The sequence below is a fragment of the Lycium ferocissimum genome, chromosome 5 (assembly GCF_029784015.1).
Source record: "Lycium ferocissimum isolate CSIRO_LF1 chromosome 5, AGI_CSIRO_Lferr_CH_V1, whole genome shotgun sequence".
Lineage (NCBI taxonomy): Eukaryota > Viridiplantae > Streptophyta > Magnoliopsida > Solanales > Solanaceae > Lycium > Lycium ferocissimum.
Window position 1 is genome coordinate 48,269,289 of NC_081346.1, and position 72,089 is coordinate 48,341,377.

Consider the following 72,089-nt stretch of genomic DNA (forward strand, 5'->3'; position numbering starts at 1 on the left):
CAAACAAGAGATGTGAGGACTCCGGGCCGTGTACCAGCTTTACCCCATGAAAGATGTAAAGGATACAGGATGTTTCCGTGAAAAACTCCTTGTAAGGGATTAAAAATCACGACCTAACCCAGTAGAATTTCAACTCCACTACACGAGAAACTTTAGGTTACAACTCTATCATAAGCTAGGAATTAACTCCCAAAATCCCTCACCCTTACAATAACACTTTTGCAACCTAGGAACTAACCCCGTAGTCCCTCCATACTTGCAATGCTCCGATTGCAAGCAACTCCACTTGACTAACTCTAGCTAAAGACCACTAATACACCCAAACCCACTCTAGCCTAGTGTACTACTCAAAGGAACCCTTTGAGATTTTACCGTGACTAACTTTAGCCACACACTAATACAACTAAGCTAACTCTAGCCTAGTGTACCACTTAAGAGCTTGTGAAAGCAACCTTGAGAATTTAGAGCACCTATAAACAACTTCCTTTTTGGGAAGAGTAGGTTAACAGTTTAAGCACAAGTAAACAAAGACTCACAACAACCTAAATAACATAGACAAAATCTTGTGTCGATCGTGTTCTTTCTTCTGTAGATGACTTTGTTCTTAAGAGCACTTCGAGAAACTTGTATCGCATTCTCGCACAACGTGGATTAGGTTTTTCAAGTCCGCTCAATATGTTGCCATCATGTTGTATATATAGGGGAGCATGTGGGATGGATAGAGACTACTCATTCGGGGCTGACCAAGCACGAGCCAACTCACAACCGTACTTGTGTGCAGAAGGTTGCCTTAACCTTTATAGTTGTTCTCATCGACGGCAAGGTGTGCACAGAGTGTGTTACATACCAAGTCTCTATCTGGTTTTGAAATAGTTTGGCAATCATCAAAACACAAATGCACTTGGACTTATCAGTTTTCCCCTTTTTGATGATGACAAACTCATAGACTATGTTCCCTCTGAAAATCAGCTTCCCACTTCTTCCCCCTGTGATGCAGACCATCATTTTCAATGCACCTGCAACATGTTAGCAATAAAATATATTTCCTCTGTGAACCAGAAGACCAGGTCACCCACTAAAGGGTCTTTCAATTTTGGCATATATCAATCTTCTAGTTCTTCCCCCTTAGTCACAGCATGTCAGCCAGTACATCCACTGCGTTCTTTCTCACAACATAGTGATCCCATCCCATCGCCACATTTTCACTATATCACTACATATGCACAATATTTATCATCTTCCCCCTTTTGGCATCATCAGAAAAGCAGCCACAGTGTAGCCAAAAGAAGAGGTACAAGCAAGGAATATTACACGCATGATCAATACGAGCAAGCAAGTAATAGTGCATAAAAACAATGTAAAATCCCAAGAATATGAAGTAATTCAAACAGTACAAACATATATCAAAGTAAACCACTAATGTGCACCAAATAAGAAGGGTAGAGAACAAGGGGGTTAAGACATCAACTAAAGAAAGGCAAGAGAAGGGAACTGCGACTGGAGGAAAATGCTAGAAACCACCATCGGGAGTGATCCAAGGCTCAAGAAGATTGTCAATTTTCTCGATATATGCCCGATCTTCGAGCATTTGGTTCCCCGAAATCTTCTACTTTGATCTCGCAAATCGATCCCTCGAAGAGCATTCTCACCTTTCACCGCTAATTTCGTACGTGCTGCCTTCAGGGCTTTGGTGAGAACATTGATGGTGGAGCCTGATTTTTTAGGTGCACACTCACAATCTTCCAGAGTGGCCATGGAGATCATATTATCTTCTGTTCCCAAGGTGGCTTTATCAGCTGTCACATTAAAATGCCCATGGACCTTTGTCAGGAGAAAGCCATAAGGAAGACCAGGATCATTTTCACAAGTGCTCACTGCATTGATCATGTGATTAATCATGATTGCTGGTAGATTGATCGATTCAAGAGTTGACAAAGCTTCCATCAGTACCATATGTTCTAAAGTGACACTGCCATCCCGTCCACTTCTTGGTATGAGCACCTTGTTCACAAACTCAAAAACCAGTTGACAAGTGGGCTCGAGATCTTTTTTGAGGAGCTTTCCTAAACGAACTGACCTGCCTTTCTTAACAATCAAATTTTTGAAGGAGATGGAAGCCCTTACAGTCACATCCATCAGCCCTTTGGTTGATACTCCCAAAATTTCAGCTAGTACAGCTTCAGCCAACATAAAGTTTGTCACATTCACTGTTAGGGCCAGAGCCCTATCATCAAGATGAAGTAGATTTGTATATAGTTCCATCACTTCAGCTTCATACACACAAGGAGCCGGTGGAGTAAGAAGATGAGTCCACTTTTGAAATTCCACCATCTCCTATAGTTCTTTCATCCCAGTCTCCTCTTCCAGATTTACATCAATCATCACCCTAAAGAGAATTTTCTGTTTTTGGAGATGTTCCTTTCTCAGTTCAATTTCATGTCTCTCAATGGCAGTTGTCCTCCGTTTCTTTTATGAAGCAAATTAAGTATCACTTTCTTCTCCCCCTATCCCTTTTGATTTCCTTTTCTTGTTTTCCTTCATACCCCCAAAGATCTGACTGCGCACTGAACAAAGTATAATATCACCATCAAAGTCAACATTTTTTGCTGAGTTTTCTTTTGAGGCACCATGTGCTTTAGCACAGATGGGACACCAAGTTTTCTTCTCAGGGTGAGAGACGGGTATGACATCTATAGCCTTTTCTTTCCTGCTAAGATTTTTGACTTGTTGTCCTTCAAAATTGTCGATATTATCTCTTCCCATTTCAACCTCTCCCTTTGTTTCGTTCGATTCCTTTGAAGAGGAGTCTGACGATATCAGGTGTATATCTGCACCAGTTTTCTCAAGATTCAAGGGTATACTTTGGTTAGAGGAGATTGAGTGCTCCGAGGATGAAGGTTGGAAGTTCATTTTGATTTGTCTTGAAGGAGGGTTTTAAGATATTTGTACTTGGTAAGAGTGATGAGATAGGAGTTGGATCAGATGACCTTGTATAGGACAGAAAAGAGAATGAAAAGTTCGACGGTCTGACGATTTTGGTAAGTGAAGAGAGAAAGAAATGAGAGATGCATTTAAGGTGTCCAAGATGATATTTTAGGACAGGTGTGAGAGACAAGACAGATTGGGTCAGAAGTGAAACATCGATTGGAAGACTTAAGGTTTGAAATATGAATTAGAAGACGCTTGACCGACTTGGCACTTAAATAGTTCAGAACATATGAAGGTGCTTAAAGAACTACTAACCTGAGTCACAAAGAGACTGGGTCTCTGGATAGTTTTGACAGTGCTAAGCAGCAGTTCTGTACTTTGTTCATATGTTGTCATGCACATCCCATGAGCACACCCTTTTTTCTGTCACATCCACTTTCATTTTATCTCTCCTCAACCTGCAGATGATGTCATTTTTTGGATTTGGGAACCCAAACCAGCTTGGGCCCTTTATAGTTATAGAAGGGATGGATCAAGTTCCTTTTCGCCCAAATAGGAAGCACATTCCCTTTGTTCTTCTGAGGTCCTTTCTTTTGAGAACCAATTCCTTTCGTGCCCAAACTTACTTTCCTTTTGATGAAGCCTGTGTTCCTCTGAAAAGAATCAATTCTTGCTTTGCAATACTCCTTCTAGTGACCTGCTTGCCCGCAATGAGTGCACAACTAATTTTCAGTGGTGGAGACATACTTGCTATGAGGATTGTAGGGTGTCTTCTTATAACCAATCCCTTCCCTACCGCTTCCTTTACTATTGTACATGGAGGTAATTACGTCAGAGGACCAGGTCCAATTGAGAGTTTTATTAATATCAAACTTAATTCTGTTCAAGTCTTCCTTCAATTGCTTGCTCTTCTCGACTTTAGTAGTAAGACTTAGTTTTTCCTTTTTGATCTCATCTTCAAGTTCCAAGTAAATTTTACTGGCTTCACCCTTCCCATTAAGAGACGCTCATGTATCCCCTTTTATTTGACTTTCCAAGAAAATATTTAGTTGATTGGTCTAATCAACCTGCTCTCTCATCTCTCCAATCGACACCAACAGATTATCTCTTTCAAGTTTGGAATTACTGATTTTAAGAGTTAGTGTATCCTTTTCAGCAATCAGGGCATGGTAGGCATCAATTAACACACCTGACAGTGACATAAGTTTATTTAGAGAGTAGGTTTTCAGGTTTTTCTTTACCTCCAAGAAATTTACCTCTTCCACTTCATCACTCTCGTCACTATCGTCTGAATCTGACTTTGACATGAGTGCAAAGATAGACTCATACTTGGAGGCTTCATCTTCAATGACCACCATGGATGTATGCCCTCTAGCGTCATCATCTTCAGACTCACAGGATGAGTCCCTTGATGCGGCAAGAGCCTGCTTTACTATTTCATCAGCAACTGCCTTTCTTCTGAACCTTTTGTCAGGAAGCTGGTTTCTCCTTGCAGTTCTGTCATAACTATCCTGTTTACTCAGAGAACAGTCTTTGGCGAAGTGACTAGGTCTACCACACCTATGGCAGAGATAGTCATTTCTGCTGGAGCTTCCTGCCTTCGAAATTCCACCACTTTTTCGAATCAGTTTAATAAATCTTCGTGTGAGATATGCCAGCTCAGATTCATCATCACTTGAGTCTTCTCTGGCAGCTTTGATATTAAGACTCTTTTCTCTTTTTACTTCATGCTTCTCATCCTTCTTCAAGGTCATATTCATATCATAGGTTTTAAGGTTTCCAATGAGTTCATCGACGGTAAGCTTGGTGAGGTCTTGGGCTTCAGAAATAGCATTTACCTTGCTGTCCCAAGAATCCGACAAACACCATGCAGCGTTCTTACGTGTTTAGTAGTTGTGATTTCCTCTCCTAGTATCACACCCCACCCTTGGTAGGGCGTGATTGGCACACGGCACCTTACGGAAACCGAGCGAACCAACTTATAACTTACATCCTTCGTGTCTCAAATGGAAACAATAGGATCGAGAGGCTAAATGCGAACATAATATCATGCATACGTATATGTACATTGGACCCATGATGCCAACATTACTATCGTCACACTATGACTAAGCTGTACACAGGAACTGTCTGCAAAGCCTCTATGAACATGACTGAAGTATACAAGTTGGGACAGGGCCCCCGACATACCCTGAACAAAATCATACATACATATATATATATATATATATATATATATATATATATATATATATATATATATATATATATAAGCTCGGCGTTGCTCCGTGAAGAGATGGAGCTCACCAATCGAACCGGTACCGAAGGCAATTTTTACTATGGAAGATCCTTGTCTCGTTATCTACACTCGCGGGCATGAACGCAGCGTCCACAAGAAGGGACGCGCACGAACAATGTACTGAGTATGTAAGGCATGAATAGTAACATATTAAGAAATACCGAACATGGAAAATTGATATAATGAACGTATGGGGATAAAGTAATATAAACAAGATCAACTTGTGCCTTTGAATGCCCTTTTAAGGCAAATGTCATGCATGCTTAGCTTTTTAAGAATTTTTCCACACATATCCATACATATATAATATCTCATCTGATCGTTAAGGCGCGGTAATATATATAGATACATATATTTATATACATATAGCATCTTACATGGTGTTATCTTACCCGGCCATGTAGGCTCGGTATCATCTTACCCGGCCCTTTCGGGACTCGGTATTATCCCCAACTGATCAGTGGGATGCAATGCATACATACATACTGACATACATATACATAAAAATACATAAATAAAATCAACATCATCATTACCATTATCATCATCACTATATCCTTCCTTAGAAGATCAACTGTCTTAAGGTGAAGTCGACGATGTCATGGGAGTCTCGAGAATCATGAACTTAGATAGCATTAGAAATAGAATCGCCATCGCTATATCTCACCTAGAAAGAACAAGAATTATGAGGCGAGATCAATCACAAAGAATACTCTCAAGATCATGAATAAGCTCAATAATATCATAAGGATCATGAGATTCATAGGCTTCTAGCATTTGTGGAAGCAAGGATATTATGGATATGGCACAAAGGTTTATAACAAAAGAATCATGCCTTTAGAAAGAAAGGGTTTAGCCTTAACATACCTTCTTGGTCGCCTTAACTTTAACTACTCAGTGCTTGTCTTAGTCCTTCAAATAATCTTTCTAGAATCTGTCGAAATTTCGGCAGCATCTCCCCTGTTTATATGCCTAGCCCAAAATAGTAATTCAGCAACCAACAACAACAACATCAATACCAACACTAATCATAATATTCTCACACCAAAATACTCCATAAACATCCCATATGGGGTTTATCCCATATTTCTACCAACAAAACTATTATACGGCTATTTGACAGTTTTATCTCCGTAACTAAACCAAAATAAACATTAATAATAGGAGATTCATACCTTACTCCTGATAATACCGCCACATCTATTTATGAAAGTATTGACGGCCTAAGTCTTGCCTAAAGGGAACGACAAGCTTTAAATTAAGCATGCAAGATGACAAGTAAATAAATATCTCCGACGGACATTCAAAAAATAATATTTCCACTATAGTACGAGTTTATGTTATGTACAAGTTTAAAGAACGTGGAAAGCAAATACAAACAGTGATTCAATGAAGTCTTCGGGTTCCTTCCGAGTGTCGTCTTCGGGATGTATCTCCGGGTACTTGTATAAGCACTTAGTAAAAGTGTTAGTAAGAGAATAAATAACTATTGAATGAATTAAAGAAATAATGAATAAACTTAAAATAAAAAACCCGTCTTTTGTACATTGGAGGCCTTGGAAATTGACGGAAATTTCTTCATCGGCCATTTGGGTTTAAAAGATTAGCCCAAATGAGTTTAAATAAATGGTAAAAAGGGTAAAAGTGTCATTGGCCGCCAAAAGTATTTTGCGGGCACAAAACCAACATATATTTAGTAAAAGAAATGTAAAATCAATGCCGAATGCAACAGAACGTTGATGAATGTAGTACAAAACCAAAGCAAGATTAGCTAGCTAGATTACAACAACAAGAATAACTAAATAAAACAACGAACTCATGGAGAATATGCCTGGACAAGTGCAAAGACAACGCTAGAGATTCTCCGAAACAAGCTAAGGCAACTAAAAATTTTTAAAAGAAAATTATGAACATAGAAATGGTTTAATGTAACATCGCAAAGGTAGCGTAAGTAGGCAAAAACAAAAAGCCATGGTTATTAGAGAACAATCTCCGGCGAAACTCCGGCAAGGCAAAGAGGCGATAAACAATAGAGGGCAAAGGGAGACAAATATCTTCTCCGGCCAAAATCATAAACCAAAACAACCACAACAACAAGATATGAAAACAACCACAAAATAAACATCAATGGCCACGCAAAAAGAGACAAGCACAATGGGCATTTGAAACGAAAATAAGATAGGAATATTGAAGATGTGCCATGGTAGACGTCGGAAAACACCCATCCTACGGAAAGACAACAACTCCGTCCATATCTGAACTGAAAGAAAAAAAAAAAAAAAAAAAAAGCACACGCACACACACAAAAATCGTTAGAGGAGGAAGGGAGGTAGCAGCGACTGGTGGTGGTGTCGTTTGGTTGCTGGCTGTTCCGATTCACCGGAGCTAGAAGCTCCTCGCCGGAGCAATGGAGGGAGGAGAACGAAGGGGGAGAAGAAGCGTGACTGTTGTAGGGGTCGTGGTTGGCTGCTCCGGTTCATCGGAGCAGTGAAGAAAAAATGGGGGCTGTTTGGGGTGTCGTTTGGTTTGTGGTGTTGATGGAGAGAAGGAAAGATGAAGTGGTGGGGCAGCAAGGTAAGCGGAATGGAGTTCGTGGTGGTGTTGCGATGGTTCGTCGGAGCCCGGTGATCGGAGCTCCGGCAGTGACGAGGTGGCGGCGGCTGAAAAGGAGTTTTGAGAAGAAAATGATAGCTATGGCTTTTGTTTAGCATAAAAATCTGAAAATGCTTGTGTGTCTTGTGTGTGGAAGATTGTGTAAATAAAATTGAACCCCTCAACTTCTTTTATAAAACAAAATGATCCATCTTATGGTCCAAAGAATAATGGTCTTCCCCCTCTTGTCCCCTTTACCCCTTTTAACCCATGTGTAAAACATATATTAACCAGTAGATGAAGAACCCAATCCATCACTTCAAATGTCAACTTTTTAAAAGGTGACGAGACCTCGACTTGATCGAAAAAAAAATTCTCCGCGTTTAAAATTAACTGCTTCGATTTTCTCTACACTGACGGACTGTAAAATATAGTTAAATAATACATGTATAAATAATAATGTAAGTATAAAATATAAATATTAATGTATAAGGTATAAAAATGTACTGCTATAAAATTAAGAAACAATTATTAATTGCACAAAAAATGGTAGTATTCGGGTACATGTGCGAAAATAATGATTCTTGAAAAATGACAATAAATTGATAAAACTCCTAAAATGAGGACAATTATCAATAAATCATCAAAAATGTAAAAAATGTGTAAAAAGTGTACTTCGTGCTCTTTTAACGATCAAGGCTCCCCGAAATGTTAATTTTAAGCACGGCGAGCCAAAATTAGATGTCAACAATCCTTACTATCACGCAACACTGGAGACTGAAAAGTTATTGCATGCCAACTAGGAGAAACAAAATATTGATTGATTGCTTTTCTATAAAGGTTAGATTTCAAGTTATGGAAATATTATCATAAGATGATCAACCGAGAAGTGGCATTGAAGTAGGAAAACATAGTTGACGCACATAGAAGGAAAGAATGAATATCCAAGTCAAATAAGGTTTGGTTTTCAGGTACAATTAATGAAATCAAAACTTAGTTGGATTCAACATTCAAGGGCGGGAACTATCATATATACACAACACGAACAAGCTTTAGAGCTTAACCACAACAACAATTATTCCAATGAGAGGCTAGAGTGAGCGTAGTCATCACCTTAAGAGCCAACTTCATATCGACAAAGAACCGGAGCATGTCAAGATTCATCTTTAAGTTATTTAGTTGTAATAGTTAGGTTCTATTGTGATTCTATCTATTTACCTTTGCAAGTATTATGTACGGTGTTTCGTTGGTTATCGAGTTGTAAGGGATCTCTTGACTAGGTCGTCTTAGACATATATTGTATAAGTTGGTAGAGTCGGGACTGTTAAGGGATAGTTCCTTTAGGTGTTACAAAGAAGTTTGTAAACCTTTAAAGTGCTCGTGTTTAGTGAAGATTGAGAAAAGTCCTATAGTGGTTTTTGCCTCCCTCAAGCAGGGATTTTTCTACGTGAAAATACTTGTGTTGATTTATATTTCTGCTGCATGTTGCATAGTTGCTCTAAGAATATGATTCTTAGAGTGCATAGGAGTAGCCCGAACCTAACAAACATGTATTGCCCCATGAATTAGCAATAACATTTTTCTAAAACATTTGTAATTAAGGGTGTGTTTGGCATTCAATTTTCTCATGTTTGGTTGGTCAAATTTTTTTTATGAAAATAAGAAAAATGACTTTCCCAATGTGTTTAAAAAAAACAAAGTTTCATAAGTGGCATCCCACATTCATTGTCTCCCCCCTACTCTTAAACACATTTTACCTCCCATCCCACCCCCATAGCCCCTATTCCCACCTCCACACTCCTACTGCTACCTCCAACTCTCATAGAGTTTGTCAAGATTATGCGCAAATATTTTTGGGATAATAATTCTTGTTTACGTACAAACACATTAAAAATAAGTACTAAAATCACTTATTTTTCAAGAAAATATTTTTGCTGGAATATTTTCCTTAATGCCGAACACACCCTCATAGTCTAATTAGATAACAAGGAGGCAAGCTAGCCAGCATCATGATCGCAACCGCATTGGTCCCTGGCAGAATATCAGGAAAGAATCAACAAGATTGAACTTAGCCATTTGCAAGTTTGTAACTCTTTTTGCCTCGTCAAAAGGTAGGCATTCTCAATGTTCTTTTCCCTAAATTAATACTACAAATTAATAATAGTAATACTAACATTAAGAATTGTTAAATTAATTCTTTTCATTTCTCTCTCTCTGTATTTTTTTTCTTTTTCTTTTTCTTTTTCAGTGGCTCTTGGATTGCTTCATAGGTTAAGACTTGAGTTACTGCTCCACAAGTCATAGCTTAGCTGTTCAAAACGTACAAAGGGATCCATCTCAGCTGGAGAAATGTGATTAATTCCAGGAATTAAAGCTCTATCAGTACATTCTCTGTTCTATAGATTATACTGTGGATGTGTTTGGTACGAAGGAAAATGTTTTCTGCGGAAAATATTTTGCTAAAAAAAAGTGGGTTTTTTGGGGGTGGGTGGGGGGGGGGGGGGGGGAAGTAGGGGTGTGGAGGTGGTGGGAATGAAGGCTATGGGGGCAGGGATGGAATTTGCTTTCTCTACTTCCACTAAAGAAGTCATTTTTCTTATTTTAAGAAATTTGTTGTCTTAGAGAAAATATTTTTCAAATTTTTCACCAACCAAGTATAAAAAGTAAAAAACATTTTCCTCTAGAGCAAACACACCTATATATGCCCTGTTACGTACCATGTTTCTTTTAGAAGTGATTATTTTACTACTATAACTTAGTAGAACACTAAATTGTTGGCCCCTTGAATCTTCATGTTAATATAACTTTATTTTGGTTCAGAATCTATTAGAGAAGATTAATCATGATCACCATCGGATGTTCACATTAGCATGCAATTGGCAAACAGATCTGTCAGTAATTAAATGTAATTCTGAACAATGATCTACATCGTCATTACCAAGTACTAAATGTTTATATATATTCAACTCTGTATTATAATACTATGGCTTATGTTTTTTCTGTTAGTAGTTTAGTCAAAGGTTAGGCACTACACTTTTAGCTTGCATTGCAAGGACCAGCTGTTTTACTTAAGTTGCTTCACTTTTAAGTTTAAGTACAGATATGTATTAATAATTGGCATAATTTGTGGGATCCTTGAAATGCAGGAAAATCATTTGGATTGTTCAAAATTCAGTGAGTTTAACGTAAAACATTTTGGCCTTACTAACTGTCTTCGATTCAAACTTAAATATAATTTTGAAAACTTATGTTCATTGACTAAGTCTTAACTACTTATAGAGGTGGTAGTATATATACTACGTAATACTCTAGGTTCACTAATTTAAAATTCTAAATTCCTTCTGCAAATAACTTTAGTTATATATAAGCAGTGGGTGCTGAATGTAGAAGCTTTTATATAGGCAGCAGGTGTTGCACCATTTGCCTTTTAGTTATTCGAAGTATAGCTAGTATACACAGACTGTCTATTTAAATATAAAATTACATTGAATGAATGAGGGGTTTAATCTTATCGATCAATTAATTCGTCACAAACTAAATATGCAATTGCTTTAGATACTAATTATCATATATGGTGGCTACAAATAGAAAGTGGTTCCACCATATATGCATTAGTGAATTCCTTTTTCAAACTTCTTTAAGGGTATTTATTGCAATAGTAATTCGGTACACGAAATATTTCGCATTCATGCAGGGTTTGAGGAAGGGCCGGATGCAAGGGCGAATTTAGGTATACATTTTGGGGCACGTGAACCCATGGTCTTTCCGCAAATTAGATATTTTATGTACATATTTTCTAAAATTGATCTAATATGTGGGCCATATAGAGTGTGTTTTCGTGGGCTGCGTGCAGGTTTGGGATAGTTAGTATTACAGAGGCGACTCTGTCGAAATTCTCAGAAAAGTCTATAAGAGTTAGTTCCCTCATGTATACCCCTACATTCGAGGACGAATGTTCTTAATTAAGGGGGAGAGGAAAAAAGGCTTAGTGGTGCACTTGGTTAAAAGCTTACATATATTACCAGCGGAACAAGGATCAATTCTCACTTAATACATTTTTTTCTCCTTTTTAGTGCACCCATGTTCTAGACATTCTAGATTCGCCTCTGAACTGCAGTGAGGGTAATGTCGGCAACCCATAAGTCACTCGAAGATAATTTTAATTAAATACGTTTACTACAAGGGTTCCCTTCAATTGCATATTACTTCCTCCATTTAATTTATTTGTTTTATTTATTTTTTTAGCCTGTTTAAAAAAGAACGTTATTTTTCATATTTATTAGCTCTCTACACCCAACATCATCCATGACGTATTTAAGAGCGCAAGATACAAATGATATTTTAATACATTATACACATCTTTATTTTAAGACCACAATATTTAAAATATTTCTTATTTTCTTAAACTCTGTGCCGAATCAAACTAAGACAAACAAATTAAAATTGACCAAAGATATATATGCAATGTAATAACGTTATGTGCCCACTTAAATGCTCCAAAGGACGAGGAGTGCATGTTCACTGCCAAAAACAAGTACATAAATGAAGTTTAGATTACCAAAAGATCATCAGATGACTTGGTCAGAACATCATAAAAATTACTTGGAAAATCACATTGATCAGTTGAGAGTTGGGCATGTTACATACATGGTGCAAAGATGCTGCTGCAAACCAATTAGAGTTTCTTCACATGTGCCCAAAGAAAAAATCGTACATATCACATTCGTCAATTCCTTTCTTATTTGGGGGGACCTTACTTAACAACAAATATAACATAGTATCAATAATAGATAACTTACTGTTTGTCTTGTAATAAAATTGGTACTATAGCATCACTTTTTTTATGGGCAGCTGTTGCCTCTGCAACTCATCGGATGGCTTCTCAATGCAGTTTTAGTTAACATTTTAATATAGTGAAGTTCTATATATGTACTGACAGGATAAAAAATATTACTCATAGTGTCACTTAACTGATAATTACAAGAAACTTTATTTAATAGCATTGACTGGTAAAGTAAATTAAATGGTAAGTAAAATGTTAAGATAAATTTAATTACACTGATGATATAAAATGTTCATTATATTATCAGTGTATATAACTTAGATCCATTCTTAATATGAATGATTATCAGATTATTAACAATTAATTAACGAAGCACACTCCATGAAGTGATTCAAACTCTTTCCGACAAACTACTTTTGTCCTCTTTCTGGGCTAAAGTGATTTATTAAAAATGTATTTTCCTTAAAAGCATGACGAGATCTTGATAAAGTTATTAATTCAAAAGAAGAATAATTATAACGAGCAAATCACTGAGTTTTAGTCTCGACAAAACATAAATTGATGAAAATAAAAACTATACTATAAAACTAATTCGAATCTTGTTTGAGTTTTTGAAGGAATCTTTGAGTTAAAAAAATTATCATAGGCGTCGTCCAAAAGGTTTTAGTAATTAATTAATTATAATTACTTTTAGAAAATAAATGCCTCCTAATGCGCCTGTTGTCTCCCCTAACCCCACTACTAGCAATCATCAGGCAAGTATCCTTAACCTAGACAATTCTAACAAGTTTTAATTTACTGCTAACAAGAATATTAAGTGTTCTCTAATGGCTTCTTAATTATTATTCCTAACAGAGATAATGGTCGTGAAAAACACACCTGAATATTAAGTGTTCTCTAATGGCTTCTTAATTATTATTCCTAACAGAGATAATGGTCGTGAAAAACACACCTGAAGTATCACTTTTTTGCGAGTTTTCCATATGAACTATTCGGTGTTTGTGTTTTCTACCAAAACTATCACCAACTATTTATCAAATCGCACGTCGAAGTTGACTAGACCAAGTATTTGAATACAATCACCAAAACGAACGTGACAGATTCATTTGCCCAAAAAAATTCATCCACATGGCAGCTGACTTTAATATCGTAGTGTGTTTTGATAAATAGTTAGTGATAGTTCAGGTAGAAAATGCAAACACCTGATAGTTCATGTGAGAAACTAGCAAAAAATGTGATATTTCATGTGTGTTTTCAACCATTATCTCTGATTTATTGTTTTAATTTTTCAATTGATTCCTTTAATTATTCGCATGGAGTGTCATTTGGCACCACTTTTAAACAACAACAAAAAAAAGAGTTCACCACACACCATCAGATACTAGTCGAGGTGTGTTTTGATATATAAATAGTTGGCCATAGTTCACGTAGGAAACACAAACACTTAATAGTTCAGGTAAAAGACTCGCAAAAAATATGATATTTCAGGTATTTTTGACCATTATATCTTCCTAATACCATTTAGTCATGAATTTTATTTTGAATTTGATCAATTAAATTAATTTTGCACGATCCTCCTTTACATAGTGGGGGCCAACCAATCTGGCAATCTTCCAATGTCCATAAAGTATGATTAAGAAATTTATATTTGTTGATTCAATTAATTACTCGTAAAACCACATTACTTTACCCTTTTCTTTTTTTTTTTTGTGGGTACAATAACGTCGTCAGTGCTTGATAGAACATAAGTTAGGTGCTTTTGCTATTTCTGTAAAAGATATTTCTCATTTTAGTATTATTCTCCAGCTCTAGTCGTGTGTATCATACATCGGATAACATACTTTTTTCTGTAGTCAAAAGGAAATAAAGATCTCATAAAACTATTTTTATCTAATTATTTTATAAAAAGTATTTACTAGACCATACTGATATGAAAATTAATTAACCATATAATAGTGCTAAACTATTTCTAAAAATATGGTAGCAATGGTGTTAGTTTTTGAAATTCATTAAGCAATTATGGAATCAACCGTGATCATAGACAATCTAGCTATATATAGCTCCGAGAAAAGTACGTAGAAAACTAAGAACTAGAGTATATAAGAATGAAGGTTTTTTTTAATGAAAATATCTTAAAGTGATGAGCAGCTAGCAGTACCTATTTTCCATAGTCACTTAGAAGTGACAGAACTTAGTTATGGGTTATGAACTTAGTTATGGAACTGTATACGGTAAAAACCGGATATATGCATGATCGGTGACACTGTGGCCGAGGGTAAGACCAGATGAGCACAAGTATGACTCCTTTTCTTCGAACGGGGATTGCACCACGTGTGGCCGATCCGAGAAAGATAAGTAACCGCCTGTCAGTCCTCCGGACCAAACTTGGCGTTGCCGTTAGTCCAGTTTCTCCAAGTCAAGTTCTCATGGCCGTTAGTCCGGTTTTCTCCATGTTCGAATTGATCGTGGCTTGGTCCGATTAATCTGTTGCAGAACCGCCACGCGTCAAAACCGTTCTGCCATTTTGTACTGACAACCGTACGGGTGTCAGACCGTACAGTCCAACTTTATCCTTTTAGGGTTTCTTTATTCTAAAAAGGATTTGTGTTGTATTTAAGGCCCATGAGGCAAAACTATAAATAGTGGACATTTTCCTACTTTTAGGGGTTAGCTCTTTGAGATCTAGAACATTGTAATAGAAAATATTTATTGAAGCTCTCTCTCTCTCTCTCTCTTTTGGTCCGAATCAGTGGCATTTTGATCTTGCTTATTCATTCAACATTAGTTAATTTAATCATCAATATCTACATATTATTTCAAGGCATTACCACATATACTCATAGATACATATTATCGCATGCGAGTTCATACATATTCCACATCAACCCAAAATAGATTAAAGTTTGTCCACATATCCTATACCTCACCTATAAATTCAATTGATTACCTAAATTCGGGGTAAACAGTTTGGCGCCCACCGTGGGGCTAGGATAATAGTGGTTTTTTAATCTTAGCCTCTACCTCTTTTTACCCATTTGACCAAGGGATCGTCCACTAATTTCTACCAAAAAACGGACAAATAGCAAGCAGCGGACAGTCTGGTCATGTCAACAACAATGAGATTGTGGTCGAAAACGAGAACAGTGGGTTACGAGGCCTACCAGCAGATCCGGTCGACCCAAACTTTGTTGATTCGAGGGAAGGCCTCAACCGGCAGAACACTGTGAACCAGGAGAACGCCACCTTACCAGCCAATGATCCCTTGAATACTCACAACTCAATTACTTCATCTCGGGCTCAAGGCCGGAAAGTACCCGATGCGTCCGACGAGATTAACTTACATTTAATTTTGAAATGTTGCAGAAATGTTGATCGCTATAGCCGAGCGAGGGAATCGCAATAGCTCTACCGCACCAAAAATGATAAGTGGTCCGGAGAAGTCAAAAAGGGTCACCGAACCGAGGAGGGATGAAACACGAAGAGTCGAAAGAAATGGATCGGGAGCCGGTTCATCCACCAAAGTTCTGAAGATGCTCGAGACCTTGGCAAAGCGGGTAGATTCAACAGAGAAGAGGGTGGAAATGTATAACTCTCGGGTGGATCAAATTTCGGGGGCTTTGCCTATTCTAAAAGGGGCGGATTCGAAGAGATATTCAAAGGCCTTTTCCTCAAAGTGCGGCTCCTAAGTTGATCCTGAAGAGGTTTAAAATATCGGATATCCAAAAATATGACGGCACAACGGACCCACAGGAGCACGTGACTTCATACACCTGTGCCATAAAAGGCAATGACGTCGAAGAGGATGAAATTGAGTCCGTGTTGTTGAAAAGGTTTGGGAAAACTCTATCGAAGGGAGCATTGATCTGGTACGACCATCTGCCCGAGCATTCAATCACTTCTTTCGAGATGCTCGCGAATGCGTTCATAAAAGCCCATACTGGAGCTAAAAAGGTGCAGGCCCGGAAGGTAGATACTTTCCGTATAGCCCAAAGGGATGATGAGTTGTTACGTGAATTTGTCAATCAGTTCCAAAGGGAACAAATGGAGCTCCCTCCGGTTCCGGAGGAATGGGCTGCACAAGCTTTTACCAAACGGCTTAATCCTCGGAGCTCGACTGCCTCGTTCAAACTAAAAGAAAACTTGTTGGAATACGAGGTTGTGACCTGGGCAGATGTCCATAACAGATACGAATCAAAGATTCAGGTAGAGGATGACCAACTCGAACTTCCCCCGGGGCCCATAAATATGAGCAAAAGCTCTAAGAGATCGAGGAAAAATTACGAGTCGGAGTCAAGACCATCGAGGGAAAGGTATCGGCCATACTCTCATTCGGAAAAGCCAAGCTTCAGGTAGGAAAAATCAAGGATTGGTCCCAGTCACTTTTCGAGTAGGGGCGATAAACGGGCCGAACACCCGACAAACGATGTTGAGGCCTCTCATTTAGGAGTGTTGCCGAAATCTCGGCTAGCAACAAAGACTTACCAAGGATATCAGAGTACAACTTCAATGTCAACACTTTGGACCTCGTCTCAGCTATTGGCCATATCGCAGAAGCAAGATGGCCGAGACCACTAAGATCAAACCTGTTACATCCCGTATTTTGAACGACGGGACGATTCGGGTTAACTATGAAAAGTTAGGGTTAAGACCATTTCGGGATACGAAGTCGAGACGTGTGACCTTCGATTTTGTCGTGCGATCTAAGTGTGTATGACGTTATTGGTATGGAAACATTTAAGAAAGTTCGGGACCAAAGGTGGAATTTGTGGAAGTTGCCTATTATTGAAAAAAATTGAGGAAGTAAAAGAGGCCATGTGGCCGGCCACTCTTGGAGTGGGCCATGGCCACATGGTTGGCCATTAGTTGTAATAAAAAGATGACAAGGTCATCTTTTCCCTTCACTTCCATCCCTTAGAAAAATCAAGAACATTGGAGAGAAAGGAAACCACCCATTCGGCCAAAGGAGAGAAAATCAAGACCAAGATCAAGCCTTCCCAAAATTATTTCTCCTAAGCAAATCTACTAATTTGAGGGTGCTTAGTAACGTGGAGGTGTTGTTTCAAGCGTTGGATTGTTCGTTTTCATCCTTGGCCAACTTTGGACAAGTTGAGGATTTGTGAAGAAAGGTAAATTCTAATCTTGTTTTATGAGTTATGGAAGGTTTATGTGTGTTGTTGTATGTTGTTATGGATGAAATTCATGGAAACTTGGTGATTGAAGTTGAGGCCGTGTACATGTGTGTTGGCCGTGTATGTGTGTGCTATGTTATAAGTGATGAACTAAGTTTATGTAGTGTGTTTGGTTATTGTGGTGTGTTGAAATGAGTAAAAATCATGAAGTGTGTAGGTTTGTGTGTTGGCCGAATAAGGCCCTTCATGTGTGCCAAGAAATGAATCAATTTTCTTAGAGTTTTGGTTGTTGTTGTTATGTGGATTCTATGTTGGAAATAAAAGTTTAATGATTCGAATTGGTGATGTAAGTGTTGTGGGCTGTTTTGGAAGGTTTTGTGTATTTAATGTAATTTTTATGTTTATGGAAATGATATGGTTAGAGTGTGGATTGTTAGAGCAAATCATGATTTGAAGTCAAGGAATGTGTTATGGATGAGTTCTTGGATTAAGGGACAATTTCGGGTGACTTGGAGTGTTTGTTGGGTTGTTGGAAATATTGTATGAATTATTTAAAGAGTTCTTGACTGTTGTTTGAATGGTTTTGGATTGATAATTGAATGTGCGTTAGTTTGATTACATGTTGGTTTGTAAGTATGTAGTTGTAGTAAGCATAATTGGAATATTGCCGAATGTGTGGAGGAGGATTTTTAATGTTCGAATGCGTTTCGAATTAATTGTGGATATTGTTGGAATGATTGTTGGTTTGTTGTGTTGTTGAATTTGGCGAGGTTGAATTCTCGGGGTTGGTCCATTTATAAAGGAAGTCTTTGTGCCCAATTTTCCGTAGGATTATGTGCTAGTTGGAAATAAGCTTTTAAGTGCTTATGGTTGACGTTGGTATTTATTGATGTTATGTAGATCTTGGAGAGTTCGAGATATAAGTTTGATTTGGATTACCGTTGTGTGCAAGCGAGGTATGTAAAGCCTAACCCTTCTTTCTTTTGGCATGTCTTAGTTCAACATAGGCTATGATACTAGCCTCGAGGAAATTCCATTCTCATAATCCGAGCATGTCTATGATTCGCGTTTGTCTTTTGGTACTCGTATGTTGATGTGAGAAAATATTGGCTTTTGATGTTGTTGGAAAAATCGATTTTAAAGTTGCATAAAAACTTAGTTTTCAAAAGAGTTTTATTCTTAAACGATGTTGAAACTACGAACGCTCATAACTTTCGGCTAAGGGCTCGGATTGCCTCGATATCGTCGTGAGAGGTTGTATGACGTGTGATGAGTATGTTTTCCATAGGCGGGCCCGGCTCGGGTTGACGCTCGTCCGTGGGTCCCGCGACCTTCTTCTGCACTTTTCGATGACGTTTGAGAGAGTTTGGTATGACGAGTTTCCCGATCCCCAAGTATGGTTATTTTACTTACTTTTTGAACCTATGATAATGATTTTATGCATATGGTTACTCACGACCTACTGCTCGTGCGGTTGTTGGTATATCGTTCGCCGGTTCCGGGCCGGTTTCTTGTCGTGCGCACTATGATATATTACGGAGTTATCTTGTGCTACGGTTCCCGAGACCTCGCCATAGGGCCGGGTTCCGTTTATGGAGTTATCTTTGTGATATGGCTTATGATGTGTTGTGGTGATGTGTTGCGTTCGGGGTTGTACGGAGATTTGAAACCTTCGGTGTTATCTTGTGTTATGGCGCCATCGACAGTGCGGCGACCATATTTTACGTGCCTTTTGCATGTTTTCTATTTTGAAAATAAACATTTGGCATTTGGAAATGTACTTACTTTCGGTACTTCGGTTTCGAGTGTGATTCGGTTATTTCTTGTATTTCTGCTTTACATACTCGGTACATATTTCGTGCGACCCCCTTTCTTCGGGGGGCGCGTTTCATGCCGCGGTACGAACGACCGGTTGACGGTCCGCCGATTTAGGAGATCCGTTTCTGCCGTGTTGGAGTGCTCCTTTCATCCGGAGCCTATATCTTGGTATATACTCGTTCGTTGCATATATGTGTGTGTGTTCGGGGGTACGGCGGGGCCCCGTCCCGTCATATGATTCTCGTTGGTTTGCTAGAGGCACCGTAGATGTATATGTGGGTTGTGTGCCTACCGTACAGGTGTGTTTGTATATTATATGTTTTGGGCCAGTGAGCCATCGGATAGCCTTATCGGCTTTCGATATATATATATATATATGGGTTTGAGTTTGAGATGTGTTTGAAGTAGCGTTTAATATTTGTATCGGCATTAGCCAGCTGTGTGTGATTCGGGTTCGGTGTGCGGGTTTGAGTGCCCAACTCGGGCACTAGTCACGGCCTACGGGGTTGGGTCGTGACAAAACCCGGGTCAACGGGACCCGAGCGTGATGTGTGAATATCATGGAACCCATAGGCACGGGCGAGGACTGCCGCCAACTAAGAGAGGAGGTGGCTCTGATTCCTGAAGAATGGCCACCTTCGAGAACTCCTGAGTGAACGAGCTAAAAGCCACTACAAGGAAAGGGAATCTCACAAACGGGCCGAACCGGTGAAACCTCAGCATATAATCAATATGATAATCGGAGGCACAGACGCTCCTCGAGGACCGGTGATGAAATGAACAAAGGTTTCCATTGTGCGTGAGAAGCGCAGCCGGGATTACGTACCCGAGGGTTCCATCTCTTTCAGCAATGAGGATGCAGAAGGCATCATTCAACCGCACAATGATGCATTGGTAATTTCTATTCTTATTTTTAAATCACAAGTTAAACGTATTTTGATTGACCCAGGTAGCTCGGCCAACATCATCCGGTGGAGAGTGGTTGAACAGCTAAGGCTACTCGATCAGATTGTACCGGTTGCCCGAGTACTCAGTGGGTTCAATATGGCAAGTGAAACCACGAAGGGGGAGATTTCTTTGCCGGTCAACATTGACGGCACCATTCAGCAGACGGTGTTCTATGTCACCAAAGGGAATATGAAGTATAATGCTTTGCTTGGAAGACCATGGATTCATAGCATGAGGGCGGTGCCATCTACACTACATCACCGAAATTCCCGACCCGGAGGGATAAAACCATCCGAGGTGAACGACCCCGGCTAGGAGATGTTCGCGGTCGAGGAAACGCCACTCTTTCCCAAAAAATCGAATCTGAAGGATGATGAATCAGTCGGAGGCAAGGACTCTCAATAGAAATTAAAGGGTACGGGTTCGACAGCGGAGCAGAAGGGGTCGGACCCGAGGAATGAAGAGGATGATTTCGGCATACCCAGATCGTTCGTCTTACCGGATGACTCGGATGCAACCAAACCTACCGTAGAGTAGCTGGAGCAAGTCATCTTGTTCTTATATCTACCGAATAAAAAGGTATACCTAGGCACGGGGTTAACCTCGGAGCTCAGGAACAAGTTAATTAAATTTCTTCAAACTAATGCCGATTGTTTCGCATGGTCCCATATAGATATGACAGGTGTGCCACCAGAAGTGACAACTCACAAACTCAGCCTTGACGGGAGATTTCCCCCAGTGAAGCAGAAAAGAAGGCCCATAGCAGAGCCGAAACATGCCTTCGTAAAAGATGAGGTAACGAAGCTTTTCAAAATAGGCTCTATCCGGGAAGTAAAATACCCGGATTGACTAGCTAACGTAGTGATGGTGCCGAAGAAAGGTAATAAATTTAGAATGTGCATTGATAATAAGGATTTAAACAAAGCATGCTCTAAGGATTCATTTCTGATGCCTCACATCGATAGAATGATCGATGCGACGGCCGGGCATGAGATGTTAAGTTTTCTCGATGCTTACTCCTGGTATAACCAAATCCGGATGCACCCAGAGGATCAAGAGAAAACATCCTTTATTACCCGGTATGGGACTTCTTTATTAATGTCATGCCCTACGGGTTAAAAAATGCCGGTGCAACTTACCAACGCCTAGTTAATGGGATGTTCGAAGAACAGATAGGGAAAATAATGGAAGTTTATATTGATGAAATGGTAGTCAAGTCCCTGGAAACAGATGACCATTTAAAACATTAGTAGAAAACCTTTGACGTACTTCGTAAATACAACATGAAGCTTAACCCGAAGAAATGTGCCTTCGGTGTCCGATCTGGCAAGTTCTTGGGTTTCATGGTATCCAACCGAGGGATTGAATCAACCCGGACAAGATCAAAGCCATCGAGGATATTGAGGTGGTGAATAACGTCAAAGGAGTGCAGAGGCTCACCGGAAGGATAGCAGCGGCAGTCGTTTCATTTCGTGGTCTTCGGATAAAAGTCACCATTTCTTCTCCTTATTAAGGAAGAAGAATGACTTCGTTTGGACACCGGAATGCCAAAGGGCCTTACAGGAATTAAAAAGATATTTGTCCAGCCCGCCTCTGCTGCACACACCGAAGGCAGATGAGCAGTTGTTTCTCTACCTTGTCGTATCCGAGGTAGGGTGTAAGTGGTGTTTTGGTCCGAGAAGAATCAGGTACGCAATTTCCTATATATTATGTGAGTAGGACTTTAGAGGATGCGGAGACCCGTTATCCCCACCTTGAAAAGTTGGCTTTGGCATTGGTAAGTGCTTCAAGGAAGCTCAAACCTTACTTTCAATGCCATCCGATATGCGTAGTGACTACTTATCCTCTAAAGAATATCATGCATAAACCGGAATTGTCGGTAGACTGACCAAATGGGCCGTAGAGATTAGCAGATATGATATCGAATAAACCCCGGACGACCATTAAGTCTCAAATCTTGGCCGATTTTATGATTTTACCCCCGCTATGATCCCCGAGGTTGAGAAAGAGCTTCTGCTCACCTCGGGAAAGGCTTCGGGTATTTGGTCTTTACACACGGACGGAGCCTCCAACCTAAAAGGTTCCGGGCTAGGCATCGTCCTTAAAACCCCCGCCGGGGATGCCATTAGACAGTCGATTAGAACTATTAAATTGACTAACAATGAAGCCGAGTATAAGGCTATGATTGCAGGTTTGGAATTAGCTCGGAGTATGGGGCCGAAATAATCGAAGCAAAGTGCGACTCTCTCTTGGTCGTTAACCAAGTGAATAGCGTCTTCGAGGTTAAGGATGAACGAATGCAAAGGTATTTGGAGAAAACACAAGTGATACTACACCGATTTAAAGAGTGGACAGTGCAACATGTGCCCAGGGAGCAGAACAACGAAGACGACGCATTGGGCAGTTTGGGCTCTTCGATCGAGGGGAAGGAAATCAACCCCGGAACCATAGTGCAGTTGATGAATTCGGCGGTAGAAAACCAGCATGCTGAAATAAACACGATGGGTCTAACTTGGGATTGGCGCAACAAATACATCGACTACTTGCAAGATGGAAAGCTCCCGAATGACCCAAAAGAATCACGGTCACTAAGGACAAAAGCAACACGGTTCTGTTTAATAGACGGTCAATTGTATCGACGGTCTTTCTTCGGACCCCTGGCTAAGTGTTTGGGTCCCGGAGAAACCGATTATGTGATGAGAGAGGTCCACGAGGGTACCTGCGGTAATCACTCCGGTGCAGACGCCTTAGTTCGAAAAATTATCAGAGCCGGTTATTACTGGAACCGGATGGAGGAGGACTCGAAGAATTTTGTCCGAAAATGTGATGGGTGTCAAAGGCATGCCCCGATGATCCATCAACCCGGGGAGTTGCTACACCCGGTGATATCACCATGGCCTTTCATGAAGTGGGGGATGGACATTGTTGGTCCTTTGCCATGGGCACCAGGTAAAGCCCGTTTTATTTTATTTATGACTGACTATTTCTCCAAATGGGTTGAAGCGCAGGCTTTTGAAAAGATTAGAGAAAAGGAGGTTATTGACTTCATATGGGACCACATTATTTGTCGTTTCGGCATCCCGGCCGAAATAACTTGTGATAACGGTCCTCAGTTCGTTGGTAGCAAGGTCAATAATTTCCTCGAAGGGTTGAAGATCAAGAAAATTGTATCAACTCCGTATCACCCAAGTGCAAACGGACAGGCGGAATCCACGAACAAAACAATAATTCAAAATCTAAGGAAAAGACTTGAAACATCGAAGCATCACTGGAGGGAAGTTCTACCGGAGGTATTGTGGGCTTACAGAACCACATCAAAATCAAGCACGGGAGAAACGCCTTTCTCGTTGGTCTACGGGGCCGAAGCCCTCATCCCAGTAGAAGTTGGTGAACCGAGCCTCCGATTCAGATACGCCACCGGTGGGTCAAACGAGGAGGCCATGGCCATAAAACTCGACCTCACGGACGAACTTCGCGAAAATGCGTTGGTCCGTATTGCAGCCCAGAAACAGAGAATGGAAAGGTACTACAATCGGAGGACCAATTTTCGACATTTTCAAGTTGGGGACTTGGTGCTTCGGAAAGTTACTTTGAACACCAAGAATCCCAACGACGGAAAGTTGGGTCCGAACTGGGAAGGGCCGTACAAGATAACAGGAATAACGGGTAAAGGGTCGTACCAGCTGGAATCCATGGACGGACAACGGTTGCGCAATAACTGGAATGTGGCTCATTTGAAGAGATACTACTGCTAAGGTATGGACGCCTACCCTTGTGATTATTTTTGTTAATCTTTCCTTTTTTGCAGGAAGTCAAATACCGGATGAAGTTAGGTCTGAAAACACGTGTTGCACTCTTTTCCTTAGTACGATTTTGTCCCGAAGTGGGTTTTCCGACAAGGTTTTTAATGAGGCAACAAGTACAACGTGTTACTTGATAAAAACGAGGATAAGTATCCGGAAACTCGGGGGTATATCCTACGAGTGGGGACTTGATAGTGCTTACCCGATCATGCAGCTCGGATAAACACTAGGGGACTACTATACCCACATCGAGGAGGCTTACCCCGGTAAATAGAAAATGAAGCAGCTCAACAAAGCAAGTGAATGCTGTTAGGTACCACCCCGGAGAAGTCCTCGAAATTTTGTATTTCTCACCTTCGTCCAAAACCGGACCTTCTGTATTAGGTTTCGATGTAAGGACCAAATGATCAGAACGAATCGTGTCCACTTAGTATTTGCTACGGCAAAAACAGAAGGAAACGGACGAAGTCTTCATATCATGTACGTGCAAATACTTGCAATATAAAGATTATTAAAAATTCATTTCGGATGTGTCTTCTTGTTAAACACCCTACACCGGTGATTACCGCCGAAATTCGGCATCATTTTATATAAATACCCTACACCGGGGACTATAGTCGAAACTCGACAAAGGCATCAAGGTCGCATTGAACCAAGCCAAAATCTTTTAACACCCTCGAATGGGGACTGCTATATCAAAATTTGATAAGGCAGGGATTCAGGTGTCCGAACCTAATCTATGACAAGTAAGCGGTCGAAAAACATCGGCCCTAAAATGCCTAACGTGATTCGGAGACGTCTGAATTCACAGAGCATAAATAAGTCCCACGGGCAAACCACTCGATCAAATGCCCGGACAAAATGTACCGGACGAAGAGAAAAGCCAACTTTTAGGCACAGTCCGAAAAAAATGACTCCGAGCCTTTGATTGTTCTTTAACGGGATTAGCGATTAGGGCGAAAGTCATAACAAGCATTCCGATAAAAGAATAAAGAGAATCAGAAGGAAAAATGCACATTCCATATACGAAGGGTTTTTACATCCGAAACTTCTAAAACAAAACAAGCCAAAAAGGCAAAAGCAAAATAAAGGCTAGTGCAGGCCCTGATCTACCCGGTGCAGCTGGAGCCGAAGTGCTCGGATACCGTTCTCTCAGAATCCTCAGACTCGGTGTCAAGGGCTTTCTTAGCTTCCTCCTCGATTGTTCTGGCTTCGAGTATCAGAGCCGGGAGGTCCCCAAATCCTTGTTGAGCTTGTTCAAGGGTGGCCCTCCGGGACTTCCACCGTTCATATGCAACCGCAATCGTGGTATGAGCCTCGGCAGCCTCCACATTCTTAAGAGACTCCTCCAAGTCGGCCTCAGCTTTGGCCAATTTAGCCACTAATTCCGACCTCTCTTCATCGAGAATTCTTTGAACTTGAGTAGCCGACTCAAGCTCGGCCTTCAGAATGTCATTGGCCTCGGCTGTCTCCTCGAATTTGGTTTTGAGCTCGTCGCATATCCGGGCCCTATCCTCGGCTTTCTGTTCAAATACCCTCAACTTCTCCTTATACTCAGCATTCTCGGATTCAAGCAGCCTATGCCTCTCGGCCAACTTCACGGCATCAGTCTTGACCGAATCAAGCTCACTTTGGAGTTGGGAGATAGTGGCCTCGAGTTCACCGAGCCTCGAAGAAAAACGGGCATTGTCTTGGCTAAGGCCGACCTTATCCGCTTCCAGGAGCCGATTCTTTTCAACCATTCCGGCCAACTCAGCCTTCAAACTAAGATTTTCGGCCTTCGCCGCTTCGAGCTCGGGTTGAAGGTTGGAGAGGGCAGCTGCCCGGTTCAATTGATCTTCTTTTTCTTGCAAAAGGTGCCGGAACTTTTCCGTTTCCCGACCCTGGGCATCCAGCTGGCCTTTAAGGTCGTCAACCTCTTGCTGAGCATGGATAAAGGCCTCATTGACGAGCACCACACTCTGTAAAAGAAACAAGAAGTTAAACTTGGATAAAACTAGAGCTAAGGTTCACATTGAATTATGGAAAGATTGGATGATAAGCTTACCCGGTTACTATCGTGCATGCCCTCATTAATGAGGCTCTACTAGGGGACTTCAGCCATCTTTCTCTTATCTGAGTCCGAAATGAGGGGCCTCAGATAGCTTGCTATTCCCACAGGACGGGACAAGAAGCTGCAATCCTCGGGGACGGTAACCGTGGCCGACCTTGTCCTCCTCGATTCCACGCTCGGGGCCGGGAAGACACGTACTAGGCTTTCCCTTGAACCAGTTTCGGTGGCTCGGCTAGCCGCCCTAGTGACCCGAGGGATAGGGAGATGTCCAAAATCGGCTGCTTCCCCGATTGCAGGTGGTGTATCCGAGAAAATGTCATCGAGGTTATCCAACCTCGGCGCAGAGGAAGTTGGAGCAGCCCCAGCGATCTCGGTAGAGGCAGGTGCCTCGGATGTTGCAGCTGGGTCGCCACCCAGCAGTGGGCCGTTATCCATTGGAGCCTTGGTATCAGGGATCGACTCAGCTCTTTGTTCGGCTTCAGCAGTCGAAGCTAGCCCGGATCTTCTAGTCCTTTGCAGGGGGTCTCTTCAGATGAAGCGTCACCTGAAATGTCAACATATTCAATTGACCTTAGAGGAGTCGGATAAAGAATTTCTTCCCCACCTGTGTGCAGTGCCGGAGCGGAAGGTCCTTCCTCGGTTGTAGGAAAGGGAGGAATGGTGGTCTCCTCCTCCGGAACAGAGGCGACAGAGGGGGCCACACCGACCCTTCGAATAAGAAAATCGGGCTCTGATTCATCCCTCAGAGTCCGAACAACGCTCCTTGCCCTTTTCTTCGGTTTCTGTCCTTTGTCCGAGGCTTTTCTCCGCCTCTTATTGGCAACAACAATAAGCCGAGATGTCCCTACTGAATCAAATTCAGGAACCGGCGTAGCAGGCTCGGCTGTTGGTTCCGGTCTTGGCTCCACCGAGCCCCTGGGTAAACCTGAATACCGAAGGGGTTATAAAAAGAAAAAAGAAAAAAGGAGAAGATACAGTATATACCAAATCAAGGAGAGTATTACCATGGTTTTGGGCGACCCATCGGCCACGCGACAGGTCCCCCCATGTCCGTTTTTCATGGGTGTGTTGACCGATGATTGCTCCAACCCATTCATTCATGTTCCGGACGGCCGGAGGTATCCATGCCACAGCTGATAAAAAGAGAGAAGGGGAGAAATTGTGTGAATACAAGGGAGCAAGTGTTGACAAAGCATGGAAGAATAATTATTGAAGGGAGAACTGAGAAACTTACGTCTATCGTTCCACCTCTCCGGAAAAGGCATGTAATCAGCCGGAATAATGTCCGCGGTCCTCACCCGGACATAGCGTTCTAACCAACCTCGATCTCTGTCTTCGTCCATCTTTGAAAAGATCGGGTTCCGACCTCGCTTGGCGAGCTTTATCACACCCCCTCAAAATAGCCTCGGGGAATACAACCGGATGAGTGCGCCATCGTGAATACCTCATTGAAGTTGTTGGCCAATAACCGGAGGCAGGCCACGATCCTCCAGAGGGTCGGACCAATTTGGGCCAGGTTCACATTATGCGTCTGGCACATCTCCAAAATAACCGGGTCAATTGCAGGGACGAGCTTGAGTTTAAAAGGATAGGTGTAAACATACAAGAAGCCTTCCCTATGATCGATGACAGATTCGTCAGGCCCGGGGCGAACACTTGCATCGGACGGTTATCCCATCCGCAGTCAGCCCGGACCTGGTCAAGTTTATTCTCGGTAATAGACGAGGATATCGCCTTACATCAAACCCTCTATCCGCAATCGGAGAAGGCTTCTCGACTTCAAATTCTTTGTTATAGTTGGGTTTGGACGGTACCATGTCCGAAGCGGTAGGTTCAATGAAGGTTTTTCCCTTGGGTTGTGAGGTTGGCTCGGCTCCCTGAGAAGAAACCGAGGGAACATCCTAGGAGGTAGTTTCGGTGTTGGCAGACATTTGAGAGATGTAAAAAAGGAAGATTTGTGAATTTGAAGTAGGAAACGAAACAGGTAATATAAGAAAAGATTGAAAAGGGCAGTTGGAAAATTCAAAATGACGAACGAAAGAAGAAACACAGCAACATTTTCGATCAAAGAACAACAATGGAGAAGTTGGCAGCGTTGGCTTTTCTTACGATCAAAACAAGCAAGAAAAGGAGATGAGAACGATCAAACAAGCAAGAAAAGGAGATGGAAACGATCGAAACAGCAAGAAAATATGAGATGAAAATGATCAGAAGTGAAGAAGTGAAAGTGGTGAAATGAAGGGGTTAAAGGCCTTATATAGGCATGGTAACTGTAGCGGTTACAGAGGCCAGCCAACCGGGGGTGCCACGTGTCCCACAATTAATGAGACGTGATACGAGGCGACGTGGGTTACGGCGGTTCCCGAGATCGGCCATTCGGGACAAGACACGTGGCCGATATCAGAGGGACGTGACATAACTGTTCCCGCCAAAACTAAAAGATAAGGACGGGCTTATGAAACCACCGGTTTTGTGACTTATCCACTTCCCATTACTCCGGTAAAACTACGGTCCGGAAAGTGTGGGGACTATCTGTATACGGTAAAAATCGGATATATGCAAGACCGGTGACACCGGGGCCGAGGGTAAGATCAAATGAGCACGAGTATGATCAGTCTTTTCTTCAGACCGGGGGATTGCACCAGATGTGGCTGATCCGAGAAAAGATAAGTAAATCAGTTGGTCCGGTGTCTCCGGACCAAACTCGGCGTTGCCGTTAGTCCGGTTTCTCCAAGTCAAGTTCTCGTGGCCGTTAGTCCGGTTTCTCCATGTCCGAATTGATCGTGGCCGTTGGTCCGGTTAATCTGTTGCGGAACCGCCACGCGTCAAAACCGTTCTGCCATTTTGTACTGACAACCGTACGGGTGTCAGACCGTACGGTCCAACTTTATCCTTTTAGGGTTTCTTTATTCTAAAAAGGCTTTGTGTTGTATGTAAGGCCCATGAGGCAAAACTATAAATAGAGGACATTTCCCTACTTTTAGGGGTTAGCTCTTTGAGATCTAGAACATTGTAATAGAAAATATTCTCTCTCTCTCTCTCTCTCTCTCTCTCTCTCTCTCTCTTTTGGTCCGAATCAGTGGCATTTTGATCTTGCTTATTCATTCAACATTAGTTAATTTAATCATCAATGTCTACATATTATTTCAAGGCATTACCACATATACTCATATATACATATTATCGCATATGAGTTCATACATATTCCACATCAACCCAAAATAGATTAAAGTTTGTCTACATATCCTATACCTCACCTATAAATTCAATTGATTACTTAAATTCGGGGTAAACTGGAACTAATTAAACAACGAAGAAAAATATTATTGCTTCTTTTGTGACAGACTGTAGAATATCTTCGGATCATATGAGACCCATAAATTTGGGGGCACTATGGTTGACTTTATACCCATGAACTTTTGTTTTTTGCTTTTCTTGGGCTGTTTAAAAGTTGAGGCTACAAAATTAACAGAGTATTAAAGAGAAAAGAAACCTTAACAAAATCAAGATAAGATACAAGAAAAGAGAAACAAAGTCCTTTATTTTGGCAGCATCTTTAGCCTTAGAGGAATATGCCCTATAACATAGTTGGCATTCATATATGCAAGTACTCTAGTTGAGTTGTTTAATAGTTACACGTACTTTTGAAAGATGAGGTAGGAGCTTCTATGATGTGCTCACTTGTTACACAGAAATAAACATGTTAAAATGGTAGCAGGGAAAATGAAATGGCTAAGTGCGTGCAGTAGGAAGGAAAATATTTTCAAGAAAATAAGTGGTTTTTTTTGTGTGTGTGTTCGGTACGTAAGCAAAATATATATATATATATATTATCTAAAAGCATTTGTGAATAATCTAGACAAATATTATGGGAGGTGGGGGTAGGAGTGTGGGGTGGTGCGGATGACTGCTACGAGGTAGGCGTGAAGATAAAGTGTGTTGAAGGGGTGGGGAGGACACAATCAATGTGGAATGCCACTTGTGGAACTTGATTTCCCTACCTCCTACTAAGAAAGTTATTTTCCACATTTTTAAGGAGCTTGTTTTGCTAGAGAAAATGTTTCTTTAAATAAATTGACCGACCAAACATCAAAAATTTGAGAAATGTTTTCTGAAAAGTATTTTCCTCCGTACTAAACACACCCTAAAACTCATAAGAAATTAATTAAAGGACTAGAACAAATTGAACAAACTATATATAATATTATAGCATTAGGTTAATTAGTTGTGTACTCGAAATCATGAACGGAGCTAGGGCCAGACCAAAAATCATGAGGTACATTTGAAGTTTTTGCACGGATTTCCCTTCAAACGCACTTGTCTTTAATTTTTGTCCTTGTATCTGTGGTCTTTAATTTTTATCCCTCCCGCTTATTTAGTAAAATATTCAGACCTGACTTGCTCGGCGTAAGTTATGTAACATTTTTATCTTTCAGAAACTGAGCTATCGCCTCGCTCGGCATAAGTTCTGTAGGAATTAAGTTATGCGGCATAAGTTCTGTAGTATTTTTCAGATTATATTGAATGTTGAAAGTTTTGTCTTTTCCGGCATAACTTGTGTGGATGTTATGATACATATGCGGAAGCTAAATATAAACTTTGCCGAGTGAAATCTAAACTTATGTCGTTTTTCAGATTATATTGATTGTTGCAAGTCTTATCTTTCCCGGCATAACTTTTGGGATGTTATGATACATATGCCGAAGCTAAACATAAACTTTGCGGAGTGAAATCTAAGTTATGCCGCGCCAAAAGTGCTGAAGGCCAAAAATTAAAGATCACCCAAAATAAGGACATTTGTGCGAATAACCAACTAAGATAATCTTTGTCAAGTAGTTGCGGACACGGGACATCGAATATGTTAGTTTGGGAAAATCCAATATAGAGTACCTCGAAGGGATGTTGAATGAATTGATCTTACCATCTAATAGTTGAAAACAAAACTGTTGTCCAAATACATAGTTGTTAGGTTGATCCAAATGCATATTTAGGGTAGTAGCAGGAAACTTGACGAACAATATAAGTGTTTTAAGCACCAAACAGACAAGGAAAAAGGAAAAAAAAAGGAGACTGGATGTGTGTTGGGTGAAGGATGAAAAAGATAAGAGGAAAGAAAAATCATTGACTACTACGGAAACGAGAGAGATATCTATACTTCAAGCTCAGCACACATCCTAAGTGGGAGAGCAATACAAGCGTCGTGCTGTTAGGCGACGCAGCCTGAATGTTGCAACTTAGATGGTAAAAGCCCAGTAGCCGAAAGTATCACTAGCTTATGCTCTGATCCGAGTAGCACATGGCACGAAGTTTTACCATAACATTCCTCTAAGAACCGGTATAGAATTGATTCACTTATGGAATCATGAAAAGTCATTGGTTGGGCTGACATATAAACACCATAATCCATAGTATTATCTATATGCATATTCCCCCTTCATGCTATGTGGAAATGACTTTTGTTGTTAGATTCCCAGCTATTATATTCTCCTCTCCATTTGTTGTACTCTCATGTATTGACATAAGGCGTCCAGGAGGAGCAGCCATTTTTATTTTTCAGTTTGAAACCGAGCTCTATAAAACTTGTTACGTCCCTTTGGATAAAGTTCATTTCTTTCTTATAATAATAATAATACTCATTCCATTATACTAAAGAAGACATATATGTGTATTAATAAATCGTAAATACATTTCGAGGTTTGGCGAAGCGTTCAAAAAGGGGAAAACTTAGAAAATAAAATTAAATATATCAAATGTTTTTTCACCCTATTGGTGACGAAACGTGTATCAGAACTCTGGAAAGAAAAAGGTTCATAACAAAAAAATTACAGGGAAACTCAAGCAGCAGCTTCTATTTCTTCTTCCAGAATCTAACTTCTACATAATTTTCCCCTAACAAAATGTTGTAAACTTGTACACCTAACCCTTCCATCATCTAATTCAATTCAGAATCTTACTTCTCTATAACAAATAAAACTCTATCATTCAACTTTTGCCACTACTACGCCAGGGACGCTGGTCTCGGCAACAGTCTCCCTTACAAACCTGCAAGGGAAAAAAAAAGTTATACCAAGTCTCCCTCCAACAACAACATATCCAGTGAAATCCCACAAGTGAGGTCTGAGGAGGGTAGAGTGTACGCAGACCTTACCCCTACCTTGGGAGGTAGAGAGGTTTCCGATAGACCCTCAGCTCATAATAAAGCAATAACAAAGCAGGTCAAATACGAAAAAAGAGCAGTAGCTACAAGAATAAACACTAAACTCTATGGATAGGAACACACAAGCTATTAAGAGGAAGAGGAGAATACTTTTCCAACTTATCTCGAGATGACTGCAAAGTGTAGACAGCCAGGATGAAGGAAAGCATGACCCCTGCTTGCAACCATAGCAATAGATTAATTAAATATAATAACAAACCCAACTGAAAGTATTGCTGTTCTATGAAAGTATTGCTGTTCTATGAAGTATTGAGGGGAGGTCCCACTGAACATTCCCTGATAACACATTAGACATATGTTGCTCAGATCCTTCAAAATTCTTATCGTACCAGTGTCGATCCGATGGGTCAACCTAGCTTGAGTGCACTGAATATGGCTGTGGGTGTAGGGGCGGGAAACTTCGGTTTGGTATCTTGATTTTTGGTTTCTCAATGGTATATACCAAATTCTTTGTTTAGTTTCGGTTCGGTTCTCAGTATAGGCCTGGTATACTGTGCTATTTTTCTTCTTAAAAAGGGGCTATTTTCTGTAATTGACTTGAAAGTGACTAAATAACTTATACAAGTTCAATTCATATAAAATACTCTGAAGAACAAAGGTTCAAACTAGTAACATCTGGATTTCTACTTGAAATATATCCGACAATTCTGATGATTTTGTTTTCAAGGCACATATTAGTCACATCGTTCTTTCCTAGTTCTTCGAGAAGATTTATTTATGTTCACATCTAATAGTATTAACGAACGAACACATTCAGCATAGCATTGCATCCCACTTTTTTTTTATGCAAACTAATTATGTCCAATCTTTTGAAAGCAGCTGGCTGCTGCTTAACAAGGCCTGGATGGCCTAAAACAGCAGCTAAAGGCCAACAAGTTCAGCCATCGCAAACTCATGTAATAACTAGCGACAGCAGCACTAACTGGAAAACTGTGATGCATATATTGGGTTTGCTGGTTTGGGCTCGTAAGTCATAACATGTATAATATTTAATTAATGTAGTAAAATAGTTCGGTATTTCGATTAAGACTTTAAAACCGTAAATCGAATCGAAGACCGAGCTTCTAAAAAATTAAAACTGAAACCAGACCAACGAACCAAATTAATTTCGTTCAGTCTACCCTTATGTGGGTGGGGGATACACACTGGATTTGGTCAACCTAACTTGAGTGCTTTGACTACACCTATGGTCGAGAAATATAGGTTGATTGGGTATTTGGTTTGATTTTTGTTTATGTCATATATATATATAACAACAACATACCCAGTGTAATCCCACAAGTGGGGTCTGGAGAGGGTAGAGTGTACGCAGATCTTACATCTACCTTGCAAGTAGAGAGGCTGTTTCCGAAAGACCCTCGGCTCAAGAGAAAGCATGACAGAAAAGGTCAGACAAGGATCAATGAAAGTAGAGAAGGCATGGCAAAATACTATAGATAAGCATTATGAAGGCATGAAAAGATTTGTAACTAGTAATAAAAGAAAAAGGAATACTAGAATAATAAAATAACAAAAATGATGAAACCGATACTAATCCTACCGGTAAGGAAAAGCAAAAAGTGAATCTACTCACTACTAGCCTTCTACCCTAATCCTCGACCTCCACACCCTCCTATCTAGGGTCATGTCCTCGAAAAGCCGAAGACTTATCATATCCTGTCTGATCACCTCTCTCCAATACTTTTTCGGCCTACCTCTACCTCTCCTCCAGCCCTGCATCGCCAGCCTCTCACACCACCTCACCGGAGCCTCTGAGTCTCTTCGCTGGACATGGCCGAACCATCTCAGCCTCGCCTCCCGCATCTTATCCTCCACGGAGGCCACTCCCACTTAATCCCGGATATCTTCATTCCTAACCATATCTCTTCTAGTAAGCCCACACATCCATCTCAACATTCTCATTTCCGCAACTTTCATCTTCTGGACATGAGAGTTCTTGACTGGCCACTATACAAGATAACTTATGAATAAACTATGAAGTGTTTTACCAATAATGTAATTATTATTATTTTTATGACAATAATGTAATTATTATAGCTTTTTTTTTCAATAAGGAATTTAGGTGATGAAGAATCTTGACTTCAAGATCCGTCGGTGTCGTTTGCCCACACCCGCATGCATTAGACCAAAGCCAATTGAATATATAAAAGGTGTTATTAACTACTACATATATCATTAAAGATTAACAGCTAGTACATATAAACCATGGCTCCCAAACAATGCCTGACCAATTAATTCAGGAAACATAATACTACTAACAAAACCAGCATCGACACAGTGCCAGTGTTATCAAAAGTGAAAAGCGCAAAAAAGCTCTATGGTCAGCTGCGGCTTTAAGCGCCAAGCGCAAATAAAGCGGGACCTTTACTTAAAAAAGACGCAATGGCGCAAAAATACAAATATATATATGTTTAGTCCAAGACTAATAATAATGCGTATGAATAACAAATATACGGACAAAGAAATTGTAAAAACATTACGATAAAGTGAAATATCAATTATCTAGTGTTATCTCTTCAAAAGAGGCTCATTGGCAAGGAAAAGTATGTCTTAGAGCCTTGATGATGACATTATAGCGCACATAAAGCGAGGCGAAGCGCTCAACATGTTTTGAGCCTCGCTTCAGGGCTTAAGCGCGCTTTAAGTGCGCCTTTGACAACACTGCACAGTGCTACATTCAATAGAATTAAATTGAAGCTTATGAAAGTCAGATAAGCCCTTCAGCTTAGCATGAATTTACCTGACCCAAAGAGAACATAAAATCCCGACGCCACATCTATCTCCGACTGCTCTTCCCTAAAATTAATGAAAACTTATTATAAGCGAAAAACAATAATCAGAATAAAGTAAAAGTAAAACCGAAAGTCCAAAGATAAATTGTTAGGGGAAAGTTAAAAGATCAATAAGATGACTTATGAGCAAGAAAATTTGCCAAAGGGATCATTAAATATATAATATAATATAATACAGTTAATGATGCAATCAATACCAATAAGCTTAAGTTTCTTAGCATAAAAGAAGTTGCTAAATAAGCCAAAATATTGACCTATGACAGTTGCTCATATCAAGATAAAGGGAAGCTTTAGCAGCTAACGCAAGACAGCCCGTTATAATCTCTGTTATAAAGCAAGAAGCATTTGCAGTCAGTGTGGGTTATGCATTTGTTAAAAACAAACTTTTACAGAAGCAACCCACCAAAAGAAAGGTAGTGGCACAAGAACAGGAAGCACTGATGGTAGCCTAAAAACATGGGGTTTTGGCTACATTTTGCCTCTTAATCGCTACACTTCAATTGTGTTTGAACTAGAATATGAGTATTTTATACTTATTAAGTGAATTATATTGTGTAGGACTTGATTCCGAGCTAAGAAGCATATTTGGAGCTAAAACGGACACTTTGCAGCTTCGAAGTATGAGTAGAAGCTCAAGAAATTCAACCGGGATCGAGTTCGGGATTTAAGGACCAAGTCTACATATGAGAAATTGAAGAAAAATGAGAAGCGGAAAATTTGGGGCAGGCACTGTGATGGCTGAAATTGGTTTGCACAAGTCTCTGAAAATATCCCTTGCCGCAACGCGACAGTTCATTGTTGGTCCTCATTTCTTCATCGCCTCGTTAAGAGTATTTTGGTCCAACGCCGTTGGTAGTTGGTACACAGTAAAATTACATCAAGAGCACGATTTAGAAGGAAATTTTGACAGAGGGAAGATTGAGAGAGCGGCTAAGGCTTGGAGGCATAAGGATTTATTGCTTTTAGTCATCAACAATGGATTTAATACGTGAATTCGGGTCGAAAATTGGTTGCAATGTTTTCTAGTTTTCATACCTTTAAGACGATGAATTCCTTTTCATCTAAGGCATAGTTTTCCCTTAGGGTTTTGAGTTTTGAAAGAAATGGTGTTTTGAAATCTATTTGTGGATTGGACTCTTGTTTAATTGCTTATATTCATTAATGGAGCTACGAACGGAATTACAGAGTTATCCATTATTTTACTTAATCGAAAGAGGAACATTTTAGTGAAATTGTTTGGTTTTAATTAGTGATTCTTCTAAGTAAACGAAAGAGCTTCTTGAATTATTGATTGAACCAAGATATGAAAATATTCGTGAGACGTCTTCCTGATAGGTTTGGATCCAAGATTGATAGAAGATCCACTACAGTCTATTGTGTCTTTGTTGGAAGGCACCTGGTATCAAGGAGTAAGAAACAAAGTTGTATTTCAATCCAGTTCAGACTCCAAGTACAGAGCTATGGCTCGGTCTACATGTGGAAAAATATGGATACATCACCTTTTAAATGAAGTTGGTTTGAAACCTTTATCACTAGCAAAACTTTGGCGCAATAATCAGGTTGCTCTGTATATTGCCTCAAATTCAGTGTATCACGAAAAAAACTAGAGATATCGAAGTTGATTGTCACTTTATTCACGAGAAGATTCAGGAGAATCTGTTTTCCACTGGTTTCCACCGGCAATGTTAAGACAAGAGAACAACTGGGTGATACATTTACAAAGGCCTTAAATGGGAATTGAGTTAAATATCTCTGTGACAAGTTGGGCATAATTAACACCTACACCCCAATGGTTAACGTCTATGCTCCAACATGAGGGGGCAGTTTTACAGAATACAACAACAACAACAACAAGCCCAGTATAATCCCACCATGTGGGGTCTGGGGAGGGTGGAGTGTACGCAGACCTAACCCCCACCTTGAAAGGTAGGGCGGCTGTTTCCGAAAGACCCTCGGCTCAAGAGAGGAGAAGAGAGGAAGGGTTTTACAGAATATTGTACCTAATCGAATATTGTATATAGGTACATTTATAAGCTGCGGCTTTGTAGGAATTTGTAGGATTTATTACCTTGGTTAGAATGCTCTTCTCATGTAATTATACCACTTATTGTTGAGTAATAGAATATACGAAATTCCTCCAATACTTGTTGAACAACATAGAACAATCACAGAGTTGAATCGCTATTCACACTTGTTACCAAAAAGGCAAGCTTTGCTAGGAAGATTAACTTAAGAGAAAGTTACCATGTGTATCTAGCAAGCACATGCTTCGGCCAGTGCTGTGGATCCCAAAATTGTTTACGTATATCAGGATGAAGTTCAATATCTGTTCATAAATACATTAGAACTAATATCAGTAAAAATAATCATTGAGAAGGGGACAAAAGTCCTAAACCAATCAATCAATAAAAGAGAATATGAGGAAGTGAAAATGGAAGTTATTCAGCCTGTCCTCAGTCAATTAACTAGTTGAAGGCTACTAGAGAAGTTCTGCAGCTTGCACTTAGTATCCTTATGTGGGAAATTTAAATTAAAAAAAAAAAAAAAAAACTTTTCATTTCTCTTGGACCTAAGTCGACATGTTCTTATTTAAGAAACAGGTTTCCATTTTGGTCAACTAAGATTCTCTAAAAAAATGGCTCATGACTAGGACGAAAAACATAGTGAAAAGATAGTGTCAATAAATAACACACTTTTTGTCTTGAAGCTAGACAGTATTTATCATAATCTTTATTAAAAAAAAGGGGGGGGAGATTCGAGAATAAATTGTTTAATTATTCCCTCAAGCATGTTGGGGTTTATATAGCGTGTACAAGTAATCTCAAAAAAGAAAGGGAAGTGTGCAAGTAATCCAAAAAAGGAATGGAAATTACTTCATAATAATTCCTATTTCTATATACACAATTATAAGGATTCTGAAACTTTCCTATATATACAAGGACTGGGTTCTTGCCGTATTAATAATTTTCCTCATTCTTGACACTCCTCCTGAAGTAAGAGCTAACATATTGTATGCTCCTAATTTGCCACAAATATACTCAATTCTGGAGCCATGAAGTAATTTTTTAAAAATATCTGCTAATTGATCATTTGAGTTGACGAAACCTGTCACAATGCACCTCGTTTCGATCTTTTGTCGAATTAAATGACAATCTTTGTTCTTTCATGAAACACTGGATTCAAAGCAATGTGTCTTGCAGCTGATACCAGGTAAAAGAATGACGAAAAGAAGAGATGTTGGGGATGAGTTGCTTGATTATTCCCTCAGGCATGTTGGGATTTAATTAGCGTTCACAAGTAATCTTAAAAAGGAAACGAAAATAATTCATATTTCTAATTACACAATTGTAAGGACTCTAAGCCTTTCTTTTTTATATATACGGAATCAATCTGTCCTTATTAATTATTTCCTAATTCTTAGCAATCTTAAACAACTCAACCAGTGGGCAAGTAGGACATACAAGCCAAAACATTTCACATGATAAAGGAACACTTGAAGGTCAAATTTCTGCTTACTTATGGAGCCACCAAATGCTATGATGAAACAATGTACGTTATTATGTTGGGTGTATGAAAAGGAGTATAACATTTGCATTGTCAAATGATAAGAAATGATAGCATTTGCATTGTCAACAAAGAGTAACTTAAGTTCCCCACAATATACTCGAGTGTTATAGGACCAACTCTTTTTTGAATTTTTCAGCTTGTTTATTTCTTAAACAAAAAACAATCTCATCTAGTATATGTGGTATTTTTACTATGAACAAGAATAACACACAAGTGTCAAGAAACCAGTTGATCAAAAATCACATTATGTAAGACATTTCCATCAAGCATAACAGAGAAGTCTGTCTTTTTCATCCCCTTTTTAATAATTATCTTCCACGTGTTTAGTACGCATCGTTGTCCTTGGGGACGGAGCTGGGGAGAGAAAGAGACTGCATTTACTTATATTACTTGCAAATTGTATTGCACCTTTCTATTGGCATGCTACAAAGAACTTGAGAGGACAGAACACATACAGTGATGAGGCATATCAATGACCTTAGCAGTAACACCAAGCAAATCACCTCCAGCATACCTCTGTAATAAATGGAAGATCCACTCAGTTCAGACAATACTAGGGGAAACATGGAAGTAAATATGAAAAGGGGGTAAAGGGGTAAATAAAAGGTCAGGATAATTGTGAGACAACATATATAAGCTAAGACCTACTTTTCCCCTCAAATTCAGGCCTTACCAAATGCACATCAATCATTGGAACTTCAGAACTCTTCCGATTGATCACAAACAGCCATGGCACGTGATATTTTTCTCTTCCAACTTGGAATGATCTGCAGATGAATTATTGATAATAATAGTAAGTAGTCACGCACTTCCGGGAGTTGTTAGTGAATCAGGACAGGTAAATGGATAAACGCAGAAATTAAGCAGGAGAGAAGAATCTCCATATTACATAATAGATAGTCAGTGACCGCACCAGAAGAAACATTAGACCACACAGTCGAAACTGACGCCACATTCATTGGAATAAGAAATCAGTGATTCAGTTGACTATTTTATAAAAGACAGTAAAAAAAAATCCCCAAGTGCTTCTATTAGAGCTATGAAAATTTCATGACCTCTACAATATAGTACTGCCGAGGGGGGGGTTAAAGTGGGATAAGAAAGAAAGGGGTTAGGGGTTAACCTTTTACCAGTAAAAGAAACCATGTAAAGATAGCAAAAACGTCATATTTGTTCATTGTCAAGTGTGAATATGATAAGAGATGGAGCCTAAATACCAACTCACACTAAAAGCCAGCACAAACCTCTCATTCTGGCAAAACCAATAAAGGACATCAATGAAGTCCATAGTGGAAAGTGTATGACGCATAGCTTTGTAAAGGAATCTGGGCTCATATAACAATGATAAGAGCTTCAAGATGTGATCCTAATCCTATGAGGCGTTCATGTATGTGGTATGAGGATCAACATTGATTCCCTCATTATGGCACAAATACAGGGCAAAATCTCCTAAGAGCAAGAGCATTTGTCATGCTAAGTTAAGGTTCTCACTGCCTTGACCACCTCCTGCTTACATTACCATCTAAATCTTCAGCGGCAAAAACTCAACTTACCATCACATCACCTAAATATCAATAAGTTTTACTTGCATCATAGCAAGTGCAGGTATCCAACTAATTTATTTCCATCTCGTACTAGTTGTGACAGCTACTTGACGATCTAGTTATGAATAGTCAATGACATAACAACCCTAAGCAATATCGTTGTTGAGTTGTCTTAATAAATATCTAGTGTGCAGATGGAGACCTTACGAGAACATATCCTCTCGGAGTTTGTAGTCTTTCCTATAGGATCGTTTTCCTTCTATATAAAGGGAGCTCTTCTATACTAGTAAGATTAGACTCACCCTGGGAAGCTACATACAAAAACATGTCTCATCATTGCGTCATTATGATCCTTTTAGAAACAGAAAGATAAAGCCTCTCAAACATAACTGCCTAATAAAAATGGTCATTCTCAAAGATATGTGTGCACTCTAACGGAAACAGCCTCTCTACCTCCCATGGTAGGGGTAAGGTATGCGTACACTCTACCCTCCCCAGACCCCACTTACCCACTTTGTGGGATTATACTAGGTATGTTGTTGTTGTTGTTGTTGTTGTTGGTAATTCACTATGATTTTCATGATATCCTTCACTACTTCCCAAAACTTGTAAAGAAGCCTTATAAAGTAACCATCTGGCCTCGGTGCTTTGTCAGCACCACATAATCTGATAGTAGTCAACACTTCCTCTTCCTCAAAAAGCCTTTACATCCATTCAGCCTCCTTCCCAGACAGTCTTGGACCTTTTTTTTAATTCAGTCTTGGACATTCAGAATAATTAAATTCAGGTTTCCATGTTTCAGTAATTAAGGTCCTTATAAAACTGAAATCTCATCTTTGATGACCTCTCGCTTAGAAACCTGCTGTCCATTGATCTTAAGTTTATCCAAATTGTTGACTCTTTTGTGTGAGTTAACCACTCTGTGGAAAAATAATTGCATTATTCCCTCCTTCAACCACAACAAGCTGGATCTTTGCCTCCAAGCTATCTCTTCAGACTTGGTCACTTCCTCAAATTCCATCTCTAACCTGCTTTGGGTACAAGTTCCTCCTCAGTGAGGTTTCTTTGTTGTTGTATCTTGTCTAATTTTTGCACCTCCTCCAGCAATTTCAGGTTTTTGTTCTCCGGATCACCATCATTTTCATGATTCCAGTCAGCTCGACTGCTAAGATGTAGTTAGACATACCTCTGACCTCAAAAGGATTCCACTACCCTTTAATCATCTCAGTGGTCTCCGTCCACCAATTGTCAATATTGATTTCTCTTTTCCCACTCACCTCATTGCAGTAATATGGGTAAGTGATCAGATTTTAACTTGGCATTAGTGACTTTGATATTGTTGTATTCATCATTCCGTTAAGTCGAAACTAAAAATATGTCCAGTCTTGATGCAACAATATGATTGTTTCCTCTATACCATGTGTAAATCCCTCCACCCAATGGAAAATTAATCAAATCAAGATCCTCCATGGAATCAGAGAACTCCTGCATAGATCTATTATACCTTTCCCCACTCCTTCTTTCATTGTTGGACCTTATTATACTAAAATCACCACATACCACCCATGTACCCCTTACACCACCCCCTAGAAGCTACTAATTCCCACCATAGATCTTATCTCTCCTTATACTGTTAGAATCACACACTCCTGGAATAAACCATGTAAAGTTTTGAGAGACAGAAGACAATCTGCATGAGAAGTAACTTCAATTAAAATTGCTTTATAACTACTACTACTTTTTTTGAGAAAAGGCGACAACAAAATTGATCTATAACAAAGTTTCTTAGTCTATACGGCATCACAATCTCCACTCCTCTATTGTGGTATTTCTAGCCATCTTTTGATATTCACCCTTCCCTTTTGGGTGTCGTGTGTGGAGGAATACAATGAAGGGGTGGGATGCTTTTATCGATAACGTTATTTTAAGGTTGGGGATGGGAGTAGAGTTAGAATATGGGGGCAAAGTGGTGCGGGGATTTGGTGCTAAAGATGAATTCCCGGGTGTTGTATAGACAGACTCTTGTCAAAGAGAGATGTCCGTTCAGCAAGTTAGGGGGACACAAGGGGATGGGACTTTTTGGGATTTGAGATTAAGGAGGGATTTCCAAGAATGGGAGGTGGCTGAGTTTCAGAGATTGCTAGCCTTACGTCATAAGCAATGCGAGCCAGTTGATAGACCCGATGCTTTGTTCTGCGAGGTGGGGAGTAACAGAATGTTCTCAGTCAAGTCAACAACAAACAACAACAAAAACAACATACTCAGTGTAGTTTCACAAGTGGGGTCAGGGGAGGCCGGGGGGGTAGGATGTACGCAGACCTTACCCCTACCTTTATGGGGTAGAGAGGTTGTTTCCGATACTCTCGGCTCAAAAGAAAAGACAGGGATGTCACAACAAATAGCAAGGTAAAAACTATGGTATCAAGAAAAATAAGACAACAAAATAGCAAGATTAAAAGCAAACGAGGCAACAAATAGTAATACACATTGAAGAAAAGAAACTACGCGATTACTGCCTAATACTAATAATACGGAGACGACTCGGCTACCTACTACCCTTCTAGCCTAATCCTCGACCTCCACATCCTTCCTATCTAGGGCCATGTCCTCGGTAAGCCGAAGTTATGCCATGTCCTGTCTAATCACCTCCCCTAGTTCTTTTTCAGCCTTCCTTTACCTATCCTAACTCTTGTTATAGCCAACCTCTCACACCTCCTTACTGCCGCATCCACACACCTCCTCTTCACATACCCGAACCATCTCAGTCTCGCTTCCCGCATCTTGTCTGCCACGGGGGTCACTTCCACCTTGCCGCATATAACTTTGTTCCTGATCATATCCCCTAGTATGTCCGCACATACATCTGAGCATCCTCATCTTCTGGTACTGCGACTTTACCCCATACGACAAGGTCGATCTAACTACCACTCTGTAGAATTTACCTTTAAGCTTTGGTGACACATTCTTATCACACATTAATCCGAGTGCGAGTCTCCATTTTACCCAACCCACCCCAATACGACGAACAACATCATCATCAATCTCCCATCTCCTATTATTATGGACCCAAGATACTTGAAACTAGTTTCTTGGGTAGGAGTGCATCGATCTTCACGAATTGAACTTGCACTCTAGATACTCTACCTTAGTCCTGCTTAACATGAAACCTTTAGACTCTAGGGTCTGTCGCCAAACTTCCAACCTATCATTAACTCCATCGCGCGTCTCGTCGATCAGTACTATGTCATCTGTGAATAACATACACCACGGTACATCTCCTTAAATATGTCATGTTAGTTCATCCATCACTAATGCGAGTAGGAACGGTTAAGGTCGATCCATTGGTGCAATTCTATCATGACCGTGTGATTCGGGTCACCCCCCCGGTTCTAACCCGGTTTTGGCTCCATCCTGAGCTTCTCGTCAAGTCCTTGTACGAAAAGTTGTTGGTTAGGTCGGAAAATAATTTTCCTTCTGATTCGGTGTGGATTCCCAGGGTGCGTAAGAAGATGTGCTTCTTCACTTGGTTAGCTATTAGAGGGGTCATTTTGACAACATAGAATCTTAATAAACGGAAGGTTGTCTGCATTAGTTGGTGTTTCTTTTGTAAAGAGGTAGGTGAGGACATAGATCACATTCTATTGCATTACAATCTAGCAACAAGGTTATGATGGGATGTCTTTAGATGGCTCGGCGTTTCATGGGTGATGCCAAGATCCGTGAATGGAGTTGATGTTCAGTTGGAAGACTGGAGCTAGGAGAAGAAGGCAAAAGGCTTGGAATGTTACTCCTCTTTCTTTAATGTGGGTCATTTAGAGAGAGAGAAGTAGGAGGGCTTTTGAAGGGACGGAGATGAGCTTTGCTCAACTGAGGAGTAGCCTTCATTCCCTTATTTTCTTTTGGTGCACCCTTGTAGTTTCTAGTTGTATAGGGATTGGGTGTCTTTTGGAAAGAACCATAGTTTATAGGCTTCTCCATTTTTGGGTCGATCTCTTGTATATGGCCATCTCAGCCTTGTTATTATTAAGAGATTCTTTACTTGATCAAAAAAACGGTGGATCCACCCCTGTTAACATGAATGTGCAAGTTACATTTCACCATAATAAATCTAGGCATGACATAATACATTGAATATACAAGAAAATAAGAAAAAGCAGAAAGTTTTGTCTATTCATGAAGCTCACATCTTGTAAGGATCAGCTCCAGTGTAACCAGTTGGTTTTGGAATCGGTATCAACACCTACACCGACAAATTCAAAAACCCCATAAGCACAAACTAAAGAAATCAGCGGCAAAATCCCAAAAAGTTAAGGTTTAATAGCACTTTTGGTCCCTCAATTATTGATAAATTCTAACTTTGATCCTTCTAATATTTGACTAAGCACATATAACCTTCAATTAATAGAAATATGCACTTTTGATCCCTTTGATTGTGAATATTCACAAATTTACCATAATATTAGTCACTCTGCCACTTAATTACCCATTTATTATGTAAAGCTTGTACTGTTACTCCATATTTGACAGCAATATAGTTCTAAAGGTAGTTTAAAAGTATAACAAACTTCTTACATAAAAGGACTAAAAACACACATTTCGATTATAGTCAAAAATTAAATGTTCTTCGTGCAGATATCACAATTCACAAGGACCAAAATCAGAATAACCTATAATTTAGGGACCAAAAATGCTATTATCCCCAAGAACTTACAACCCCAAAATCACACATGTGAGGAGAAAAGGCAAAATTACCTCGCGATTAACCCCAAAAATGGGACAGTGTTTTCCAATCATATCATGCCAAACAGTCCTCGACTGAAAGTGAATCAACCACATAAACATGGCAAATTAAACACTAAAGACCGTTTCTTTGTACATATAACATAGATATATAAAGAGAGTTAAGAGGGGGGGGGGGGGGGGTTGGTACGTACAGAGTGGTATTGACCCATTTTACTCATGGGAACGATGTCACCTGGGCGGTAGGCAATTACACAATTGGTTGAAATCATCAGCAAAAATACAACAATAAGAAGGGAGTCAACTCCGTGGTCAATCCCCATCTTGATGAGTTTCCTGGAGGACCCAATTTTCTTGTATATGATTCTGAGAAGGATTGCTGAAATTCAGAAGAGCGATTTACCCCAGTCCGAACCTGTTCTAAGTTTCGACAAAATGACTGAACTGGTCCCAAGGTTTTAAATATAAAATAATCCACTCAAATATATTCATACTCGCTGTTTTAATTTGATTGGCACGAAATTTAAAAAATAAAAAAATAATTAATTTTGTGCTTTTAAATTAAAAATATGGTGTACTTTAAATCTTATGGTGTTAAATTTGCCACGTAGAATGTTGAAATTGAAAAACTTACAAAATATAGAAAGAATCACTCTTTTTGGACATACTAAAAAGAAAAGTAAGACATTTAAATTGGAACTGAAGGAGTATAAAATTTAACAAAAATTATAAGAAGAAAAAAGTTAAATCATAAATATCAAGAAAGTCGGAAAAATAAACTAAAGGTGACAAAAAGTTCACTAATTAGAAATGGTGACAAGTTTGACCAGCCGAGGTCAAACTTGTCTTAAAAATGTGATTAAGTTAAAATGAGACTGAATTATAATTTTTAAAACTTATTAATCTTTTACAAAATACACAAAAGCCCACACACATTATACAAAATCTTCCAACCCACCCCCATGACCCCAACTTCATTATTTCAAAAAAAAAAAAAAAAAACCACTTCCTCTAGGCGGCAAAGGAAATCGATCACCCCCACCATCGCCACTGCCTTCATCTCATTTTTCCTCTTCAAAATCAAGCAATTTGTTCTTCCTCGTCGCTGTTGCTGCTCGTTTCTCTCTCTCTCCATTGCTGCTGCTTGTCTATTCATTCTCAGGTAAAGTTTTTCTTTCACTTGGTTCAAATGTTAGGGTTTTGAAATCAAAGTGTGAAAATGATGATTTTGGTTAGAGAAGATGAAGAAGAACATGGGTTTGTCTTGAATGTTGTTTGTTTTGTTGTAGTTTGGGGTATTTGTTGCACTTGTTGGGGTTTGTGAGTTTGTAAATAGTGGTTGTGGTTGTGAAATTATGGTTTTTGGTGCTTTTTTTGTTCTTGTTCTCTTTATTTGTTGATGTTTTGCAACAACTGAGGCTACCTGTTGCAGCAAATTCAGCACTTGTTTGATAGTTGCAAACATCTGCTGAGGTTGCATGGTTAAAAAACTCCTATTTGGTGTATTTTGTTTAAGTTGTGAGTGAGATTTGTGATGGTTGTGTGTTTGTAGTGAAATATAGATGTTTTGTAATTAAAATTAGATGTTTTTGCTGTTGTTGTTGTCATGGTATGGTTTAGGAAAAGTTTTGATTTTATCCAACAAATGGTGATAAAATCAAAACAATTTTGCGAGGTTTTTTATTTTTTTTTTTTTTTTGCAAGACTAAACATTGCGCATATTAACAAGCTATTGTAAAAAATCAAAACAGTTGCTAAGGTGTTACTCTTTTTTTTTTATTTCCAACGTTAAGAATCTGCTGCAACAAGTAATAAATTGTTGCAACAACTTGATATTTTGTTGCAACCAGATTCTAATCTGTTGCAACAACCGATTACTTGTTGCAACATATTCCTTTTTCCTTTTTACTTTGAATGTTGCACTAATCAATTAAACCGTTTTTTTTTATCTCCCGTGTGTAGATAAAATAGGTCCAAGCAAAAGAAAGAGAGAAACCAATTGAGGAGAAAGTAAAAGAGCTAAGGTGCAAACACCATTAGATGAACTTGTGAGTGCTATTTGTCAATCAACAAATCTAGAGGAAAGAGTAGTGAAACTGGGGCTTCAAAAGAGAGGAAACCCACGAATCCTCTCAAGTAGAAGTTTCTGTTGGGCATGAAGAAGAAAGAGATAAAAATGAACAAAGTGAAGAACAACAAGAAGATAAAGAAGATGAAGGAGATGATGAAGTAGACAATGATGAAGAAACTAGAGAAGAAACTGGAAAAGATAATGAAAAATCTGCTGAAGGAGATGAAGAAAATGATGAAGGAGATGAAGAAGAAGGAGATGAAAGGGATGAAGAAGGTGAAGAAGATGAAGAAACTGAAAAGGGTAATAAAGAAGAAGAAGAAGAATCTAAAGATCACATGTCGATGACCTTGGCCGAGTTAAGAAAAAAAGGAAACATAATGTGGATGCCAATATTCTTGAGTCTTCTAGTAGTGCCACAGATCCCAATAGACCTTCTATTGACGAGGTCGTCAAGAGTTTTAGCATGGAAAATTACGGAGTGAGGATGCCGCTGAATGAAAATAATGATTAATCCGGTGATATTGTGGTCAAATCAAGCATGGGCAAGGGCTTTGACAAATTTAGGGGCATTCTTCGGCAAAGATGGGTTGGAGAATTTCTTTAGGGCTAGCTGCTTTAGGCTCTATTTAGATTTGCCTGAAGAAATCAGTGCGCGGTTTCAAATGACAATAGTGTCTGGGCTTTTGAAGTGTAGGATTATTTGTGATAGAAAGGATGAGGTTTGGATTAATTATCGTGCACGCCGGTTTGCTTTGGCATGAAGGAGTTTTGCCATAGTTACCGGATTGAGATGTCATCCTTGGAGCTCTTTCCCTCTTGTTAGATAATCCAATCCAACCCGACTCCCCAAGGCGAAAGGTAGCCAAAAAATCAAAGGGTTCCAAAGCTAAGAATGATGTCTCTTTGGTAGACTTAGTGGGAAAGAGCTACATTCAGAAGAAATTGTTGGAAGATTTGAAGTCCAAAACTTTCTTGAAAAATCACAAGGAGGCACTGTGCTTAGTTTGGTTTGTGCACAGTGTTCTTTGGGCAAGAGACACAACAACAACATACCGCTTGGATTGATTAAACTTGCGGAGGACTATGATGCCTTCAACAACTATTCCTGGGGTCTTGATTGCTTTAGGTTAACTGTTGAATATTTGTTGAGAGAATTGAAGCCAACAGGGAAGACACTCAACATATATGGCTTCCCTTGGGCTTTTATGGTAAACTTTCTTCAATGTTTTATCCTTTTTTTTTTTTTTTTTTTTTTTTGTATTTCAATCTCTATTTTGATTTTTGATGGCATCTTTTTTTTCTAGGTTTGGGCATTTGAAGCCATTCCTCACCTCCCATCAAGTCAAGGAATACTCCGAAGAAGTTACCTTTTCAAGAATTCTTAGATGGTAAATCGCTGTGAACAACACAAAATTGAGTGTTGACCTTTTCAACCCCCCTAAGGAAGCTGTAAGCATTAGAACACATTCATATAGAATAAACTTAACTTCTATAAGCTTAAATAATTTACAACAGATAACTAGTTGTTGCAACAGCTTTTGTAATCCGCTGCAACAAAACATCTACAGCAACAAGTTATGAATACATTGGACAATGTCAAACGGAGATGAGTAACACACGGTAAGTTACCCAACAGATGAATCTGTTATAACATGCAACTAGTTTTTTACAACAGATAAGTAACCTGCTGTAACAAGTTACTCATCTGTTGAAAAACGTCCAACAAGTACCACAGCTGTTGCAACAGATCACTTTATTTGCTAATCTAATAACTTCTGAATATGTTACAATAAGTTTTTACAACAAGTACAATAATCATTACAAAAGTTACCCATCTATTAGAAAATGTCCAATGAGATGAGAGACTGTCTATGAAAATTACCATCTCATTGGACATTGTCAATGATATGTAACTTTATTGTAACAACCCCGAGTCGATAACTTCTTTTAAATAGGTTTTGCTTTTCATGATTTAGCACCATTTTGATATATCTACTTTCTTGTTGTAGGTTGTGAACCCATGGCTTGTCCTCTTAATAATAAAGAGAGTTGGAGATGCCATGCCTTGTCACCTTTGTGCTCATAGAATTTGTGCCTGACAGATTGATTGATGGGTTCAAAGAGGAATTGGCTGGAGTGACAACCATCACTAGGATTGATGATGTTGTTGCTGGTGGTGGTGGTCTTGTTGCTGGTGGTGATGTTGTTGTTGATGCTGGTGGTGATATTGTTGTTAATGCTGTTGTTGGTGTTGATGTTATTGGTAGTGTTGTTCAACCTGTTGGTGGTGGTGTTAGTAATGATGTCCCGGCAAGTATTACTGGGGAAAAATTAAGAGATGATGATGTTGATATTGGTGGATTTACCCAGTTGCAGGATTTGGTGGTGTTGGAGGATTTGGTGGCAATTTTAGTGATGGTGGATTGAGTGGTAAAAGATTTGCTGATGGTGGTGCCGGTACCTCTAAGGTGCCCTTATGTGCTTGTGAATGCACCAACGCAAGGAGAAAATGGATAATTTGGTTAGAAAGGTTGAGGAGTTGGTGCAGGCCCAAGAAGCCACAAACACTTCTATCCAGAGGTTGATATCTAGGAGGGTTATCAATCCATCAAAGAACCTTTCCTCACCCTATACTCCTATTCATGTTCGGAGGAGGGGCAAAGCAATTGCCAAAGGCACTTGCAGGTTAGATCAAGAAAACTTCTTTGCTACTCCCAGTAAGTCAATTGAGACTCCTCTTCCTGATGTTGGGCCAAAAGTGCTAAAGAAGGTGGACATTTTCAAGGTTGTACATGCCCAAAGAAAGAGGTTGAGACTGTGCTCAAAGCCAAAAAGAGTAGGAAAACAATGTACTCAATGCATGAATTTGGAGCCCCGGACTTCAAGGCTTTGACAAGCATGGATATTTGGTGGGATGATTGGGTAAGTTTCAACACTTGTATATATCTATCTAATTCAGTATGTTATTGCAACAAGTCCTTTATTTTATTGAATATGTTGCAGCAAGTTAACTAGTTGTTGCAACAGGTCCTTTATTTTGTTGAATCTGTTGTAGCAAGTTGACTAGTTGTTGCAACAGGTCCTTTATTTTGTTGAATTGTAGCAAGTTGACTAGTTGTTGCAACAGGTCCTTTATTTTGTTGAATCTGTTGCAGCAAGTTAACTAGCTGTTGCAACAGGTCCTTTATTTTGTTGAATCATGTTAGGCAAGTTAACTAGCATTTACTTGCAACAAGTTGATAACTGCTTGCAATTTACTTATTTTTTTTACAAAAAGTAACTAACTATTTTACTACTTTTACTTTAGTATATAGATGAAGTCCTGCTTCTAATGCGTATGAGGCAAATCAATTACCTTGAGTACTATAATTCCACTGACATAATCCTGGACCTCAACTTTTACGATAACATTCTCAAGAGGTACACATATTTGACAAATGAGAATACAGTTACAATGTCGTGCCTTTGGAGGTTAGACTTGCTGAATTTAAGTGGGATGATGAAGTGGTCGATTATTGTAGAGGTATTAGACCCTACCCGGGTGGCTGCTCGTGGGCTGGTGCAAAGAGGGTTTTAATAGTGATAAATATATATGTCACACATTTTTTCACTCTCGAGTTCAAGATTGAAGAGGGAGTGGTAAATGTTTATGACTGCAACGTTCCTGTCTATCCAGATGATGCTTTCTTTTATTTCATACAGCCTGTATTGGAATTGTGGCCCAAGTTACTGAAACAGAGTGGCATGTTCACACACTTGCCTGCAAAGTTACTCAATGAACCGTGGGAATTCAATAGTAGCAAAAATCTCCCCCGCAATATCACTGGCAGGGCATGTGGTTCGTGGTCACTTGCTTTTATAGAGACTTTGCTTATCGGCAAAACTGTGACAAAACCCGAAAGTCTAATCAGCGACAACTCTGTGGGGAGGATGCAATTGAGATGGGCCTTAGGTTTGATTGAAAAGGTGTTGGAACCCTAAGATGGGCGAACCCTATGATGGGCTGAACAATTTATTAAATTTGTATTTTTTGAAGCCCAAATGTGGCCTGTTGAAAAATTTATGTATATATTAGGTGTTTTTTTTATGACATTATGTAATTTAAGTATATATTAGGCGTTCAGTACCTTTCTAAGACATTTTGTGCAAGTATTAAGTTATGTTCAGTACATTATGTTCAGTAGTTTCAAACAAGTCATAAAATCTAACAGCTGTTGAAGAAGTTGCAACAAGTTGATAATCTGTTGCAACAAGTTGCTAATCTGTTGCAACAGATGCGTCAGTTGTTGCAATAAATCTCATAGCTGTTGAATAAGTTTCAACAAGTTGATAATCTGTTGCAACAAGTTTCTAATCTGTTGCAACAACTCTAACAGCTGTTGAAGAAGTTGCAACAAGTTGATAATTTGTTGTAACAAGTTGCTAATCTGTTGCAACAGATGCGTCAGTTGTTGCAACAAATCTAACAGCTGTTGAAGAAGTTGCAACAAGTTGATGATCTGTTGCAACAGATGGGTCAGTTGTTGTAACAAATCTAACAGCTGTTGAAGAAGTTGCAACAAGTTGATTATCTGTTGCAACAAGTTGATAATCTGTTGCAACAGATGGGTCAGTTATTGCAACAAATTGATAATCTGTTGCAACAAGTGGCTTATCTGTTGCAACAAGTGGTTGATCATATGTACTGACTCAGAATACCATCAAATTGGTTAGGTACATTTACTGAACAGTAAATATCATTGGTTTTCTTTGTTTAGATCTAAATATGGGTGAATCAAGTAGTTCTCATCAAATTACTCCAACGATCGCTCGATTTGGGAAGAATACAATTAGTTGATCATATGTCCTGACTCAGAATACCATCAAATTGGTTAGGTACATATACTGAACAATAAATATCATTGGTTTTCTTTGTTTAGATCTAAATATGGGTGAATCAAGTAGTTCTCATCAAATCACTCCAACGATCGCTCGATTTGAGAAAAATACACTTAGTTGATCATATGTCCTGACTCAGAATAGCATCAAATTGGTTAGGTACATATACTGAACAATAAATATCATTGGTTTTCTTTGTTTAGATCTAAATATGGGTGAATCAAGTAGTTTTCATCAAATTACTCCAACGATCGCTCAATTTGGGAAGAATACACTTAGTTGATCATATGTCCTAACGCAGAATACCATCAAATTGGTTAGGTACATATACTGAACAATAAATATCATTGGTTTTCTTTGTTTAGATCTAAATATGGGTGAATCAAGTAGTTCTCATCAAATTACTCCAACGATTGCTCGATTCGGAAAGCATACACTTAGAATTACCCATCTAATCAACGAAATTACAGTCTAATCCATTAAGGATGTTAGTAGATAAATATATTGATCACTAAATATCATTGAATCCTTTTTTTAAACACTAAATATCATCGATTTTCTTTGTTGATCACTAAATATATGTGACTCATATCATAGTCATGTAAAGAATTGCGTATTCCATGTTATGCAATTGAAGTATCTGTTCAAAAGATTTGAAGTATCTATTCTAGTAAGAATTGCATAATCTGTTGCAGCAGGTAACATAGTTGTTGAACAAGTCATATCACTTGTTGGATAAAACACAATAAGTTATGGAGTTTCTGCAACAACACATTCCATTTGTTGTAAAAACTCAAAACACAAAATAACTTGTTGTAACAAGTCATGTCACTTGTTGGAAAACCAAGTTAAGTAACTTAGTTGCTGCAACAAGTCCCATTATTGGTTGGGAAAATCCCAACAAGTTACAGAGTTGTTGCAACAGAATTATTACTTGTTCGAAACTGTTCAGAAACTGTAAAACCACAGAACATACATTGGTGATTTGAGCAAGATCAACATATCATATAAACCAAGTTCACAAACACAAACAACATAATTTTCCATTATAAGAAAGAATAACATAAAAATGTCATAAAATCCAATTCCACAAACACCAACAATAGTAATTATTATTATAAGACATTGCAAGATTAACAACTATGGACCAATTCGGTTTGGGCATGTAGTTTTTTTATGGCCAGCTCTTTTGCATATGGAGCATTTGTTTTTCCTCGTTGCAAATGATTTCCCAAATCCAACCTTCTCTTTGTCCGTCTTCTTCCAGGCTTGCTAGGATCAACATGTGGAGGAGGTATTTCTCTCTCTAAAATCTCCATAGGAACTTAACAAAATTCTTCCGAAGGAACGGGATTCATTTTCTTATAGTATGCAATTATGTAATTCTCCACCCTATAATATGAAGATAAGTAGTCATAAATCTGCCTTCCAAAGTCTTGACCATATTGGACTTGAAGCGCTGCCATAGCATGTGGACAAGGTATTTTGTCCAGGTCAAAAACTCTACAAGTACAAGATCTTCTTTGTAGATAGACTGTTGCAACTGAACCGTAACTGATAACGCTGAACTTGTAGTTGGTAATTTGATGGGCCAATAACTTAATCCCCAAGTTGACAAATTTTGATTTTTTTTTCCATTGAGGGAACAAAGATGGTTGTTGAGTCGATAAACTCCATATGCCTCTCTTTAAATTTCTCAAAGAAATCTCCTGTTTATGGAATCAAATAGAGTAGTAATGGAAAATTCTCTTTCAACACTGAACATTGAGTTCACCGACTCAACATCGTTTGTTCATAAAATTATACCTGAGAAAACAAACATATTAGTGTTGGAACAGGTGGCTCAGCTGTTGGAAAAATCACAATAAGTAGAATATCTGTTGCAACAAGTAGCCTATTAGTTGCAGCAGATGTGTTACTTGTTGGAAATAGAAATGTGCAAATACCTATTTTCGGGGCAAAATGCCCTGCTCCATCTGTGGAATCCAAAGACATTCAAGTTGTTTGGCGGCCCCAGGAACCAATTCTCTGATTTGATTGAAATGGTCATTGAAGACATCAATATTGTACGCTTTTGCTGCTTTATAAAATTGAGATACGACCTCCCCATTGTGAAAGGTGGTTCTCAGATTTTCCCCAAGGTGCCTCATGCAAAAACCATAATGACATGTAGGGAAGACAATTGAAACCGCCTTCTTGATACCTGGATATCTATCGGAAATTATGCACAACTCAGGGGTATCCCCTATATAACTTCTCATTTGTTCAAAAAAAATATTTATACGAAGCATCACACTCCTTGTCTACTACACAAGATGCCACTGAAGAAATATGATTCTCTGCATCTTGTGCGACTGCTGACAACAACACTCCTTCGTACTTGCTCCTCAAGAATGTCCCATCGATAGCTATGACTTTTTTCATTTGCACAAAACCAAGCATCCAAGCCTTATAGGCTAAAAAAAAGTACTTGAACTTCCCATTTCCATCAACCTTCAATGCCGTCTTACTTGCTGGATTTGCAGAACGAAGCATATAACGGTATGCATTAAGCACTGCATACCCGTGCTCATATGTCCCCCTTGCCAAAGCCTTTGCAATCTCGATGCCCTTCCAGACCTTCTAATAACTTACCTTACAACCTAATTTTGTACGGATTAAGTGACTCATATCTTTTGTAGATGGGCCTTTACCGTAAGGAAACCTATCTTTGAAGGATCACCAATGACTTTCGCCGTAGAGTGTGGATTATGGCTCGTAATGTGCTCAGAACCACATGTGTAATGCTTTATGTAGGTTCTAATACAAAATCTATTAGAACTTAAAAGCTCCACAGCCCTCAGCCCCCACTTGCACTCTAGATGTTCACATCTGAAGCAATATACAGTACGTGAATTAATCACCTTCTTGATTCTAAAATCTTTCTTCAAGCAAGCAAGTTTCAACGAAATTGCTAGTGCTTCCTTGTTCTTGAATGACATTCCTTTATAAGAAACCTATTTCATCATCTTGAACGCTAGTTTGTGTTAATTGTGTAGTGCCAACTGTATTGCTCGCAACTTCGGGTATAGGAATCTGGTCGGCCCCACTTCCATTATCTGGGATATCCACAACCACCTTATCCAATTCATTATTTAACACATCTTGTTGGTCTTGAGATAAATTGTGGTTCTCTACCGGGCTTCCAACAACGTATACCTTTAAAATGGGCCTAGCTACATCATTCAAATAAGCACGCAAATGAACCTGATCAGTTATCTTAAAGGGCAAGACCTTCTGATTTTCAAAAGAGTTGTGCATGTCAGTGATGGCAGGATCTTTTAGTTCACACGTTAATTCGCAATAGGTGATGATTAGGTTCACAAAATCATCAAACACAACATCTCTTTGGATAGTCATCGCTATCGTCTCTAACATGACACTACCCTTCCATCGCCAAATATATCGATTGTTCTTTTCGATCCATTCACCATGACAATCAACCCCTATTGTTATTGAGTCCCCCATTAGTGGTGTTCGAGGTACCTGAAGATATTTTATTTAACAAAAAAATGGTCATGAGAGTACATACCAAACTATAACAAAATAAAACAGCTGCGGTAGTTGTTCCAACAGATTATTGACTTGTTGGAACAAGTGGACTACTTGTTGCAACAAGTAATCCACCTGTTGCAACAAGTCACTAATCTGTTGGAGTCAGCTTCAGATTTTTGGGATACTGTTGAAGATGTCCAACAAATTAGTAAGCTGTTGCAACAGGTGTATTGCATGTTGCAACAAGTAGTCCACTTGTTCCAACAAGTAAATAATCTGTTGGAAGCAGCTACTGTTTTTTGGGTTCTATTGAAGATGTCCAAAAGATTAGTGAGTTGTTGCAACAGGTGTATTACCTGTTGCAACAAGTAGTCCACTTTTTCCAACAAGTCAATAATCTGTTGGAAGCAGCTTCAGTTTTTTGGGTTCCGTTTCAAACTATTGAAGATGTCCAACAGATTAGTGAGTTATTGCAACAAGTGTATTACCTGTTGCAACAAGTATTCCACTTGTTGCACTAAGTCAATAACTGCTAGGAAGCAAACTTCAATTTTTTGGATTGTTTCGATCATTGAAGATGTCCAATAGATTAGTGAGTTGTTGCAACAGGTGTATTACCTGTTGCAACAAGTATTCCACTTGTTGCAGCAAGTCAATAATTTGTTGGAAGCAGCTTCAGTTTTTTGGGTTATGTTTCAGACAAAAAGCAAGCTCACTCCAACATATCATTGAGTTGTTGCAACAAGTGGAATACTTGTTGCAACAACTCACTCAGTTGTTGCAGGTTATTTATTCAATAACGTATTTAGCAATGGTTGCAACAATTACAACAACACATAATCTGTTGTAGAAGTTCCAACAACCACATTATCTGTTGCAACAACTACAACAGCTACTGTAAGTTATTGGAAAATAAGTAGATTAATACCCAGATGAAAAATTGAAATAAAACACCATTGTTTTACTTACCAAATGAGCGGAAAACACTTATGAAGTAATTCCCAGTGCTACACGAACAAAATCCAGTCAAAAAATTGCAAAATTGGGTGGTCTCGTTTTTTTCTTTCTTGAGCAACAATGGCGGACGAAGAAGAAGAAGAAAGCAGAACAATGGAATGAGAGGAAAACACTTATGAAGTAATTCCCAGTGCTACACGAACGAAATCCAATTAAAAAATTAGAAAATCAGGTGGTCTTGTTTTTTCTTTCTTGAGCAACAATGGCAGATGAAGAAGAAGAAGAAGAAGAAGAAGAAGAAGAAGAAGAAGAAGAAGAAGAAGAAGAAAGCAGCAGAATAAGAAGAATCAAGAACATGAAGCAAGAAGCAGAAGAAGAAAAGAAGCAAAAAAGAAGAGGCAAAAATGGTGAAAACGGCGCAAGCAAAAAGAAATTTGGCGCGTTTTTTTCTTTCTTTCAATTTGGGTATTGTAGGGTTTATATAGGTTGGGTCAAAGTGTTAAAAACAAAACTTGGGAGCAAAGTTTAAAAAACAAAGCTTGGGGTGAAAGTGTTAAAAATATAATTTTGGGGCAAGTTTAAAACTCCCTAATCACTAATCCAAAGTTTATCGCCCCTACTCAATAAAAAAAACTAAAGTTACCCCAACTCAATTTTGAGACTTTTTTGTCACCCTTAATTAATTGGCCCAAGAAAGTCCCCTCAAAACTTAAAAATTATAACATCAACAACTATATCAAAAATGAATCAAATATAATAAAAACTGCATCAAGCACTAAAAAAAAGACCAAATGGCAGAAACTGCTGAAACTACACCTTCAAATGTGAGTTTCCATTAAATCTAACGATAAGAGTTTGTTAAATATTAGGTGAAAACCTAAAATATTCACTTTAGACAAATTTAAGGGACCAAATTGCTCGAGAATATGTTTAAGGGACTATTTCAGATCTATTAGTCTTTTTCTTTCTAAATTTCAGTGCTATGACGATTTTGTGTTTTGACTTAGTAATTCAAACAAAAAAACTAATCAAGATATAATAAAACCCCTCAACTCTAGACACTTCTTATTCTTGGAAAAGAGTTAAAACTACAGTATAAAATTAGTGGCAAAGTCAGAAATTTATATGAGGAAATTTTGAGAAATACTAAAATGCATACTTGGAATACGAACTTTTGACTTCGAATAATTTGGGGAATCACGTTGTCACAACACTAAATATTTCTTATGATAATGCAATTCAACAATGTATATATAATAATAAAAAATTATTTTTCCCCATTTTTGTCACGCCTTGAAACCCACCCTGGCGTAGCAGGCATCCGATGTTAACGAACCACTTCAGAAGTACCTTATAAAGTTAAACAATCAATAATCTCATTTAATGCTTCATTATTCATTAACTAATCAAGACTAGAAGGACCTCGTCGTAAGCATGACAACAATAACAATAATAATAATCAACGGAAGTCTTATATAAACCAGTAATCATGAAACGTGGCAAAACATCCAACGAGTCAGACAGTGACTTCACAACTACCCACAGTAATAACATCTATCTATGGAGCTTCTAAGAAGAATAAATGAATAGTCTAACTTCGGGACACAGTCTGGTAGCTCAAAGCAATAAATTAAAGTAGAGAAGTGTCCCATGAACAAGTATGTGGGCTTACCAATAAGTCTGAAAAGAAGCAAATCACCCATTCCGTACGCGTGTCACGAACTTGCTCTTCTTCGTTACCTAACATATCTTCAAAAACAACAATGGTATGCCTAAGTACTGGGTACTCAATGAGTGTTTAAGGGGCAATAGTTAACTTGTCAAAATAATATAGGAACATCAGTAAAACAATGTCAATGAAAAACAGTTCGAAATCCATAGCTAGAGTAAGTCAGTAAACTTAGTAAAATCATCAGTAAAAGCTAAGCCACAGGAATATATCAATTTTAACTTATTATACAGTTCATCTTATTAAGTCTTTCACTTACGAACTCAAGATCACCACAACCACTCAAATGCAACCAAAAGATAAACACCTGCCAAGTCACAGACACAAAATCATTCGATACACCGGGGCTATTAACCCACGAAGGCTAATCGTCTTTTGGACTAGCACAACAACAGATGCACGGGACTACACTCCTCAGAGGTCAATCATCCTCTAGACTGACACAATAATAGATACACCCAGCTACCTGCCACAGAGGTCAATCGTCCTCTAGACCAACACAACAATAGATACACTAGGATACTCGCCACGGAGGTCAATCATCCTCTGGACTGACACAGCAATGCTCAAAAGCGATACGCTAGGATCCATAATGACTAATCGTCCTCTGGACTAGCACAACTTGCCCATACAGGCCCAAACAAAAACAAATACATGTTATGGCATATTAACCGAATCATTAATTATGGCTTATAACTGAATTCACTTCTCAAGTCATCTTCTCACAATAGAGGTATCTCTAGTCATAATCAATTTAAAAACCTTATTCAAATCACTTGTTCAATTTCAAGTTCAAGAAAATCAATTCAAAGGCAAAACATGCTTAAAGCTTCAATCTTTAGAAAATAAGTTTAATCATCCCTTGATGGGGCAAAACAAATTCAAAGAATTAGTATATTCCGTAAAAGGTTCGATGCAGGCTTGATCCTATACGTGCATGACCTTGTTCAAATATCACCCTTAATTCAAAAATAAGTTCAACATAGCTCAACCACCAAACTGGGGTTCAACGTGTACAAACAAGCAAGAGAGAATTCCCATAACAAAACTTGCTTACAAAACATTCTTAAAAGTAGACATGGTTCAAACGATGTTTTTAAAGTATATGTATATCAAAACGTTTTAAAAAAGGTAGAAGTACTTCAAAAGAAGATTTCGAAAACATAGACATACCTCAATTCCCGCTCAAACGTATTCATCCAAGTTCAAAATATTGTTCTACAATGATTATTAATGATAAAGTTCAAAACTTTGACCAAATTCTAAGAGTTCCTATCCCTATCGAAAAACTAGGGCTTTTTCGTGCCCAAAAATGTGTTTTTGAAAACCATCCCCCCCCCCCCTCCCCCAAAGAATCACCCATGGATTCTCATAGGTTCTAATACCCTACACTAGTCTAATTCCTTTAAATAAAATCAATAAAGATCTAATATCACACCTTTAAGAATCTATGGTTTTGAAGGATCGACTAGTGTTATTTGATGTTATATTGATGTAGTAATAATATAAATATCAATAACTTACTTTAGATGTTTAGGGGAAAGCCTTAGGGTTGTTTTCTCTCAAAAAGTCGGCAAAAAACGAAGTGGGGAAGGGTTTTCACGAAGTTAGAAGCTTATATAGTTCGAAACAAGAAAAACGGGGCATCGTGCCACCCTTGAGTCACAAGGCCATCGCAAGATACCTCCCTTGCATCATAGAGGGGGCGCACAAAGAAAAGAATTATTCAGAGAGGTGAAAAACTCGCGCAACCCTTGCATCAGCAGACAACGTTCAGTAAAACGGGCATAACTCCTAGCACAGAGGTCCGTTCGAGCTGGGCCATATATGGTTGGTGTTATATCCCGTATTTTTGTACATTGGGATATTTTAAGCTAATCGCGATAAGTTAAGGACAGGACTATTTTGGGATACGAGGTAGAGACTTTTAACCTCCGATTTTGTCTTAATGCACAAGTTGTTTATAAATTTTATTTGGTATGAAATTATTAATGGAGATTAGGGATTAATTAACCATGATTAGATTATTAAGTGGGATTAAAAGTTTAATTAATTCACTAATTAGCCATAAGTGGCCATGTGGGCCCCACCCATGGCTTGGCCAAATTTGATTGGCTCAAGCCATGAGTGGGACATGTGTCCACCTCTTAGGCACCATATAAGTATCAAATTGATGACAAGGAAAGTCATTTTATCATCTTCACAACTTAAGAAAACTTAGAGAGGGAGAGAGAGCTCACAGAAATGGTAAAAATTTAGTGAGATTGGAGCTTTAGTTGTTGATCAAAATTTGATGTTCTTCAAGTATTCCAACTAATTGGAAGGTCCATAGTAACATGAAGTAGCCTTGGGAGCAATCAAAATATTCATTCTTGCAATTCACAAATTCTAGCCAAGTTGAGAAGTCAAGTGTTAAAGGTAAGGTTTAATCTTCTTTTACATGTATTGAGAATGGTTTGAGCGTGTTGTAATGTGTAGTTATGGATGAAATTCATGGAATTATGTATGTTGGTGTTAAGGGCGTGTAGGGGCTTTTGTGTAGGAATGGTGAACTAATTTTACTTGGTATTTTGGTTGTTGTTGTTATGGATTTTATGATGAGAATGAAGGGTTAATGGTTCAAGTTGGAGTTGTAATTATTTGTGGGCTGTTGTAAAAGTTAAAATGATGTTAGTAAAGTTTCTTGCATTTATGTGAATAATGTTATAACGTGTGGTTGTTGGTATAGTTCATGAATTTGGAAGAAAAGAATGTGTTGTTGTTATTCTTGTTGAACTTAGAAGATTATATGTTGTATTGTGTGTTGGTTGGGCTGTTTTGGAGTGTTGTACGGGCTGTCCGGAGTGTTCTCGAGTCATGTTTGAATAGTCTCGGGTTGATACTTGAATGTATGACTAGTGATGTTGACTTGGTTATATGTGGTTGGTTTGAATATAAGGGAAACGTCGTCTAATTATCTAGAAAGGAGTTGCTAACGTTAGAATACGTTTTGAATCTCCTCGTAACTTAACCGTAGTTCTTGACGTCTTAATATAGGTTGAGACACTATTGGGCAGCATATACGTGTTATGTTGCGAGTAAACACTAAAGGTATGTAAATCCTATCCCTTCTTTCTTTTGGCATGTCCTAGACGTAAGTAAGATACGATATGAGCTTTGGGGTAATTCTATTCATAAGTTCCGAGCATGTTTTATGATTCTTATTCACTTTTGATGTTAGAATTCTTAGAGTGGTTGAGCTACTGCCCTCGAGTTTTCTATATGATTGGATAGTAAAGGATATATAAAGGTTCCTATTCCTAAAGGATTCTGTAATAAGTAATGTCCTTAACTTTCATAAGCTGTCTCGTATTGATTTGATACATATCTATGGTTCCCCGAGACTTTCCTTAATATGACTATCGTTTGATACTTGAGTGTTAGTTAATCTACTTGTCGATTGAGTCTCGTACGGTGATCTAGTTGTATATTGTTACTCACTACTACTGCTTCGTGCATATGGTTGTTACATCTTTCACCGAGTCCGGGCGGTATGTTATCACGCACATTTTACTACTTTATCCACCGAGTCCCTGTTAGAGGGTCGAATACTGTTATGATGATATGACGACATGATGATATGATGATATGATTATTCACCGAGTCCCATAATGGGCGGGTACGATATGATGATATGATTATTCACCGAGTCCCATAATGGGCCGGCACGGTATATGATGATATGATGATATGACTATTCACCGAGTCCCATGATGGGCTGGGTACGGTATATGATAATGATATGCATGACTTGTTGTATAAGGCACAGGTACAGTGATTTCTTGATTATCATATTTGTCTCCTGGAATCCCTACTTCAGTTATGATCTTTCTTACTGTATTTCATGCTTTATATACTCAGTACATATCTCGTACTGACTCCCTTTCTTCGGGTCGGTGTGTTTCGTACCCGCAGTGCGGTACTCACTTCGGTGATCCGCCGCTTAGGCTTCCTTATTCGTTGTCTTGGAGTGCTCCCTTGTCCGAGGCTAGGTTTTTGGTACGAATTCTCTTGTTGTATATATGTGTTTATCCGGGGGTACGGCGGGGCCCGTCCCGTCATATGATACCGTTGTTACTCTTGGGGTCCGTAGACATATGTGTCGGTTGTATATAATTCTTGTTCGATTGTGTCCGTATGATTTATGTTTTGGGACGTTCCCATTCGTAGCGACGCTTGTCGCTTGCGTATATATATATATATATATATATATATATATATATGTTTTGGAAGTTGTGTGATATGGTAGTCTTGTCGGCTCGCGTGTGTTTGGGACGTTCCCTATATTATGATAGCCTTGCCGCTTATGTGCGATGTTATCTGGTTGAAAGTTGTAACTCCTCGTGCGACAAAGTTGCTATGATATGTATATATATATACGACGGATTGAGACGACGTCTTGTCTTTTTGTATATAAGTTCTTATCGTAGCTGTTGTAGATGATTATAGTAACGAGCGTATACGAGTGTCCAAAATATCAGGGGGCACTAGTCACGGCCTACGGGGTTGGGTCGTGACAGTTGGAAAGGTATATTAAAGATACAACTTTCATGTTTTAAGTTTCTCAAATTCCCAATGGATTTTCATGTAAACAGGATGAAAGTCAGACCTATCGTAAACTTAGTCGATTCTATCGAATCTTAGGCACCTCACTATTCATCTTGATCTTAAAACAACTATTTCCACCCAAATTCATCCCGATAGGATTTCATATGGCTAAAGTGTCATATTAATACTCATTTAACACATCCACACTATTATAGAATGATCTAAAGAGGATACAATATAATTCTTTGAGATAAGGGATTCAATTGAATCTCCTTATATCTACATAGTGTCTCTCCTACAAAAAATATGCTAATTAAAACATTCATTCATATCTTTGTAATTAACAAATCATTTCACACTTGATATTAACCCTAAGGAGCTCCAAACAATTGATAATCTTAAACCATCATCAGAAAATAGAAGGCAAATATAGACCTTTTCCATAAAGTATTTGATATGGGAATTCACTTAGTCCATCTTGGAACTATGTTAAAGTCGATGAAAAATATGAGATAATTTGCTAAAATTTTCTAATGGTAAAGATATGAATGACCTCAAAGTACAACTGATGTAGAATTAAGATATTTCTGTTGAGATGTTGTTGTCTCACTAATAGTGCTAAGCTTGAAATTGAAGTTTTTATGATTGACAAACTATGTATCCAGAGACAATCAAGTACAATGAATATTGAAGGAAGACATTGAAGAACCAGAAGTCCAAACCGATCTTTAAAGAAATCAATGAAGTAGTCACAACAGAAGAGAACTACTCAAAGGAACTGGTCCTTAAAAAGAACACTGGAGGTTGTTGAAGGAAAGTTATTTCGTGCAGACGGGGAGAATTTGAATTATTGACTCATTCCTATTCGATGAAAAGTTGGATTTCAAGTTATGAAAATATTACCATAAGGGGAACACATGAAATTAGCACTGAAGTAGGAGAATGAGAAGTCGTACGCTCAAACAAGAAAAGAAGGAAATCCATGTCAAATAAGGATTGGTTTTGGGACAAATTATGAAACTAATACTTGAATCCGCTCCTATATAAACAATACGTCAAGAAGCTTTGGAGCTTAACCACAACCACAGTCACTGTTACGGTTTATTTTTATGCAGGCGTAAAATCTACTTCATAACTTGACTTCTATGTTACTTTAATAGAGTCGCTACTTAATTAATTGTGGGAATTAGGAAACCATTTGTTTAACATTTGTTTTATGAAAACCTTTTAAAAGAGTGTCAGAGTTCGGGTAAGGATTCTGGTGATTCTCCGAGGAAGGTGTTAGGCACCTTGGAAGAAATCCGCAAAATGTGGTTGACCTACAGGTTTAAATTTTGAGGCTGAAAAGTATATATTTTCTTTAAAATGTGTTTAAAGGGATATGTATAAAAATGAGAAATTTAGTAAGGTCTTGCCCTTATTTGTTTAATTATGACATGTTTTGAAAGAGACTTGTGAAGAATCCATTTGATATAAATAAAATGGGATTTGAACTTTATCCAAAAGAGCTAGATAACTTACGTCACCTTTCTGACCCAAAACACACTCGAAGTTTCCTTCAAGTAGAGTTCTAATCCAAAGGTAATGTAAGTTGCTTATTTTTCGTGGATTAATTCGAAGAAAATACTTTAATGTATCTCGTTTGTTTAAAAGGCCATGGTTTTGCAAATAGGAACCTTAACCAATATCTTCTCTTGTCACAAATCTTAACTTTGGTTTTTGTGAGTCTATCATTTGAAGAGTAATTTTTGTACTTGAAATTTCCTTGTGGAAAAGCTCGAAATTTTAACTATTTAAAAATGAAAAGGAGCCATTTTTACCCTTTGAAAAATCCTTCGGTTTGGACCTCAAATATGTATAGATAAGTTTCTGAAAAAAACTCAAATCCTTCATTATTAGATCCCAAAAATCATTCAACTTTGGAAAACTAGTTTGTTTTGAAAAGTTAGATTAGGTCACGAAAAAGGATCTTCTACCATTTCTAACGATCTTAGCATCGTTTGCCTATACGAAGTGTCAACTAGGTCTTAAAGGGTTCCAATAATAACACTGTAATAACCCGTTTGGTTGTTATTGCAATTTTAACCTATTTACCCTCGTTGACCCTTTCCCGAGCTCTGTTAGTAAGATTTTGACCTGCGGGGATAAGCGGTGCGATTCCCGAGGTAGTCGGGCGCATTTTGGGTTGTTGGTTGAAAAGTTGGTCACTGGCCGTTGGGTGTTGACCCGGCCAATTAGACCTCCGTTGGGAATTCCTAGATCACGAGTTAGTCCGTAACACTTTTTTATGTATGTTTGCATGTTTGTTTTGTATCTGGGATGTCTCGGGAGATTGTCGGAAGTCGGGGTTGAAATTGTGAAAAACTAGGATTTTCTAGTGTCTGGTGTCCACTGTAGCGGCACCAGACTTGCGGTGGCGGTCCCGCTACGACGTAGGATCAGCTGCCGCAACGATTGATTAAGAGTTGTGGTTAGCCGCCACAACGGACTGGGATCCGCTGTGGTGGATGCATGATAGCGGATGGGGAATCGCTGCAGCGGGCCAGCTGCAGCGGGTGACGCGATAGAATCCTTATTTAATGCATAGTTAAAAACCCTTTTCATTTTATCACTTCATTCATTATTCTAAGCAACTTTGGAGGTGAATTAAGGTGTTCTTGGCAAGTTCTTCTTGTGGGTAAGTTCCCTAACCATTAGACTTCGTTAATTATCTTTCATTTACCTTTCTTAATCCTTAATCCATGCTAGAAATCACTAGAAATCTAAGGAGGAAAGTAGGTTTGGATGAGTTCTTAATTGAATCTCTGTCTTTCAAAGTGGATTCAACTTCTTAAAGTATGGAATTGGATGAAATAGTTATCATAAGCTTGAATCTTCCATTATTGTGAGAAATTGGAATTGGGAAAGTTAGGGTTCATACCCTATTTGGGGTTTTGACTTATATAATAAAATTGGTCTAAACTTGAGATAAATTAGTAATTGAATAATGGGTTTGATCATCTAGAGCGTTGAGTTACCATTTTGACTTTCGAAATGGTTGGTTTACCCTTGTGGGCCTGTTTCCTCCTTTCTCTATGGTTGAATTTGATTTGAAAGATAAGTATAGCAATATGGGTGTTTTTCTTCTTTATTTCTGATTTAGAATTCGAATATGATGAGACTTTAAGTATTTGGAGGCGCAACGAAAGGGCAAGGCAAAAGTTTGATTGTTCGCGGCTCCTGCTCGGCTACCAGGTAAGTTACGGCTTACCTTAATTAGACTTTGATTAGCGAAACGTATATATTTTGTAGAATTGATGGGAGAAAACATGATTAGGTCTTCGGACAGGATGTCTGGTTGGATATTACTTAGGTTGGTATGACTTCTGATTATGTGGGCTTATTGCCGTTATTTACACATTGTGATAGTGTATTTGTATTCATACTGTGGTGATTTGGGATGGTATTCTATTAGGTTGGTTGATTGTGTCTTGTTGCCCTGTTATTGTGATTAGGCTTGTTGCCTTAATTGTTGTGTTGTGATACGTCTTGTACTCATTTCTCTCTCGTTGTGTCATTTATCATCGGAGAAAGGAAAAATAAAGAGATTAAGCCTGAATCATGTTGTATAATTATGATAATACATGGATGAAACCTTGATTATGATTTATTGTTGATGATAATATCATGCATGACATACATTCTCATTTCACATGTATATTGATATCGAACTATGACTTGGTACTGATAATGATAAAAGAGAAAATGGAGCACTTTGGGACATGAGACTTAGTTGTGGGTATACTTGCTATATTTGGAAGTAAAGGGTGTCATAGACTCTTTATGTTGATTGAGATGGTTTGTATGATTCATTCCATGGTTGAACTGATTTATCTAAGTCCTGATATGGCTTACGACATTATGACCTGCACTTTATTTGGCATTTGATTTCATTGATTTATTATGCTTACTTTTGAGTTGATGTTTCACCTTGGGGTTCTAAACTTGAACCATATTTTGAATACTCATCTTGCATACATATATGTATAAAAGGCACATCGATAGGGGTAAGGATGTGGTATATATATATATATATATATATATATATATATATATATATATATATATATATATATATATATAAGGCACATTTGACAGAGGTGAAGATGTAGCCTATTTGTGAAGTCGTGATCCAAGGTTTGTTTCAGAGCGAGTGGACTCGTGATTCGAGGTATGTTCCGAAGCCGGGGGCATATGGACTTCGCGGGTCTCCCATGGGTCATGACTATTGTGCGAATAATGCCTTTAGCATATGTGTACAGGTTTGAGGTATTTGGCCAGTGCATTGCATTGCACATCATTACATTTTATTCTGTATCATCATATGGCTCTTCACGTCTGATTTGGTATGGTTTGTTCGTATCATTGTGGTGGCATAGATCGGATTATGGAATGGGTCAGATTGCGGAGTAGTAACTCTGCCTAGGTTAAGAACTTGGATTTGTGATTATCGGTTGAGATTATTGACGCTCAACAGACTTGTGGTTTAGAAGCTTTATCTTAGGTTGTGATTCGATTTTGGGATATTCAGTGACCTTGGTTTGGGTATTATGTGCCTATCTGCTTATCTTGTTGATTTTATGCTTATATGAGAGAACTAATCTTAGTTGTACTCATCTTTTGAGTGCAGAGTCTGTTACTAGATCCAGTTCCCGTCGTCGAGAGTGATCCGAGTCTACGTGACAGCGATTCTAGGGTGAGCTTTGGGCTAGATCCTCACTCGGAGACTCTTCTTATATTTAACTATCTACTTTTTATTCTTGAGACAGTATTGACACTTGAGATTTGTACTTCCTATCAAACTTGTATCTATATAATAGTGGCTCTTGTACTAGTCCAGACCAGATTTTGGGGATTTTGGGGTTATTATTACTTCCGCACTTATCGTTTATATAATTCGAATATGTTAGCTAAATCATTGTTTATTTCCTCATTCCTCATAATTCTTATAAATGACTAAAATGATTTGGGAATGGTTCGCCTACCTGGGAGGACAGTGTAGGTGCCATCACGATTCACGAATTGGGTCGTGACAAACACAAGTATTTTTACAAATACAAGTATATGTAAAAGAAAACAAAAACAGAAATGTGCTGATGGGTTTACTAGGCCTATCAGCCTAAATGATGCAATTTTCACCCATTGCTGAGCCTCAATTCTGCGCCTGACTAGATCTAATTGGTGTTATGCCTCTGGCCCAACGGAAGCGGCGATTATGCAGATTTTGAGCCCAATTGGGCCTATGCGAGGTTTATGCGAAGGGGAAAAGGAAATTGGCGGTTAGGGAGCATCTACACTTAATAACTATTTAACAAGAAATTCTAATACGCATATCACCTTACACAGTTGAGGGCAAACTTCAAGATATACATGGATATTCGAAAAAAATACACAGATATACAAGATAGGAATATCATAGATCTAAAACAGACCCAAATATCATTAAACAGAAGAAACAACAGGAGAGAAACACTCCAGCGCAACTAGTTCAATGTCACAGCCGAATATGTTATGATATACCATGGATATACGTGATATATACCTTTGTATACCAGAGCATATCTGTGGGTGTATACTCTTGTATATCTGGTGATATATCATAACATATCAACCCAAGGAAGAGAATAAGCAGAATTTGGACAAAGGTATACATCAAATATATGCAATCAGTCTCATATACTTTGAATACACCATGATATACAATGGATATACATTGTGTATACTCAAGGCATACAATCCATAGACACCCTTGTGTACTTAGTGGCATATCCAAATTATACAGGGTCACATATCGAACAGATTAAGGAAAAAGAAGTATATAGAGATGCATGGACATAGCACATGTGAATCATATTCCTTAACAAATCAAAATAGCTTAAAGGTGGCTTAATTGATCATTCTGAGACCTAAAACTACACACAAAACTAGTTACTAACAAACATGTTTTTTCAGATATCTTCAAACTTAAAGAAGAAACAACACACATGCCCCCAGACAACAAAATTATGCTTTATGATGAACTGTCTACACTTTTCCAAACTTCAAAGGACTCATCACATCTTAGTAAGGGCTAATGCCGATAAAGCAAAGAAGGTAGGCAAAATGACTGTACAAACGTATCATGCTCAAGGGACTAGATGTACACACATACTCAAACTCAACAAATTTAGAGAGTCAGCTGATGCAACCTATGGTCAGAATACTTATTTTGGAATGAGCTAACAGACTCTTTCTATTATCAAGTTTACACAAAATCAGTGATTGACGTGCTCAAAGATATTCAGAATTCAAGATAGAATCCATCATGTTCTCTTTTTAAACACATATTTAGAGATAAGGGAAAACAATGTTGTGATGGTTTAGGATCAGCTCTCATAAATAAATTTAGGCTTAAACTAATGGAAACATACTTAGAGGGTCTCCACAAATGTAACGACCCTTTTGGTTGTTTTGAGAAACGATGCTCTATTTTGTATATCGTCTATTCCAGAAGCTCCATCTTAATTATTTTGACCTGCTTGCAAAAATTGAAATCAAACGGATGTCATTTGGTTCACTTTGGGAGAAGGTTTCATTTTGGAAATCCCAGTATTCAATTATTTAGATAAATTATTTATTTTGGGAAAACGTGCTTTGATTGGTGATATGAAGATTCTGATAGATTTGAAATATTATTTATGACCTGTAGGAATTTACGAAACTAATTTTAGAGTTCGTTTGGCTGGTTTTTGATAATTAAGTCGGTTTTAGTATTTAATATGCCTAATTATGGTGGAAAGATGGTCACGGAAAGAAATACGATCTGGATTGGAAGCTTGTTGGTTTTATTAGCTTCATATTGATGTTTATGACTAGTGGGGATGGGTTGCGCAATTCTCGAGCCTTTCGGATGAGTTTTGAGTAAGGAAAAAGATATTTGGGAAACCTTAAGTTAAGAAATGAAGAAGTTTGACCAAAGTCAACATCGGGGGTGTTTTTGTCATTTTTGAAGTTTCATTGACTAGATTAGGTCCGAAAGGTAATTTATGACTTAGATTCGAAAGGTAAATTCCTTCTGCATCCTTGTCATTAGTTTGGTTTCCCAGAGGTTCGTGTGGGATTTAGGTGGTTGGTTGAGATACTAGCTTTTGAGATGATTTGGAGTTGATCACGGTCAAAATTGGGTCAAGACGGTCCTGTTTGAATGTTTTGAGAGCTCGAGCAGGTTCATATGATGATTTTGAACTTGTCCACAAATTTTGCTTAGCTTTCGATGAGTTTCGGATGTGTTTGGGTTGTATGGTGTTTAATTTTGGTTTCGACGTCGTTTTAAGAAAAAAGGGTACCATATTGAGCAAACGACCTTTCTTTTGTGTTTCAATTGAACCGTTAGATCCGTATCGTAATTTTGGAACTATAAAAACAAGAATCGTCGCATTTCGCCATCGTATGAGTGAGATATGGCATTTTTTTCTAAATTTTGCTTGGCTGATTTTCTGGTGAGATTTTGCTCCTAAGTTCGCCCTTAAATTTTTGCATTCCTTCAAAACTTGAAAACATCATATCTCTCTCATTTTAAGGCTAAATTGGGTGATTCAAAACGCTATTTTGGGTGAAATTTCGCAAGGATCATGTTGGGCTTGTCAAAGTGAAGTTAGTGATTATTTAGCATCTGATTCTGGCCGAGACAGCTGTTGCGTTCTTCACTTTGTTCCGAAATTTAGTCACTTTTTCTCACAAGTTTGCGAGGTTGGATTTGGGCAATTTCGGTTTCTATGGATTTGTCTCAAATAGTGGTAAGTCCCTAACCTTTGTTTTGTATTTCCCTATGAACCCCGAGGCTTATTTAAGTTTTAGTCTTGATTTTGGCTCTGTGAAAATCAGTTTTGAACCTAAAGGTTTAAAAGTGGTAAACCATGAATTTGAGGATCAAGATAAAGACTTTTTGAATGGGTTTTCTGGATTTAGACTAATTAAGCTATGGGTAAACCAATTTTGAAATAAAATTCCAGTTTTGCAATATGGGTATCATTTGACTCATTTAAACTCGTAGAGTTCTATTTTGAGTATATTGAACCCAAATTTTTAACGAAATTACAGTATTGCCCTTGGGGCTCGGGTTTGGCTATTGTGGGTCCATTTTTGGGTTCTGGATAAAACTATGGCAATATGGGTATCCTTAGATTCGTATTCCAACGTAGAATTCATATTTAATGGACCTTCGTTATTCGGAAGTGCTTCGGAAAGAAAGGGCATTGGCTTGAGGGTTCGCGGCTCCTATTCGGCTTTGAGGTAGGTTACGACTTACTTATGTTTAGACTCCGATTAGAGAATCGTATGTAGATAGTAGTTATTGACGGGGAAAGCGTGATAGGCCTTCGAGCATGGTGGTGGTGATAAATCCACTGGTTTGGTATGGTATTGACATTGTTACGTGGGCTTGCCGCTATACTTGTTGATATGTTGTGATTACTGATTAAATCGTTTGTCCTTGATATCTCACTTATCTCATGAAAAGAAAAAGATTACATATTAATGATTTGAGTTGTGTTCGGCATTCATGATATGCATCTATTGGTTCCATGATCTGCAGTATTTTGAATTGATTCCTATGCATTAGCATACTATCCATTTCCCTGCATGATTTGATAAAATGATGAGAAAGTGATTGATAGCCTCCAAGGTCTTTGTCGAAGTGCGAGTTGATTGATAGATTTCGAGGTATTTGCCAGAGAGCGTAAGACAGAGAGAGTGCTCGTGTCGATTTGCTAGAGCGAGAGAGTGCTCGTGTCTGAGGTCTTTGTCGAAATGAGGGATTGGTACATGGATTTCGTAGGTCCTCCATGGGTCATGACTTTGAGGCATTTCCCTTAGCATGTGTGTACGGTACGGAGAGGTGCCTTAGGGAGCATTGCATTCCATATCATTGCATGGTACATTACCTCATTGGATTCTTGATTGGTGATTTACTTGAGTGGTTGCTTGCTTATGATGTGCTCACTTAGAAACTTGACGGACTTGTGGATTAGAGACTTCACCTAGGCTTACAACTTGAGGTTACTGAGATCTATTATGATTATCAATACTGTGAGCCTTTAC

The 72,089-nt window shown here is 38.7% G+C and overlaps 2 protein-coding genes across 3 annotated transcripts; both read right to left on the minus strand.

The window, feature by feature from the left end:
- Nucleotides 1-3,986: 3,986 nt before the first annotated feature.
- LOC132057789 (uncharacterized) lies at nucleotides 3,987-26,788 on the minus strand. Its single transcript, XM_059450392.1, has 4 exons — nucleotides 26,552-26,788; nucleotides 25,446-26,261; nucleotides 25,341-25,351; nucleotides 3,987-4,770 (listed from the first exon to the last, which is right to left on the minus strand). The coding sequence occupies exons 1-4, from the start codon at nucleotides 26,786-26,788 to the stop codon at nucleotides 3,987-3,989; spliced, it is 1,848 nt and encodes a 615-aa protein (XP_059306375.1).
- Nucleotides 26,789-32,064: 5,276 nt separating this feature from the next.
- On the minus strand, nucleotides 32,065-45,653 carry LOC132056869 (uncharacterized). 2 transcript variants are annotated; one of them, XM_059449257.1, is made up of 9 exons: nucleotides 45,408-45,652; nucleotides 45,226-45,288; nucleotides 44,658-44,713; nucleotides 39,603-39,696; nucleotides 39,385-39,445; nucleotides 37,607-37,688; nucleotides 35,311-35,366; nucleotides 32,661-32,724; nucleotides 32,065-32,395 (listed from the first exon to the last, which is right to left on the minus strand). In XM_059449257.1, exons 1-9 carry the CDS (start codon nucleotides 45,534-45,536, stop codon nucleotides 32,332-32,334), a joined length of 669 nt encoding a protein of 222 aa, XP_059305240.1. In that variant the 5' UTR covers nucleotides 45,537-45,652; the 3' UTR covers nucleotides 32,065-32,331. The 2 variants fall into 2 exon arrangements, with proteins under 2 accessions (XP_059305240.1, XP_059305241.1); XM_059449258.1 differs by lacking the exon at nucleotides 32,661-32,724 and having other exon boundaries at nucleotides 45,408-45,653.
- Between the last annotated feature and the right edge of the window lie 26,436 nt (nucleotides 45,654-72,089).

Excerpts from the sequence above, each read along its gene's own strand:
- LOC132057789 (XM_059450392.1), bottom strand. The coding sequence starts at position 26,788 with ATGGATAACGGCCCACTGCTGGGTGGCGACCCAGCTGCAACATCCGAG. Across the intron at positions 26,262-26,551 it reads CTGGTTCAAGGGAAAGCCTA|AGTGTGGTGCTCGTCAATGA; the intron begins GTACGTGTCTTC and ends TTTCTTTTACAG.
- LOC132056869 (XM_059449257.1), bottom strand. The coding sequence starts at position 45,536 with ATGGGGATTGACCACGGAGTTGACTCCCTTCTTATTGTTGTATTTTTG. Across the intron at positions 37,689-39,384 it reads CATTGATATGCCTCATCACT|ATATTGAACTTCATCCTGAT; the intron begins GTATGTGTTCTG and ends ATTTATGAACAG. Across the intron at positions 32,725-35,310 it reads TTATGTTCTCTTTGGGTCAG|GGGTCATGCTTTCCTTCATC; the intron begins GTAAATTCATGC and ends GGTTGCAAGCAG.